This window comes from Lagopus leucura, unplaced genomic scaffold (assembly GCF_019238085.1).
Source record: "Lagopus leucura isolate 7727_CA_CO unplaced genomic scaffold, USGS_WTPT01 Super-Scaffold_100019, whole genome shotgun sequence".
NCBI lineage: Eukaryota > Metazoa > Chordata > Aves > Galliformes > Phasianidae > Lagopus > Lagopus leucura.
This window is the reverse complement of record NW_024962273.1, coordinates 5,223,285-5,284,232: the sequence shown is the minus strand read 5'-3', so window position 1 is coordinate 5,284,232 and position 60,948 is coordinate 5,223,285. Positions and strand designations below refer to the sequence as shown.

General features: G+C 41.3%; 1 protein-coding gene and 1 long non-coding RNA gene across 2 annotated transcripts; one reads left to right on the top strand and one right to left on the bottom strand.

The window, feature by feature from the left end:
- Positions 1-289: 289 nt before the first annotated feature.
- NXPH2 (neurexophilin 2) lies at positions 290-33,068 on the bottom strand. The gene is made up of 4 exons (XM_042877973.1): positions 33,012-33,068; positions 32,000-32,106; positions 28,111-28,189; positions 290-2,184 (listed from the first exon to the last, which is right to left on the bottom strand). The coding sequence occupies exons 1-4, from the start codon at positions 33,066-33,068 to the stop codon at positions 1,441-1,443; spliced, it is 987 nt and encodes a 328-aa protein (XP_042733907.1). The 3' UTR covers positions 290-1,440.
- LOC122183686 lies at positions 11,987-12,334 on the top strand. Its single transcript, XR_006180334.1, has 3 exons — positions 11,987-12,008; positions 12,101-12,180; positions 12,305-12,334. It is a non-coding gene; the product is annotated as an uncharacterized LOC122183686 (long non-coding RNA).
- Positions 33,069-60,948: the final 27,880 nt, after the last annotated feature.

The window sequence follows — 60,948 nt, the reverse complement described above, 5'->3', positions numbered from 1 at the left end:
GGAATTGATCTCATGAGTGAGTCCTTCTGAGCTGTTGGGGTGTACAGGGCACTCGAACTGATTATTTTAGCAGTACTTCATTTAAGCCACGTTCGACTTCTTGCTCCCTGCATGTTAGTTTGACTACAGGCAACAGAAGCACTCCCTCAGCTAGCTTCTTCCACAGGACCTGTGATATGGGGCTGTGACAGCAGACTGACAGCAGTGGTAAATCAACACCCAAAGAAATGGCAAGGAATTTGTGCTTGAAGCTGCACTGCTGGAGCTAACCAAACCACAGAACGCAGAACCAAACCACAGCCAGACCCTGGGCTGTCACACTCAACCGTGACAGAGCAACGTGGTTCCATGTGGGTGTGTTGGCCCAAGTGAGTACTTTACACCAACAGCAATTGTTTGGAATCTGCTCTATGAGGTGAAGGTGCATAGATCTGTGTTGTCCTCTTTATTTTTCATTGCTTAATATATTGATCTTAAATATGGAGTACTAAGAAAGACAACTGGGTGCCATTAAGCAGAAAATTTCCTCCTCCTGCTGATGGATTCTCCTTGCCACAACATGGTGCTGAGGCCTAAGAAGCAAGACAGTCACTTCCCTCCCGTGGAAGCTGGCACCGTTTGCAGACCTAAACAGAGATTATCTTTTTCCAGGGTACATATGCTCAGTCACTGTGAAACGAGTACTGGTGCATGTGTGAATGCTTGGGGATGGTCAGAACCACTGGTGACAATAGAAGGAGGAAATGTACACCAAACCTGCACACCTGGTGGGTCTAATAAACTAAAGCTCATCAATATCTAATTACATCATTGCATATTTATGGACAAGAAGTCTGAAGGAAGTACTACTCACTCTTCACTTTGATGAATACATACAACAACCACAGCTCATAGAAATCCTTTCCTTCCTTCCTCCTCTCCCTTAGAAATAATGCTTTCTTTTCATATTTGGACTCGATACTTTATGAAATTAGTGGGAGAGCTGTTCGTTTGGATTTTCTATGGAAGCAGCTGAGAGTCATCTTTATAACCTGCTCTTTATATCGTCATCTCCTAAGGTTCCCAATGAGAAAGAGAATCATTTCCTGCTAAGTGTTGTCCAATTCAAGTGAAAGATAACCTCTCTGCCTTGGAGTGTACTTTAAAAAACTGATTTTCAAGATCGATGCTCATTATGGACATAATTTGCTTTGATTTTTTTTTTTAATCATGTCTGCCTAGTAGCTCCCTTATGAACGATGAGAATACTAAAATGCAATGGTCTCAAATGAAAATGATCGTTACGTAAACAGTTTGATTAGTTACGATACAGCACAAACACAGCTACGGTTCTTAAAGACTTTTGAACCTGATAGGAAAAACATATTCCTTTCCAGAAGGTTAATGGAGATGCTTACTTTTATGACTGGTGCTGGATCTGTACAGTCAGTCAGGGCTGTGTCAGCCAGAGGACAAGTACGGAGTCTCGCTATGGTAATTATAATCGGGACAGACCTTTTGCACCAGTTTGTAATCTACGCTGTAAAAGGCGATGTAAATGCAGATAACTTTGAATGGTTTAGAACACAACCAGGAGACATGGCTTTGGGTCTGCTCTTGATAGCAGATCTTTGAGGGGTCGAAGTTGCACAAGGCAGTTTTTTTAGCGCGATCTGTTTTTTCGTACTCGATGCGGCAATTGAAGGACTTGGATTCCTTGGTCTCCAAAGTTGACTGTGGAGACGACTCGAATTCGACCACCTTGGAAGGTGGCACCAGGCTCACAGAAACGTTTCCCAGACCTGTGGAGTTATGTCGGAAATAAACACTGAAGGTGCCGTTGCCGTGATCGACGATTTTCCCTGTGATCAGGAGATTGAGTTTAACAGTTTTGATGTTAGAGTGGAAGTCACCCCATCCAAACATCTTCTTGAATTTCCCCGTTTTTACTATAGGTCTGCGTTTAGTTCGTGCGAGAGATTCCTGAACCTCCGTGATGTTGGACAACCAATCCCAAAAGTTTTCTATGCTGTCTGAGTAGGACACCTGGCCATGTTTCAGTACTGGGGATGGCTTAACAAACAGACGTAGCGGGTTGATGATCCTGGAGTGGACCACGTTGTCCACTAATGTCTCTGCAGCATCCTTGTCTTCCCAGTCCAGCACATCTGTAGCTTGTACGACTTGATTACCATCACAAAATACCTGTTCCAAAACAGAAAAAGAACTGTATGAACTGTGAAAAGAAAATGTCAAGCTACTACAGGAGCCATTAATATTCGCTTTTGTATCACTCCAGTGGACTACAGTAATGAGTAACTTCTGCAGCCCTGTGAAATCTCAAAGATTTTATTCAATAGCTTACAGAAGATGCAAAACACTCACTAGGAGCCATCCAGCAGAAAAAATGCATAAATCTTTGGATGGGTCGAGGACCGTCACGCATCAAGCAAGGAAGCATGTTTTTCTCACAGTTATGTTAGATAAAAACGTGCCTGAGGATGCAAGAAAACTGGAAACAGCAAAGCCGTACCTCCGCTAAAAGGCAGAGTGAAAAGAGAATAGCAGAACTTTTCCACTCTTCTTTGTTATTCTCCTTACTTAACTGAACAAATGCTTTAGGCTTAAAATTCTGTTATCTGTCTGTACCAAAATTGCTTACTCTACATTTGTATTTTTGTTCTTGCCCAAGTTTCTAGCAAATTCTGAAAGTAATCATGGTTTTTGGTGTGCTGGAGGTAGGTGCTAAACTGCCTGCGTATGGCAAGGCCAAGCCTGCAAGAAGAGCTAAGCAACACAACTTACCATTTTTCAGAAGTGTGACCAGGCCAAGCTAAGTCTAATGCAAAACAGTTTGCAATCAGGAAGCATGTTACTACATCCAGAATCAACAGAAAGATGTTAGCTTTCAAAAAGGTTTGTCTTAGTAAGTATCAGATGTCCAATTTAATGCACAGGCATACTGCCTGCTTACAGCCTTCCTCTTCACTCTGAGAGTGGAGCCCTGTTGAAAATACAGAACAAGAGCATGCTCTGAAGAGGTCAGAAGTAGAATCTGTGTTTCTGCAGGCTAGAAATGAACGTTGACCTTTCTTTACACATCCTTGAAATCCTGAACACGAGTTTTGTAAAACATGTTTGCCTGTTAGTTCTGTTTGTTCCCTTCAAGCTTATGCCAGAATCTTCAAGTACAAAGAAAAGATTTTCAGCTGCTCTATTCATCATTAACCAGCACATAAACACACGCATGAGTAAAATGTAAAGAAGATCAAGAGGGAAAGAGCAGTGCTGTACCAGGTCCATTGCCCAGTGAAATACTCCCTCCTCTTCCTCCTGGCAAAATGCTGCTGGTATTACACCTCTGCTCCTGCAGGGCCAGGGTCTGTATGGTAGATTCTTAGTATTGCTAGCACCGGGATGCAGTTTTCACTGATCAGTAGGCAACCACAGCACCAATTATGGGGTGGAAGGTGGCTTAAAGCAGCCAAAACAGGGAGTGAATGCCATCCTTTTTGCTTGCTGGGTAATGCTGACTTTGTGGAATGGAATACAGTGCTGCTTGCCTCACAAGAGAAAATGTTAGAAGTAATGCTGGGCTTGCTGTTCCCCTGCTATGATACCAAAGGTACCCGTAGCTCTTAGTACTTTACCATCTTCAATTATTTTCTATAATCTTCAATTTTTTTCATCTAATTACCTGGAACTCCAAAACCACTGGTCCTTTCCTGATTTCTACCAACCAGAAGCCTGAACCCAGCTTAACACATATTCTTCCTATCTTCCCTAAAGCAGAACTTGAGATAGGCTTTACCTTACTTGTGTATTGCGAGGCAGCCATCGCTAAATAAATCTGTGGCTGGATCCATACTTTGGGGTTAGGTGTGTCTTACATAAGCGAACTATTTTCTTCTTCAGATTACAGAGGGAGAAAAAAGGCACCAATGATCACTCTCAGCCTGAGACCTTGTATGTCAAGTTTCTGCCACCACACAATGTTTTTTATGGCTGAGCTATGAACTCGGGAAAATAGGAGATCCTAATGGAAGCAGTGACAGATGCTTATCTGCACCAGCACAGATAGCTGTCATAATGATGCCGAGGGAAACTGTCACGGTGATGGAAAGTTCTCAGTGAAGCAGTGTCATGATTATGCATGGGTCTTCAGCCACTTCTAAGCCAGTCCACATGCTCAAAATCAGCTGGGTGAAGCTGTAGCAGCTGGCCTGGGTGAGCTCCCAGCTGCAGCCAGAGCTGGGTTCAGAGCAGCAGGAGCTGAGGCACACACTCACCTGTCCTTCACCCCAACCCAACCAGAGGTCTCTCAGAGCTCTAAGAGAAGCTGTACTGCTGCACTTCCAAATTCCAGCAGAGACGGGGCCCTGGTAGAGCTGATAAAACGTTTCCCAGTGTCTGCATGCTAAATGGCCTCCTGCACGAAATGCTCATCGCCAAGCGAAGATGTGGGCACCTGTAGTCGGTGTCACTGCTAGTAACTGAGCTAGGAGCAGCTAGAAATCTGTAGGAGAAATACATGGAATCAGAGCTGTTCAGCACACAGGCGGTTCTAACTTCACTTGTTTCTGCACTCAGCTGTGCCTGTCCTTTGGCAAGGGCACAGGAACATCACATTTGTCCTCCTGGGCTACTTTTCTTTTGCAGCACTTACTGAAAGCCGCGCTATGGCTCTTTGGCTTTTCTCTCCTTCCTTTTACAAAGAGAGCTACAGGGCACCGAGTCATGTGCTACTGGTAATGCTCAATGTATGTCTCTTCTGGGGGCTCTCACTCCAAATGAGATAGCAGAGCATTGCTTTCTCAAGTGCTTTTTTGCAGCAGGCTCTGATATAAAAAGAAGAAAAATGTGCTATGAGGTTCAGAGAGGCTGCAGGATGGGAAGCAGTGATGCATGCTCAGACAGGCTAGGTTTGTCACATCAGTGAGGTATTAGGGCAAAATTATTTCAAACGGTGGAATTGCAGAGTGGTACCATGCTAAACCAGTTTTAATTACGTGTGTGTTACAGTGCATGAGCAGCTGGCATGCTCACAGCAAACAAGCTGCTTCAGCTGAGGTGACATGGTGGCAATTAAATAGCTTTCATCATACATGAACACACGATGGTTCAGATGTTGAATCATGACGATGCACTATTCCTGTTTAAGGCATGTACAGCATCAAATAAACACAGCTACAATTTGTGCCTTACTTAAAATGAGCAGTATTTCCTCCTTTCTCAAGCAGATTGCAGACTGTAGGACTCCAGACTTGTGCAGCCTTGTTTCTTGACTCTGCCCTGCTGCTGCCTTGTTTCACTCATTTGGTTGTAGGGACGGGGCTGAGCTGTCAGCACAATCAGTTGCACGAAGGAGGACTTTGCAAGCATCCAACAGTACATGTGTCGTTTTGCACACGTTCAGTAATTGATGGCTAATAGAAAAGAGCCTGCTTCTGCTCAGTGCTTAGTGCAGGAACAGGAATGAAGGTGCATTGTTCAGAAATGTGAATAATATTTGTACCTTTTGAACGTAAAACCTTATTTCTGTGCACGTGCAGAAGTTGCTCTATTTGAAATAAAGCTTCTTGCAATGACAGATTCGAACGCTTAACACATCATTTTCTTCTATGCATTGCAAAGGCCCTTCACTCGATGACAGCTTCTTGCTATTAGCAAGGTTGGGCACATGCCCACTTGATTCACTTTGGTTAGCAATTTCCGGGAAATAAAAAAAATCTGTATTAAAAGAATGCAGCGCATGCTGGAAAAATGGCTTCCTCAGCATCTTCCCATTTCACAATAATGCTTCTCTATAGTGGAAAATATTGCTGGTAGGGTTTTTGAAAAAAATACTAGCCTAGGGAAGTGAGTATATACATTTAAATAGATGGCTATTGCTGTAGTTCTCCTCTGCTGCACCTGCATTTTCCCATTCCCTCCAAACCATCAATTTTCAAGCAGAGGAAATAATCTAATCTATTTTCTGTATTATGGAGGCTGTAAAGTGTCACCCAGTTACCCCAAAATTTCTGTTAGACTATGATATTTCCCTTTAAGGGCCACTATCTGGACCCATTGAGATGTACAGAATCCATGTTGCACCTTGCTCTTGCATTTTGGTACACTAAATACAAAAACAGTTCAAACCAAAGCATAACACTGTGATTATAAACTTCAAACCATTGGTCCTTTCTGTGCACTTCTCTGACCAATTGTGATTGCTCTTCAAAGACCATTCTCATCCAAGAATGATTTCTTTCACACAGAGGGTGGTGAGGCACTGGAACTGGTTGCCCAAGGAGGCTGTGGATGCCCCAGCCCTGGAGGCATTCAAGGCTAGGATGGATGTGGCTCTGGGCAGCCTGGTCTGGCGGTTGGTGACCTGCACATAGCAGGGGAGTTAAAACTAGATGAGCATCGTGGTCCTTTACAACCCAGGCCATTCTATGATTCTATGATTCTGATCATGGAAGTGAGGCTTGGGATTAAATATTGTTCTCGTGAACCATTTTTGAGAAATCAGCCCGTGTGGAAGAGATGCTGGTGCTAGCAAAGGCTGTGTTTCTGTATTTGCACAGTTAAACTCACACTCCTTCATCTGGAATTTGCTCCCACACCTTTCTCCGTGGGCAAAGCACTAAATGGAAGAGTAGCCATGCAAGAGTTAATTTTCTCAATGCCTTGGGGATTTTATCCAGGTCATCACTCACCAGCAATCGTTTCTATAGCTTCACCCCTGCCAGGAATCATTTAAAAACTGTCAGCAATTAGCTGAAATAAATAGGTCTGTTGGGATAAGCAGAGCTCAAGTTCCTACTTGGTCACTGGCTGGTGTAGCAGTGAGTGTTTATCCTGCAGAGGAAGAGGAAGGGGTGGTAGGAGGGAGGTGGAACACAGCAATGTCCCGGGTTTCACCAGTGAGGAAAACTCATCCTGGAGAGTTCCAGCAGACTTTGAGCTCTCCACTGCTCCCAGCCCTGACGCTGCATCACAAGGGTTCAGAATCATGCCACTGTCACAGCTGCATAGGATGCTGACCACTTCGGCTTCCTCCCGCTAGTTTCAGCATCTCCCTGCAACAATAACGCAGGATCACTGAGCAGCTTCACAGAAACCTCACTTTGAATAGGGGGGAGAGAAGGAAGAGAAACAGCTCTGCTTTATCTGTTTGAAAATTCAATGATTTCAACACATTTATCAAATTTTAAATAATTTATGTCTTGACGGGCCTTATCAATTTTGCAAAGCACACGCATTAACCAGATACAATGATCTCATATTAGCTTTTTCAGCATCTTACACCAGAGCCCAGAAAGATTAATAAAAACTCAGACTGTCATGAATTAAATGGAAAAAACATAAAATTGTGTTCCATTATGGCCTTTTTTTTTGCAAGAAAATGATGACGGGTTCTAATAATTCATCACAACAAGCTGAGTTTGAACTTTGCTGATTATTAAACACGTTTTTCCCAAAGGCTGAGACCGTGATAGGTTTTATAGCAGCAGATGTGACTGCTGTCAGGAATGCTTCAAGGAATTTAGGAATTAAGCAATCTCTTCTTTTAGCAGGACTACATGAAAGGGATGCGTTTGTTCTGTCTCATCACAGCCTTATTTTGCAGGATGTTATAAGCATAAGTGCTGCAATTGGGGCTTGACTCTTTTACCACTGCAGCTTTTGAGAGGAATGAAAACTTTGACTTAACACCCTGGGTTGTCACACAGAAAAATCTCTCAGGATACCCAGATCTTCAGCAGCCCAAACTCATACTCAGGTTTTTGCTTGGAAAACTTTGATCATTGGTCCCTTTACTCCAAAAAATCTGTGGGGAAACTTAATATTTCCCTTGAGGAAACAGATTGTGCAGGTCAGTCAGCCTGCACTGAGAGACAAGGATTTGCTTGCACTGAATTGAAGACATTTCATGTCTGGTCAGGTGTAAGATTTTACTCTGATTCTTCTCGTCCCAATAGCAGGGAATGTGGCTCTAATACTGAGAAAGTAACGAGAGCTCCAAGGAAATGCAACTGCCTTTTGTATTTTACTTTGGTTGTAAGGAAAGCATAAGAACAACTTCGCTTGAGATGAAGGGAAGCTGCAACAAGGCTCCTTATCTGACTGCACCAGGGGTTTCTTCACCAGACGCTGCACCTGGGAAAGGGCAGCCCTGGGTGTATGCACAGAGTGGGATGTGAAACTGTCAGAGAGAGTCCAGAGGAAGGCTGTGAAGGTGGGGAAGGTCTAGAGGGCAAGGTGGGTGAGAAGCTGAGGTCCCTGGGTTCATTGGGCCAGAGCAGTGTTGCTGAGTAAAGCCCTCGTGGTGGTGCAGCACCTCATGGTGTGGAGGGACAGCATTGAGCTCTGCTCTGTGACACCCAGGGCCACGTCAAGGGGTTGCAATGCAGTAAGTTTTAAAGACTCGTGCAGCTATGGTCACTTTCTTTCACCCAGGAAAGGGGCCCAGAAATCCCCTGTTCAGTAGCGAATATAATTGGATTGCTTTAACAACTGTGCCCTGTCTCCTGTAGTTAACACCAAACTGACAAACTGCTTCAGCAGAAAAAACAAGCCTTCATGATCAAACTGTGCAGCCTGTTAACTTTTCTGATTGGAATTGAATCCTACAAAGCAGCTGGTCACTGCAGCGCTGCGCTGGTGTGATGTGATGTGACGTCCTCCAAATATCCCAGCACCTTGCGTGAAGTGTCAGAGAGAAAGGAGAAATGGGAGAATCAAACTGTGTATCCATGTTTTAATTGTCAACGTTTGGATTTTCTGACATATCGTTCTCTGAAAGTCAACCGATGCCAAGAAAAACTTAAACACCTGCAGAAGACACAGCAGTAATGGGAGCCCGAAGCATTCCTTAACTTCTTAGCTATTTGCCCTTCAGGAGTTTCAGACTGTCACAGAAGGTAAAGCAGAAAACAGACACTGGAAACATAAAAGCAAATGTGCAGACTCAGTGCTACCTTCCCCCTCTATAATATGGCAAGTCCCTTTTTCATTCTTGCTGCAGAAATAAAGGGATTGAATGAAGCTGGTTCACTGAGCACTACCTAAATGTGCTTTGCTGTTTTTCCTCCCAAGATTTGAGAGAAAAAAAATCTCTGTATACCTATGTACACCTGAAAGCTGGAGAAAGTAACAGGTAGAAGTCTTTAATAAGAATATAAGCCAACATTCAAATAACCTACTGACAAACATATCAGTCTAAAACAAATGGCCGTACTGGGAGCACTTCCAATTCAGGCTATGATTCCATTGCATATTTTTCAACAAAACAGTTACTCCAACTTCAGTGTCGTGTTCTACAGAGAAAAAAATCGCTTTAAAATTTTCCACTTTTTGTGAGGCAGCAAAACTATATTTTACTTAAAACAGCACTTCAGTAAGGAAACGAATTCACAAGGAGAAAGAAGCAGAAGCAAAGATTGAAAATCAGAAGCCTACAATTTGAAGCCTACAATTTGAAGCCTACAATTAATTCCTTTTCCTAAAAGTTACGTGGGGAAAGTATTTGCCATTTTTTCTCACTAGCCTACCAGTGGTTTTAGCTTAAGTGTTCCCTCCAGCCTCAGTTGGAGAAATGGCCCAGCAGGCATTTAAATGATATGTGTGTATTGCATTGATGTACTTTTTTTTTTTTTTTGCTGAAACAACAGAAAACTTGTTCTGAGAATTTCTTCTTTTCAACAAATGAGCACAAATTCTGCTGTTGAAGAATTCGTGTTGTTCTCTGTGGGTTTTTTTTCCCATAAGGTTAAAATAGAGGTTTTTGAGAATAAAAAAAAAAACAACAGGTACCTTATTTATCTGTAGGAAAAGGCATCTGGAGTTCAAGAGGCATCTGGATGGGGTGCTATCAGATATGGTTTAGTGGGTAGTGATGGTGATAGGAGGACAGTTGGACTAGATGGTCTTGTAAGTCCTTTCCAACCTTGTGCTTCTATGATTCTAAAAGAAGGCTCATAATTTTGTCTGACATTAATTAGATATATATATTGGTATTTCTAAGTAGATTTTGGCATTTGGGAGGCATCCAGCTCTTTTTGAAGGGTAGAGGAAAAAATAGCAATGAGGGACATTAAATGAATGATTTGAAAAGCAGTGCTGTACCAAATACCTAATTCAGTTTCATTAAGATATACAAATCTTAGTTAAGATATATACATATGTAGATATGTGAAAGGATCAAGAACGTGTGGCTGATCCCAGGACAAAAAAGGAAACGCTGTGGTGTGGTTCTGAGCTACCTGACCTACTTGGCAGTGGCCTCAACCGTGTTAGAGCTGAACTGTCCTTCAGCAAATCAAGCAAAAAGGTCATCAAGTCCCTGAGATACTAATGGGATAATCTCACCAGATGGGGCTTCTGAGGAACTTCTGAAGTTAGATGGCTAAAAGCTGAAAATTTGACTTCAAAAATCAAAGCACGCTTTCTTCAAGAAGAGTCTCTAATCCTGGTAAGGGGAAGAGAGAAGATGAAAGGTGACCTAGACATGCAGGTTTCAGCCTCAGTGGGCTGTGTTCTGTCCATCCCCACGTGTGCCAGGGATCTTTCTTCAGGCAGGCATCTTCCAGCAGCTGCTGCCAGCCTCTTGCCCCTACACAGCCGCCTCTCTGAACTGGCCTGACTACATGACTGACACGCAGTACACCAAGGCATCTGGCCAGTGTTAAGAAGAAAGCACCACTGGTGCTGGAGAAACACAGCAGCTTAAAATCCCAGCTGTACTCTTGCAGTCTATTCTGTTCTTGAGCTTCTCGTAGTGCCTTGGACACAGGTATCAGCTTACAGGACAGAGAGTTATGCTTTAGGATGAAGTTAAGAGTCCCAACCAATGCGTAGGTGTTTTTAGAAGGCATCTCTTTCACCTGGTAAGCCTGTAAGGTTTCCCAGGTGCTTCCAATCTCCACCACCACACCTGCAGATGCTGCTCAACAGCTCACAGGACTAAAACTACAAAAGGTTTCTCTTACACCAAACTAAAATGGGAATACTCCAACAGCTCCCTTTGCCAATGCAGCACCTGCTGACTGGTCATCTGTTGAACTTTACAGTTAATAATTCTTTCTCATGCTGATTTCTTTATGCCTGGGAGATTTCTCCTTACTTTTGTTGAGATCAGTTCATTAAGATACTGATTTCAAACTGTAATTATGTGTTGATGAGTGCTGCTTGTTGAACCAGCAGTAGCGCTGTTATGTTCTCAGCTGCAGGAGAGCCTACAGATGCTCCAGTCCCCAGAAGGAGGAGATTCCAAAGCACCTGGATAGAGGTGGGTGTATAAGGATGCTTGGGGGAAGTGTTTCAAGAGTCATAGTCACCTAGTAAGACTGTGTTATGTAGTGCAGGAAGTGCATAAGTTGAAAAGTGCTGTGCCTGTTAGAAAGCAACCTGATTTTACTCAAGTTGTCACCTAGGTTTTGTATGCCTTATAAATTTTAAATTAAAAATCAATTACAGAACAGCCCTTAATCTCCTCTTTGGAGTCGATTTATTTTTGGATGAGAACTCTGAAACCCGACTGACCTCCTCTGTGCTGAGCATGATGCAGGAAATAGTGATTTTTCTATCTCGCCACTCATGTGCCAGATTCAAATGTTTTACTGCATTATGAGGAAGAGTTTTAATAATCTAGACAGATTAAAGGAATAAAAGGATGCTCCACACAACTCAGAAACGGGGAGCTGATTTCTAGCAGATTTCAAATCCTGCATTATAACAGTGCGTAAGAGATGATTAACAAAGAAAAATATTACAGTTATCTACTCCCTTTGAGAGCCTAACTAATGAACCTCCAACAGCTGCTGTTGAAAAATCAGTAACACTATCACTATCAATTTCAAGACAAAGCGCAGCTGACAGATGTTTGAAGTGATAAATCAGGCTGTGCAAGGATTAAAATAACAAGTCCCAAATGGCCTTTAAAAGACAAAGGTGCTGCAGCAAACTATTTTCAGCCACTCTGGATACAGTCAAAAGTTAGATCGCTGATACAATTATCTCGCAAAACAGTAATGGCCAAAGTAATGCGTTATGAAAAGCCTAACAATGGCAATACTGGAGCCAAGTTTTTGAAAAGAACAGGTTTTATATTCATTTGTGCTTTTAATGGCAGGGCTGAGAACGCTGTGCTGCCATGAATATTACTTCTGGGAATGAGTTATGAAAAGCGTGTGCTGGGCTGAAGCATAAAATGTAACTGAATTGCATTCTTGTACATTTTAATTAATCCTATTTTAAAGCAAGAAGTTACATTTTAATGGGCAATGAACACTGTTATTTAAATAAGGCATACGATTTTTCTGTTGCTTCGCTGCAGGCTGGATTTCCTAACAAGCTGTCACTGAAGTGATGGAGATAATGAAGAGTCCATCACAGAATGGCTTGGGTTGGAAGGGACCCTAGAGATCATCCAGTTCTACCCCCTGTCATGGGCTGGTTTTCCCTTCCCCCCCACCCCCCAGCAGCTCAGGCTGCCTGGGGCCCATCCAACCTGGCTTCAAGAGACTTCAGGGATGGGGAACACAGCTCTGGGCAGCAGAGCAGGGCCTCACTGCCCTCTGAGTAAGGAATTTTCCTAACATCTCATCTAAATCTCCTGTTTTTAGTTTAAAGCCATTTCCCCCCGTCCTATCACTATCAGACCACGTACTAAGTTGGTCTCTTATAAGCTCCATCAAGGTACTGTGTGCTTGCTAACTCTGCTGCTTTCCATGGGAGACAACCATAGTGAGGGCAGAGCTCCAAAAATCAAAGTTTCTGAACTTGATTTCAGCATTCACTGTTGTGTGGCATTCATAGTTGTTGTGTGGCTCTTATCAGAGGGTGCTTAACTCTCAGACATGTTAGGGAAGAAATGTCCTGTTGAAGACTGCAAACCAGGTGCTCTCCTGGCTCTAGCTTCCCACAGCAGGATGGGGATGCCTGGATGCCAGGAGGCTCTAAGCCATGCTGGGTGGCAGATCCACTGCTGTCTTCAGGCTGTAGAGGTCTCTGGTTTGAGCTCCTGGCTGTGGGCATAGCCCCGGTATGTGAGAGATCATGGGGGTTCTGCAAATTAAATTAAAATCTTTTCCCTTTTGGAACCACTTAGCATGAGGTAGTGCACGAGGGCGCTTCCAGATGTTTTATTGCTGCCTACACACAGGCATGCATGCTGCTTTCCTAAATGAATTACTCTCCTAAAGATGAGAAAATCATGGACTGACGCTGCCTCTTTATTAAGTCTGAAGGTGAAATAATATTGCCCATTGGCCGTCAGCAGTCAGCCCTGCCTGCAGCCACTGTGCTCCACACAGTGGGATAGAAATACCAACTTGCATTATAAGGTCCTGTTTAAAGCCAGTGTTAACCCCTTTTAACTTAGTCAGCCGTCTTTTGTGTCCCTAAGAAAAGGAAATACAGAATTCCTTTCAGTCTGAAATTGTTTGTGCTTTGAAGACTTGGGGAACAGTTAGGGATTAGTTGGTCAAATCCTTTCTAAATGAGAACCTTCCTAAAACAGAGATGTTTTCCATGAGCTTTTTTCTTTAGCTATTGATCGATCTAACAACTCAACTTTCTGGATTAATTTTGAAAACGAAGAATTGCTCCCATTCAAGATCGCTGCAAGTGCACGAAAAGTTAATTGCAAAAGGAAATGGATGTTTTGAGACACTTAAAAAATGGTGTGGCCCAAATGTGAAAGCCAGGTTGCCATGTGATTTATTTTTTTTTTAATGGGGTTTAACTAGAAGTGGTTTTGTCATCTGCCCTGTGCCTGGAAGTAACCAATTCGTGCTCCCAAAACAGAGAACAGCTGAGGTTGATACCCAGTTTGAATGGAAGAATGCCTTGGTGTGTGTGTGGCTCATTGCTGCTGAGTGATTTACAGAGGGGCTGAATGTCCAGGATCTTTGTGCATGCACTGTCAGAGCACAAAAAGGATCTAAAAAAAAGGACAGCTTATATCAGATGTTACGTTTTACTACAACAGGCGCTAATACAAACTGCTGCATTTGCATATAAAAATGTAAGTTCAAGCCTATTTACTCCATGTATATCTATCTGTTTCAAACAGGAAGGGAATACATTGGTGCGTCTTTACAGCTTTCAATCTTTGTTTTACTGTAAATTACTGTGCATGTAACCCCAAACATTAATTTGGCCTCATCACAGGATGCAATTAGTATTGCAATTGTATTTCAATTAGCATAGGCAGAACAACATTTCCAGGTTGAATAAAAGAACAATGCTGGCAGGGTGCTTGCAGTTGGTGAAGCAAGTAGAAAAGGCAGATAAAACCCCCACTGGCAGAGTAGGGCTGGGGGAGATGGGATTCTAGCACAGTGTTTTCAAGGCACGTGCATCTAAAATGTATGGACTAGAAAATGCACAATCCTAGAAACAAGTCAGCAGGAAGCATTCTCTTCATATGCATACTAAGGGTGTTTTGAAGAAAGGCTATAAAAACGCATAACCTTAAAAAGTTTTCCCTGTTTTGCCATGAATAATGCAAATAAGAATGCATATTTCAGTGGATATCTGTGTTCTAAAAATCAATGTTTCTATATAGGCTGTTTCCCAAACCTTTGACTGCAGAACCTCAGCAGGCCTGAATATGAATTCAGTTTGGATACACATTCAGTGAGCAATCTTGGCTCTGTTGACTTTGGTTACTTCACTCAGCAGCATTTTTTTTTTCCTTCTCCAAAAAGTTTAGATGATGTCTGCGTTATCCATGATTCTGTGTTTAAAATTCTTGCCATTCTCTTCACTGATCCTGGTCTTGACCATCATAGTAACCAAGTGCCTCTTCTGTAAATCAGTGTTTAAATTTCCTTGGGGATTTTTCTTTTCCAGTTAATCGTAGTCTTGATCTCTTGGACAGATAATGAATTTGCTTCCAATTTGCTTTCCAGAATCCATAACTACAAACAAGCCTTACAGGTCACTGCTTAGTTCAATTCCTGCATAAAAGGGTTTAATATGAAATAAAGCCTTTCTCATTATATTCTGAATCCGTATGCAAAGCCTTACCAAAATTTATGAATGGGTTTGGGACTGAGATTATTCATGCTGCTTGTTAATGCTTGAAAACTGAACAAACCAGAGCTGGGAAGGACAGCTTCTTAGGGAGGATATGAAATGAGATCTGATGAGCACTAGGTACATCTGATGATGTGTAAGTAGTACAGAGGCATGTGTTACTACTTGTTTTTAATGCATCTTTTCATACAGATTATGGAGATGAAAGAAGGAAAGAAACCTAACTGTAACTGCTGCCTAGACCAAAGATGGTAATAAGCATAAGACAGCCAAAAAAGCAACTCTTGTAAATATTTTAAATAGCTTCTACTGCATACAAAAGGTGGTTCTACAGGGACTGCGAGTAATCCCCTGTATTAAAATTGAATGTGCTGCCTTAGTTGATCAATTACAAAGATTTTTTTGAAGTCTATAAATATGTATGTGCATGACTGAACCAGTAATAAAAACGTGACTTTACAAATCTTCGAGTCTCCATGATCAGGTCAGTAAACTGTGCTACATCAAATAATGTTATAAGTCTTGATCTCTATGAAGTGCTGGCTAGCAGTAATGAACCCTTTCAGGAACGGCTGCTTTGTCCTGTCTGCCTGCAGAGGGAAGGACAAAAGGGGTTTGGGATCAGAAATTTGTAAATACATCTGTTTTCCACATTCCTCTTGGTTGAGGTGGAGGCAGACAACCTCCCCGCTCCCATCTGAGGCATAGCAGCTCCTTGCTGCCTACCTGTCCCACAGCAAGGAGAGCAGGACTGTCTGTTTGCAGCGGTACCCAGGTTGCTGTCACTTGCATTCAGAGAACAAGTGCTCAAGTGCACTTTCGCTACACTGAGAATTTATATTTCCAAATAATGCTCTAGAAAGGAAAATCTTGGCAGATGGCCTTCCACTCAGCAAAGGGCGATACTCATAAGTGCAGATAAGGTGTTTGTGGCTTGTGTTTGACTGCTTACATCTTGGCTGAATTTCAGCCAAAATTCTGATATCAGAAAATGGATCGAAAAATCTGAACAATTTGGATGTGCTCTTTGTTGCTGACCAATGCTTGGAAGGGGATGTTTTTTTCCCTGAGGTGCCAAATAACATGCTTCAATTTGTTGCTTTATCTCTCCTCGTCCTTGTGCCACTACACGTGGCAAACCCAGTCTGGATGGGAGGCAGGAGGAGAGCTCACTGGTGTTCTCTCTAGATAGCACTGCAGCTTTCCTGGCTGTTCCCAAAAGGGTTCATCACTGCCAGCTGATACTTCACGGAGGTCAGGACTTGTAACATTATTTGATGTAGCAGTTTATTGACCTGAGCTGGGAGACTTGTACAGTCAAGTTTTTAATACTGTGTCACGGAGATTCCCTCACTGCACATTGCCAGGGAAAGGGTGTTCAGCCATATATACACAACACAGAGAAAGCGGGTCATTTGGGAGAATGTAGGTCCTTAAAGGCAAAGTTTGAAGTTCTACACTTAGAAATGTGTTTGTTTTCTCGTATGTTAAAGCCCAAATCCAACTGTACTGTACCTGGGTCATATCTGCAGTAAAGATCTTGCATTCTGCGAGGCTGCTTGAGGAAAATGTTCCCCCCAAGAAGCCAAGGCTGATACAGCCAGTGACAGGTTGTTGAGGAGCATCTCAAAAGCATGCTGGGTGCAGATCTGACTTCTCATGTCTTGTAGCCGCAGGACTCACGCAAATAACTGACACGTGGTCATTTCAAGAGCAAATTATAACACTGAGATATTCTGTTGCAGAAGGCCAAGAATGCCCTTGGTTTTAACTATTTGTATTCATATTATTTACATTATATGATAAATGACAGAACAAGAAATATGTGCGTTTCTTGCTACACACATGGCTTCGACTGAGCAGCTCTTATTTTTTGCTGTATGGCTGATATTGTAATTAAACCTTGGTCTACGCTTTGGGAATTTCTAAAAAGTCTTCTGAGCTGTGCTGCACAAAGTACTTCTTACAGAACCATCCCTTTTCTTGTTTCCTTCATGTTTACATTATTCATATAGCAGACAGAGGGAATCAAATTGCGCAGCCTACAAAAAGAGTGGAAAACAGAGCCTTGCTTGCTCCCAGTAGTAAAGAAATGTAGCGTTAAGACTTGAAACTCATTTCCAATTTTCTGTGTTTGTAGCACATTCTCTAAACAGTGCATTATCTCACACACCAGATGTGCAGCAGTATCTAGGTACAACAGGGTGCGATAAGTATGGAATTTCAGCCTTATTTCTTCTTTTATGCTTCAAGTCAAATCCTTACTCTGATTTTAATTTAGGTTTCTGTCTTGTTTTGGTGTGTTTTTTTTGGGGGGGGGTGGGAGAGCGATGGGGAATTTGGCATTCAACTACAGAAATGGAAAAAGAATAATCATCTGGGACTAAGAGCGTCTTGAGTTAAAAACACGAGAGAAATCCACATGCAAACCTCTAATTTTATTTAAATTGGTGTAAAACTAGAGGACAGAAACAACTTACGCTGATTAATTCCACGTAAGGGGAATTTGGCCCCAAGATAGCAGTCTCTTGGCTGACACAACAAACTGCTTTTGGAACTAAGATAAAGCAGAGGATCCCGAAAGTTACTTGAATTGCTGTCAAATGATACTCTGAAAATACTATTTGGCTATTAAGCAATTTGAACATAAACAACTCACTTATTTTTGTGTTACTTAGAGGTGCATTGATAACAAAAACAATTACTGCTCTCTCACAGCTGAGCAGTGGTAACCTCACAAAGCAACCAGACGGTGCTGTGAGAGCACGTTTCTCATGTGTAAGTAGTCACCCTGGCAAGCGAGGAAATAAAACTTAGCACCAGGCTGAATGTGAAAACTTAGATGCTGCATGCTAATTTTCTGGTATGTTAATAGCATTTGGGAGTTGGAAAGTGGGAGTTTCAGCTCAAGGGAAAAGAGAGACCCACAGTGGGGGAAAACCTGCTTTATTCTTCAAGGTGCATTTTGTCCTGCTGTTTCTCAAGGAGAGTTCCTTTATCTGCATGAAGTCATCGAGTGCTTTTTGAGTTCAAAGGAAACTTCTTGCTGGTTTCTGTGGGCTTTGACTGGGGCTGAGAGTCTGAACATCAGTGTGGTGCTGAGCGGCCCCGTAAAATGCGGAGGAGGCTTCTGTGAGTGTTGAAAAGGTTCAGTTCCTTGCAGGATCAAATGGCTGCACACCTTTAAAGAAGCTGAGTGTGCTAACCAGCACTTCAAGTCGTCCACAGATGAATGAGCTAATTTTTTTTTTTTTTGCCCTCGTATACTGTGTAGTCCAATTAAGTTGCTAAGCCAATCACATTGAAATGAATCAACCATATTGTTACATAATTCTTTTTAATAAACAGAGATATCATTATATGAAGTAGGTTCTGAGGGTGCCAGATGCTCCTGAACAGGGAGTCTAATTTATATCATTGATTTCAAGAAGCAGCCCATTCATGTGTGATAGCTGTTATCTCAGTTTAAAGTATCTCATACATAAATGAGAACACAGATGAGCTAAATACGGGCCTTATTTAATTCCCCATCACACAGAACTGATGTCCAAAACACCAAATAAATGGCTTTGCTGAGATTGCTCTTTTTAAGGCAATTAATAGGATTGCAACAGCAAAGAAAGGCAAAAATTACCCTCTCAGAATTTTTTGCACCCAATGTTTAGAACAAATACTCGACCTTCAGAGAGAACTGTTTTGCTAAAGAAAAGATATGCTGGAAGGTTACCTCTGCAATAGGAAGGGGATGAGCTGGGTTCGCTGCCTTGCTCCCCGCCTGCAGTGCTCCCAGAGCTGAGCACTCCGGGGATGAGCAAGGCTGCACTGGGCTTAGTGGCAGAGCAGGAAAGCAGAACAAGATGATGCGCTTTAGTTTTGATTAAGGCTTCAAGGGTACTATTAGAGGAGATGGGGAGTGGAGATGATCCCTTCAAATACTGTCAATGACGTAGGTTCCCTCTAACCAGGAATAACCTTCACCCCTCAAAGATGAACGCCGGCAGAACAACATTTGGAGGAAAGAAATGGTGCTTTTTGCTGCTCCTATGCCTACCATCAAAGTTTGTTCCCCTTTATTTTGGACCTCAACAAAACAGTCCTAGCTGTATATGTTTATTTGAGCAGGGATGATTGAGAGCTACCTCTCCGGAAAAAAGCTGAAGGAAAAACCCCTGTGGTTTCCATTTGGACATTGGATGGTTGATGTGTTTTGCTGTCACGTTCTATTTTTAAATGCATGACACTGCACAGGTGTTCAGATTCCAAATCCTTCGCTAAATCTGTCATCTCTCAGCAGCCTGTCACTACATCAGCTAACAAACTGAGGGAAGAATGAAGTTCCCGTATGGTAGAAAGCTTCACAGTGGTTAACTATAATTCCTTTCCATCAGTGTCACTATGCTTGATCAATTTTCAGGTGTTATAATTGCTTTGAGGTTGATTTATCTATCTAGAATGGCTCAACTTAATAATTTATCTAAAAGCCCTTAATATGTAGGACACTAACATGATTAAAAATGCAAATCATTTTTGCAGGAGCAAAAGTTGTTAGTCTGACTCAAAGCATCAGCTGGCAGTTTTACCTCTGAGCCTGCTATCCGTAAAACACCAGCTGATTTCAGAAAGACTTATTGAGAACCACAAATCACCTTTCTGTGTCTGCCTTAAGCAGATATTACATCTATACCTGTGGGTATAGTTACATGTAATACAGCTAAGAATGCAATAATCAGTGCTTTAGGCAAGCTGGTCATAAGTTTCTACTCCAAAAGGTATCTGACGCACACTAACGTTGTTCTTTTTTTTGTTGTTGAATCTTTGCTGATGAGGACTTTAGGGAGAAATGTCCCAGTTGAACTATACAGGAACAGAGAGGAAAAAAGGGAGGAATGAAGCAGTTCTTACAGGACTGGTGCTCCAGAGTCACAAGAGTGTTGTTTCTCCCTGGAACATCCTCCTCCTAAAGTAGCATATTTGCTGCTCAGAAGCATGTCTGCTTCTAACTGCATGCCTATCTGCTGCAGCAACATTGGAAGACCAAATTCAAGTCTCAAAAGTCTTAGGTCTCCCTAGAGAAACTTGCAGTGCGGTCATCGTGTCCTTCTAGCTCAACTGGAGAAAAGAAAGATGAGCAGCAACTATTTCTTCATAGCAGATTCTTTAAATTTTGGCTCAATGATCATTTAGTATCCACCACTAAGCAAGAACAGCGGTGCAAGTTTCGGATATACATTGAATATAGAGTGATATAGTGTAAGCAGCACAGTAGATTAATTTGATTCTTGTACATCTAAGTGCAAGTAATTCAAGTCTCCTGAAACGTTGATTCCATTCCCTACATAATCATTACTATCAGAAGAAAACAGAGACAGGGACCCCCTCAGCAATCTCAGCACATGCACAGTCTGTGGGGTTGGATGGGTGAGCTCATGCTGAGCAAGCTGGCTGATGTTCTTACAAGACTTTCTCTATCAAGTTTGAAAGGTTTTGGAGACTGAGAGAGGTCCCCCGATGCAGAGAAAAGCAGATGTAGTTACTGCTTTCAAAGAGGGCTAAGGGCAATATAGGGGATTACCAGCTGCTAAGACTCCATTCAGTCCCTGGAGAAATCAGGGAGCAAATCCTCTCTAAAGTCATATCTGGGTACATGAAGGGGAAGATGATGACTGGGAATAGCCAGTTAGACTTACCATGGATTTACTAAATTTGCCATGCTTGACTAAACTGACTGTCAAACATTTATCAGAAGATTTGATCTGAGGGTGCAGGGGAAGCAGAGGAATGCCCTCTGCTTTGAGTAGCAAGGGATGTCACAGCCTAGGTAAGTAGGCTGCCCCTAGGATGAGAGAATGTCTGTATTTGGGCTCAGAAATAGTGACCCATGGGTCTCACTTGTACTGGAGGTCAGTAACAAAATGGAGTTCCAGTCTTCTGTAACACTGAATACAGTATTCACAGAGGGATTCTCTAGGTTTCAGCTTTCCTGTTATTGTTACTGAAAAGTTTTGAGATAGTTTTTCATAAAGCATGATACAAACAAACAAACAAAAAAAAAGCAAAAAAGAAAAAAAAAAGTCAGAATTACTGAATAAGATAAACAGTGTTTTTTGCTTCAAATTTCTTTATAAAGTTACTCTCAAACTACACTGATTGTCGCTGTCAAAATTGAAGAATTTGAAGGAGGGACGTGTTGAAATTCTATAGTCATGAAAATTTAAGCCTGACAGGCACTGATGGATGCTCTTCACATTCATAGAGTCTGCATCCAGTGATGCAATAAAACTGGAAGGGTGGGCTTCCTTCAGCAGGTTAAGTAAGCATGGCCAGCAGAAGAGGTGCTGTCACCTCATCCTCCCACTCAGACTTCACTAGAGAAATGCCTGTGCCAGAGTGCTGGATACGGCCCATTAAAAAAACACATTTTTCTAGCAGCTTTATTTTCTAAACATGGTGACTCACAGTTGATTTTGTCATTTATAGGCTTAGTACGGCAGTATATAAATGAATTTACACATCCTCTGAAACAAATAACAATGCGGACTATGTGGTAGACTTCAAGGGTAGTTTCCATCTGCTAACTTCCAAGGACACTGCCTTGGACAAAGACCCTTGTGCACATGCACACACGTACACACATTTTGTGTTGCAGGATGAGATGTTTGTCCTTGCTCAGTAATAAAACTAGACACAGATTGTTTCATATTTAAGTTGTCTGGAAGGAAGTGCGGATCTTGAATATATGGCTAAGCCCAGTGCTCAAAAGCATTTTGAAGAAAACAAAGGTTTTAGGCTTTTCCATTTTTGGGAGGGGGGGGCTGATGGACTTCATAATCTCCCAGTACAGACATGACTAACGCCACATGAGAGAAGAATTTATCTTAAAAGCTAACTTTTGAGAACTGCATTTATATTTCACAAGGCTGAAAAAGGATTCATTGTGATCTACTGTCTTCATCTATCATCCCACACAGCAATGCAGCATTGCAGACCCCATCCCTTCCAGCACTGTGATGTGCTGCAGAGAGGACACAACCAATTGGTCCTTAGATTGGGATTACAATCAGACTGGAAGAATAGAGACGTGTGTGTGCTTCACTGACTCGCATCAATAAGCTGCACTACTTAATACTGCTGTAATACATATTTATAATGGTGTAATTTATAAAAAGAACAAAATTTAGGAAAAGCTGTAATGCATTAACTATGAAGTCTTTGCTGAGAGGAAAGAGGCTTTTAAAATACTAAAATACTCACATTGCAGACACTGCTTAAAATTGACAAAGCTCAGCCTAGGAAGGTTATTCTGTGTCTTATCCTCCAGGGTCAATAATTCTATACTTGGAGCCCTCTCCGAACTGATTTGTGTTTCCATACAGTCTATATTTCAGATAGGCATGCACCTTGATGTTCTAACAAAATTTATGAATTTCTCCCACACGTTTATTGTTATTTCTGACTACAGCAAGAAAAAAATAGCACCTTGTCTAGCTCCTAATAGAAAGTTTATCTATTAAAGATGATCACTTGTATGAGAAACAGATTGTGGTGCCAGGTAAGAGGGCTATTTGACAGATACATTTCTTTCAGGAATAGGAAATCTGAAGCATTATCAGGTGTATATCAACAAAACACCTGATGAATTTTTACAGCATCTTTCAGCAGAAGCTGTTTTTACATATTGACAGCTATGAGAATTGGTGCTGGTTGCAAAGAAATGTGTCCCTTAGGAGCTTGTGGCATATTTCTTTAACCAGAAATTAAGAGACTGAGCAAAATATTTAGGTATGCAATCTGTTGATGTGTAATTCCTGCTGTTACTTTTCAGCCACCACCTTATCTTCTCTGAGCACTGATGTGTGTTCAATCTTTTCCATGAAGCAGAAAGCACTCCTGAAGGGCCTGCAATGGAAGTAATGTTAGGGAGATTGGTAATGGTATCCTGGCTGAAAACGAGAACATTCTCTCTGAGCTCTAAGCTGATCAAAGTGACTGTACTCTTCCTACCTTTTGCTATTGTGCTGTTCACTCGCACACAGCGCTGTCACGTTGCTCACATCTTCAGAACAGACACACAGTGTACAGTGCCCCGTTCTTACAGGCTCACTGCTGATGTCCGCAGTAACACTGCCTAGACACAGTGTCCTGAGATGGATGAGAATATGGGGTAATGAAAGCATCACTGTTTGAAACAGGAAAAAAAGAACTCTATCAATAGATCAGGCAAGAAGACAGTGGGATAAAAGTACGAGTTATTTAATTTTACCATTTTCAGACTTTTTTTCATTCAAAAGAAAAGTTAGTAAAGAGAATTCAGAATATGTCTTCTTCCTGAATCTATCAGCCCATTTTCTTAGTTTACAGAATTGCCAGATGCTCTAACCACCCCTCACGCTCAGATGGCACCTTTTCAACACCAGCAAGCTGTGTTAACATAGAGTAGATCAGCACCACAGATATCTGCACATTAAGATGCTCTATGAATGCCACCAGGGAAGAAGGAAGGGAAAAAAAGACACAATTCACTTCAAACCCGCATGATTGGTAAACAAAAGATCAATAGGGGAAGTAAAAGTTGGTGTGACTCACAATCCTACCACTATAGTTCTTTGAGGAAAAGATCCCTAGGAACAGGCAAATAATGCAGCCTAAAGCAAAATACATCAGTAGTGATAGAAAAGAAAAGAGCTAAGCAGAACAGGCAGGAATTAAGATAACTTTGTGCAGAATGTTAGGAAAAACTTACTAAAAAATACAGTGCCGTCAGTTGTGAAGCTTCCTAGGGGCTGTCACAAGATCTTTTCAAACAAATGGAGGTAGAATACTGGGAAACGTACCACAGCAGCAATCCTGCATTGCAGGAAGATATGGGGTACCTTTTCCTGGCATCTGTCTGTCTTTTAAAGTAAATCACAGAATCACAGAATCACCCGGGTTGGAAGGGACCTCAAGGATCATGTAGTTCCAACCCCCCTGCCTGGCAGGGCCACCAAACATACACATTCAGATCAGGTTGCCCAGGACCCCGTCCAACCTGGCCTTGAACATGTCCAAGGACGGGGCATCCACAACCTCCCTGGGCAGCCCGTTCCAGGGCCTAACCACTCTCCTTGTAAAGAACTTCCCCCTAACATCCAACCTAAATCTTCCCTCCTTCAACTAAATGAGAAAAGATAAGGGAGAGCTTGAGGCAGCAAAAAAGTTTTTCAGAGGTCCATAATGGATGCTTAGGTCCTAAACCTGTCATTTTTAAAATCACCCTGTAAGAACAATGGCTCCTTATGTTTTAAGGACGAGAATTCTCTTCAGGTTATTTTGGATCATGCCTCACTGAGCAGCCCCCAATCCACATACTGGCTCTGACCAGGCTTTTTTTCCATCAAGGATCCAGTCCATGCTGTGGTTTTCACACACCTTAGACTGAGGTCAAAGAAGAGGAAAAAACTCTTACAATGACTCTGCTAGCGTGTCCTGGCACCACTGGTCCTTACCTGCTGCCATGTGTTAAGCTGAACAGCTTAGTGTAACAAGGCTGCTGGACTAGAGTGAAATTAAATATTCCTTGAAGCTAAAGGAGGGCTTCTAAGTTTCTAAAAGGCACGCTCCCTTCTTGGGGTGTCTCGTTAGGTATTACGTTTCCTTTTGTGCACTTCTGAATCCCATCTCAGGCACCATATGCAAACTGCAGGTGTTTAATTCAAAGCTGAGATGTAGATAATCTCTGTACTATCTTTACGTTACCTGGAATTTTCCAGAAATGTAGAAAAATGCCCTATCACTTAGTTATTCTCAAACTGAGAAAGTGAGCAAAAAAATCCTTTATTTGTCTAGGTTTTCTTGCCCCACTAAAATCGATTACTTCTTTTTCAGTTGAGTATTTTGAAGAGGAACCTGAACCAGATGAATTATGCAGCAGTCCACGTTTTCATCAAAGCTGAGGAAAGATTAAAATGTCTTGTAGCCTCTAAAATAACAACCAAAACTCTGAAGTGCAGCTAACCCACAAAGTCCAAAGCAGGTTTGCTCTGGCTTTTAGGCTCATTTCTCTTTTGAGTGTTATTTTAGGCCATTTCCTATGGAAATCAAACTTTCTATGATGCTTTTGCCTGTCAGCTATATGTCAGTCTCTCTCTAATAACTGTTCATCCACTCTGTGCACTTCAGCTGGATCCAAAAGACTTGTTGACCTCCACGATAATTAGATTTCTATTTAATAGCTGTAGTGGGTAAGACAAATCTGGACATAGTGCACATTCTTTGTAGAAAAGACTTATTAACACCTGCTCACAGACCAGTTTATGTCAACACTAACATCCTTCAGGGCATTTAGGGAGTATCAGTGGTATAGGACAAGCCTATAGGTTTGCACTTTCAGGACTACAGTTTTACTGTACAGTTCTACTGTACAGTTTGTAGTACAAAGCTAAATTTCCTTTACATCTGTCAGCTAATTGGCATCCATGAAAAGAAGTCTACTTGTTGGTTGGAACTGAACAACACAATCCAATCCATCAAAACCAAAGATACAAAAACTATTACAGAGATTTTGCCACATCAATCTTGTTAGTCCAGCAGAAAAAGAATTTGCTGTTCCTTGAAAGAATATTGTACACATCACCAGAAGGCAGATTCCTGCAGAATGGTATTCTTGGACACCATACATACAAACAAAGACAATCAGGGATTCAAACTGATGAAGGCTTTGGATTGTTCTTCTACCAGAGAGTTTGACTGCTCTCAGCAAGGTGTGAACTAGTGACCCCTAGTAGATCCTGGAAACATGGCTGTAATTACTTAGTTTCCTGTTTTCTGTACAAATAAAGTATGCTTTACTTAAAAATAACAAAAATTAAGTTTGTCTGGATAGTAGAAAGGAAGACAGTGTTCCTACTCAGTCCTCCTGCTGTGTTCTGGATGAGGTGGGCATCTCCAGGAGGAAATGAGAGCCCACTGGACTGTACAGTCTTGAAGGTATTTTCTAACCAAAATGATCCTATGATTTTAACATAGGAGACAGAAGTTTAAGTGTGATTCAAAACTAACTCAAAAATTGATGTTTCTAGGAATGGAAAACTATTTCCATGACTACTGTAAGCTATATAATGGTTCAGCAGCAAGGTCTTGCATGCAACTCCAGAGGTACCACAGCATCCATCTCAGCCCATCAAGTTTATCATCAGCCTTTTTCATGCTTCGGTCATAATACTGAGAGTAGCCAGAGGCAAAAAAATCCATCCATTTCTAAGAGAGCAACATGCAATTTAGTTAGTGATTGCTGTATATAACTGTTTCAATCATCTAAATTAAAGAGGACCAGGCTAACACACCAGATAACCCTTCAGTGGCTACAAAGGTAACATTATCTACTATGAATCTATCCGCAAAGCTGATTAGCATTTTGTTAGCATAATGAGTGGAAAGCAACAGAGGCTTTAACCATCTCCCTGAGACACTGTTTGCCTGAGAAACTGAAGAACTGGGTTTTGCTCCTCCCTTACTTCACATCATACCCCTCCCCAGATGTTCCCATCTCTAGCCAATTGAGTCAGATTCAGCAGCTCTTTTCAGCTGCTCTGCTACTTTCTCCTTTAAAAATAAACCAAAGGACAAAAAAAAAACAAACAAAGAACAAGATAGCTTTTTCTTGCATGCGACACTAACTTCCTGATATATGAGAAAACATGTCTGCATGACCCAGAACCAGGAGTTACACACTTTTTTTTCTCCTGTTTCTGTCTGTAGGATGCTTCCAACATATTGATACATACTGATCTGTTCTCTCAGCAAGATACAGTAGCAGTGGTTTCTGCCTTGTGTGGTTAAGTTTGGTGGTGGTGGAGCAACACACTCAGTAGTTACAGCTACAGCTGGAGGCCTAAGGGACATCATTGGCCATAAGACTCTCTAAACCTTATGGGGAACAGCAATGCTGTCTTCCCCAGCACGCACAATGAAAAACAGATGCATTCAGTAGATGCTTGTAAGCAGAAAAGAAGCCAAGCAATCAGTTTTAGAGGAAAAAAGACACAGGTTTCCATATTTTTAGCATCCTGGGGTTGCTAAGCTTTGCAGTTCCCATTCTCTTTTCAAGAGATAAAAGCAGTGACGGCACCCACAGCTGCTCATGGAAACCAACAGGTCCTCACATGTATGCAATCAAAGACACAAACCAAGCCAGAGAGTTCAAACCTTCCTTCTCTGCTTGCTCCCCACTGAAGGGCCACTAGAAGCAACTCATATTTCCTCAGCTTCTCATGTGGAAGAACAGCAGCAGAACAGCAGCGTCACTGCTGTCACTGCAGAGCTTTGTGCCTATCCTTTGCCCTCTGCAGTAACTGCTCAGGTTGTCTTCCTCTCTCGTATTCATCTCCACAGCTAAGTCCTGCTGCTTCTTTTCTCCAGGAAATCCTCCAAAACAGCCAGCTCTTTTGCCACCAAATCCATAAAAAGCCCTAAAATCTAGGCAACAATAACACAAATACAGCAGTATTTCTAGGCACTGTTTGATTTTCTTAGATACAGGCTACAAAAAGATGACATTAAGGTTCAGTATGCACTGGTGATTCGTGGTTTTGGAAATACCTGGTCTTCACCAAAAAAAAACAAAAAACAAAAAACAAACAAACAAACAAAAAACAGGTATTGAAAAGAAATCCTCAAATAATTGCTACCAACTTAAGCTACAAACACGCTACATCTGGAAAAGCACGATCAGAGCACTCTAAATAACCTTACTTCTGCATTATAATGAAATAAAAACCACCATTGGTCCCAATTCACTTGCTTTTAGAGACATTAGATCTTCAGTTTTATTTTTACTTCTCCCTCTTCTTACCTTTTCACTACCCTGCTCTTATTAACTTGTATTACTATCAGCCGTTCGGAAACAAAGAGAAAGCCCCCAAAATTACAGCTCTTAAAGCTCTTTAAAAATGACTACAACTTAGAGTAGAGATAAGTTATCCAAATTCTGTATTTACAGTAAGCACTGCCATGCAAGAGAGCACTGTGACAGCACTGAAACCCCTACTACACAGACAAAACCTCCTTCTCTTAACTATGGACCCATCTTTACAGCTTTTTATTTCCTCTTTCAGTACTTACTTGTTCCCTTGCCCTTCCACTTTCTGAAGTATGAACCACGATGCAACAGTGAATGAACTTGAAGAGTATCAGAGAAAACCTGTGTGAGAAATACGAAACTATGGAAAAGGGTTTCTAATAGGGTGAAATGTATCTTTCATGGATTTACTCAGCACAAGCGATGCTCTGCTGGAAACAGAACACAACATATTTCAGGTTTGAAGTAAAGGCTGTTTTGGTGAAAGGTCCAAAAGAGGATGGTTGGAAATCAAGGTCAGGATGGATGCACAGCAGCCATGTAAATGGGAACTTTTCTTGTGGTCTAGTGAATAATTCAAGGCCAACATTTTTGCTTTGTAACAGGGTATATCAAAGCAGTGAGTTAGAAACAGGCAGGCAAAAGTCAGAACTAGAGACAGTAACAGAGCAAATGCACTGCCCTGTGAAGTACGCTCGCTTTCAGATAATCACTTATCACAGCAGTTCTGTGATAGAGGCAACAGACCCTTCCCTTCTCCTTGCTGCATTCGGTTTCACACACGGCTATCTGCCCTGAGCACCAGAACAGCTTGCTTGGTTTCTGCCAAAGCAGCAGCCCTTGCTTATGGAGCTCTGTATTTGGTTGTAAGCCACTGAACATCAAACAGCACAGACCCTTTCCTTATCACAACTATTTCCCTGAAGTGCCCAAGAATGACCACATCTCGTTCAGCACTTCTCAAGCTATCTTCAGCTCCAAACTTAGATTCTTCCACTTCACCCCTTATATTACTTCTAGTGCTTTGTTACAGAACAGAAATGCACCAAATGAAATGTGGGGCCGAATGGATTTCTTGACAAATTTCTCACTGAAATCAAGAGGGCTGGAATTTCATCTGTACGCTTCAAGATGATAGGAAGGGAGTGTTCACATTTATGAAATGGGGGTTGGATATTTATGTGGTGGCTATTTCTGATTGTCACTGCAAGGGCATGTAATACACAGCCAGTCTGCAAGGAAATGGGGGCAAAATTCAAGCAGCCAGGAGGAAGACACCTGTGTTCCTCACATCACAGACGTATTTTAGGTGGACATGCACATTTATCTCAATTTCAAGCTATTTCTGATTATGAAACATTCTACAGCACAGTATGAATGTTGTACTTAAGCTGTTGAGAGCTTTTAACTGCTAAATATTCTGTAAAATGTTCGGCGTTATTGAGAAACAAAATGATTTTCATCATACGTAAAAATGTCATCCGTTTAAAAGTCCAAAACAAAGCGTCATTGAATTTCACATAAATGTGATGCTGTACTTCATTCCAAGGTGGAGAAAAATCTTAAAATAATCTACTTTGTTGTTGTTGTTTTAGTACATATACAAGCACAGTGTCTGTAAAATAGCCACCTTCCTAGGTTTATAACATGGTGACAGCTTTGCCCACCAATAGATGGAAGAGGGCACTTGCTAGGACTGCTGACATACCTTCAGCTGTAGGTGCTGGAACACGCTGCCGGAACCCTTTGTTAATTTGAGGTTGCAGGAATAAATAATTAGTGGGGGTGTCTGATTACCCCACAGCAGCACAGGTCCTGATGTATCTGTCGCTGCACCTCGCCATGACGGCTATCTGGAGATGCAGCAGACTGCATGTCGAACCTGCATGCAGCCTCTCTTGTGTCCACCCCCACAAACACCGTTCTCTCTTTCCTAAAGGGAGAAGTCTCGTACATCTTCAAGACCCCAAACGTGATATTTTAGCTGTGAAAATTAATAAGGCAGGAAGAAAACACCGAACACTAACAGCCTATTCTTAACAAGAACTCTTCAAAATGAAAATTACTGATACCTCAGTCTTTTCAATCTCCAGTTTCTAAAGCTCCTTCATTTATACAGAGATAATTAATAGAGCATTGAGCAATTAGGGACAAATGAAAAGTTTGATGACAATTAATGATGAAGTACCTGCTGGTGACAACACAAGATAACAATTTTTGATCTTCTCATCCATAATGCATACACTGACTGAGCACTGCAAATTACTGTTGTGCTCTATACAGCCAGCACAAGGTAAACCTGACTTAAACTGAATGCATTTGTACACTTCGCACCTCCAATTGACACAACAGCATGCATCCCCACTACTTAATGTACCCCAGTATGCAAAGTATTTAAAAGAAATACACATATATGTGTTACATATGTGTTCATATGCATATTGGCACACCGCCTATTAGCTTAAAAGTAACCCAGGAAAGTGTTACAAAAATGTACCCATCCTCTGTTAAGAGTACCAAATGTCAACTTCTGATTGAATGATATTGGTTATTGTGCGTATGCAGTCACCTAACTTGTGTGTTCAGAATTGCAGGGAGATTATCTGCCATCACCTATAGCATGTCCTCAGATCTGAGCTGTGTTTAGAAAGTAGATACGTAGACAACACGCTTTTGTGCTTGAAAGCCAAGCAAATGTGAAGTTCAATTAGAAAAAAATAAAGTACTTATAGATTCATACTTAGGGTATGGGCACCAAAATATTTTGCACTGTAGCATCTCTGTTTGCATTTAAAGAACGTGATTGTGAATCAGTGAACATTTGATGGTAGCAGTTCTAGGTTACTGTAGTGCTGCTGTATTACAACATGGAAAGCCACGTTTGTTTTCTCCATAGGCTTTAATATGAGGCTTCTTGCATTGTGTTAATATTAAGCACATTCTTGGGTTAAAAGCCAGTGTCAGGGATGAGCATCACCAATGCCTGCCTGCTGCGAGGGCTGAACAGCCCCCTGGAGCCACCAGCACCCCGTGTGCAGTGCAGGGAACAAAGAACACAGCAAGACCCGTGTTCTGTGCATCACACTCACACCAGTGTTTGCCCTCAGTTTATAAGGAGCTGCAGCTTCAACCAGATGCTAATTTATAAGGAGCTGTAGCTTTAACCAGAGGTTGCCCAGATGTTCTGGTAACAGCGTGCTGGAATGTATTCACACCAATTCAAGAGATGACCATTAAAAAGCAGACCTAAAACACCTCGCAAAGCAAAACGAGAATGACATTTTATATTCACAGCTAACCCACACGGGCAATAAAACTAACTGGCTCCGAAACTTCGCGGCTAAAGAAGGCAGGGAAGGAAGGCTCCTGGGAGCTGAGTGCCACATCCACCCGGAGCTGTGCCACGTCTTGTCGAGACAGCAACTTCTGCACCGCGCTCAGCCTTCACTTCCAGAGCGCCGCGACTTCGTAACGCCGTGCCACAACACCAACCTCTGTCGCTACGAGTTTTAATGAATCCCTTTGATAGGCGTTTAATAAACGTGTGGTGTGGGAGAGAGAACCGTTATCGAGCCCCCCTCAGCCCGCCGTTCGCTGCTTCATCCCGCCGCGCCGGCACAGCGCGATGCCAAGCCGCGTAGGACCGGACAGCGGCTCTCCTAAAAAAGAATCCACTCGCTCACGCCCTAAGGTTGGAATCCGGCTCTCTAGGAGAGCGTTTAATCCCTTCAAGGTTTGTTACACACAGCCGCAAACTTTCAGATGAGGGGAAAAAGAGGCACAAGTTGTGCAGCGCGAGCCTGAGGTAATGACGGGCGCCTGAAATAATTAACTTCGGAACGACGCTGCACCTTCTGAAAATGAAGATCGCGAACTCTCGCAAATACGATACTGCTGTTCGTAACATAAGGCAGGAGAATTAACACAGCGTTCCGCCGCTTTCGCGGCTCTGAGCAGCGCCTTCTCCCCCTTCTCGCTCCCAAAGCCGCCGCCGCCCGCCCCGCATCCCACACGACGCGATTTAGGCTAAAATCCACCGAGCCCCGCCGGCGCGCACCGACACACGGCCCCAGCTCCGGGCACCGCCGCTCCCACCCCGCCGGGCGATGCCGCCCGACCCTCAGAGTTGCTCTCGGGGCTCGGGGCACTTACGATCCGGAGGACGCCCTGGAGCAAGACGAGCGGCAGCGGCTGCAGGTGCACCATGCTGGCTGCCGTCTACGAGGCGAATCCCTTCGCGCCGGCCTCGCGCATCTCCGCTCCGGGGAGAGGGGGAGGGGGGGGGCAGGACGGAGCGCGGGGACGCGCTGTCCCCTCACAGGGCGCGGACGGGCGGCGGAGAGCACCCAGCACTGCCCCGCCGCTCCGCGCCGCGCCGCTCGGCTCCGCGGGCGGCCATGGCGGGCGGGCGGACGAGGACGGGGGGGGGAGACAGAGGAGGCGGGAAGGAGGCGGCCGCACCGCCGACTCCGAGCTGCGGGGACCCCTCAGAACCGGGGCGGGGTGGGACCGGGCTTTGAGGTGGACCTTCCCGGCAAGTTTAAAGCCGAGGCGCAGCGGCCGCCCCCTCCATCCCTCCGAGCTGCCGGGGCGGTCCGTGCCCCCCCGCAGCCCGCCCTGACCTCGCACCCCGTGCTCGTTCTGAAAGGCGTGAGAAGCGTCCCGCCCCACTGCCTGGCGCTTCTGTGCTTTCCTCGCGTGGGTCTGAACCCCCAGCCGCACTGGAGGTGGGAGGTTTCAGTTTTCAAACCCTGCCCGTTATTCACAGTTTAGTTTCCTAATTCTCGCGGCTCTGTCGCGTCTTGTCACCACACCCGTGTTCAGGTTACACTTTGACCAGCCCTGCGTCTTCAGCTTTTAAAACACCCGGCGGTGATAAGAGCTTTGGAAGCGCCTGGGAGAAGCCGTGAGTTTAACGCACGACAGCGGTGATTCCTGGGGGTTGCGTCCCACTGGCTCCGTCCTTAGACCTGCTGCTGGATGTCTGACAGAACGTGTCATGGGATGCGAACGAGCCACAAATTGCATTAATATCATCACAGAATCATAGAATCATGAAGGTTGGAAAAGACCTCTCCCATCCCCAAGTCCAACCCCAGCCCACCCCACCACGCACACTGACACAGCCCTCAGTGCCACATCTCCACAGCTCCTGAACCCCTACAGGGACGGTGACTCCACCACCTTCCTGGGCAGCCTCTGCCACTGCATCGCTGCTCATTCTGAGATGATTTTTTTTTTTAACCTAATTCCTCCATTTAAGTTGAGAAAATACACTGAAGCATGGCAAAAGGAGCTTATATCTAAACTGTACAGCTCTAAAATGGAAACTAAATCTAAACGGAACTACTCTAAGGTGGGTTAATATACACCAGACTCGGGAGATTCAGAGAAATACCCAAACCAGAGGCACTCACTGAATCAATGAAGGCTGCTCCGAAAGTAGTGCCTCCTATTTTATGATGTTAGCCCATGATCTCACAGGCAGATGTTGGGGGTACAGCAGTAGAAGTTGAACCTTCCCACCAATATTCTGTGATATTTTGTTGTTGCTGTGCCACACATGGGCAGCAGGGGGGCAGACAGAATGGCAGACAGAATGACATGGAAGGGTGTATGGAGCAAAGGTGTGTCACTGAACTCTTCCATGTGGAAAAAATGGCACCCATTGACATTCAGTTAATGACTGCTGAACGTTTATGGAGACCAAACAGTGGACGTGAGTACAATGTGGGGTGGTTGGTGTGTTTCAGCAGTGACAACTGTGGCAGTGGGTCACCTCCCCTGGGGCAGATTGTTTCGAGCTTGGCATGCAGGCTCCTGCTCATCACTGGCAAAAATGCATAGCTGACGGTGGTGACTATGGTGCAAAGTAGTGTTTTGCAGCTGAATTTGCTCTATCAAATAGTGCTACTGTGCTCTTTGTGTCTGGAGTAGTTTCCATTGAATTAAACAGGAGGCATTACTTTTGGAGGTAGCTGTGCACTATAATATAACACAGTTAATTTTTTTAACACTATCAAAAAGTTCTTTTTAAACCTTGACTTTTAGCGACCTTTTTTAATATAGAATAATCAACATAAGCCACATAAGTTAGGACTTAAATATCAGAATGTAAGCCCCCAACTCTCTTCCTACCAGGGCAAAAGAAACGGCGATCCCTACAGCACACGTGTGAGTGGAAGGATCTCTGGCTGCACGCTCGGCTGTCCCTGCGTCCTGTGCCCGGCCTCGGCTCCCTGCAGCCCATGCAAACTCCTCGGGCGCTCTCTGCTGCTCGCAGTGCCTCACTGCCCGCAGAGCCGCTGTGAGGGCTTCGTTTCCTCGTGACGAATCGCATTATGCAGCGGGGTGAAGAGTATTATGCAATTAGACTTATGAAGACTGAAGTCGGATGAAGTATTTAGATAGATTTTTTTTTTTTTAAATGAAAAGCTGGGCTCTATAAATTCAAGGAAAGCTGAATTTCTGTAATTGGCTTTTAATGGAACAATAGCGTTTAAACTAAAGTACTGTAGTTCTATCCTATTAAGTACAAACAGACTCAATTTCAATGACACTGACTTTGTCACACAAGCTATCAGAAGCTGGGCCTAAATCATACTTTTTCCAGATTAACCAGCTGCAAATGTTTGTAAAGCTCTTTGAAGATGAGAAGTACCATGCACTTTAAGTGATAAGAAGTATTGTTATTTGTACTACTTCCCAGAAAAGTCACAGCAGTGTTGGTTAAGAACGGGATGTAAGGCTGAGCTCTGCATTCCCTGCATGGCTTTGGCTTCAAACATCATTGGAATGGGGAAGTGAAAATTTTCTGGTCTAATTTTAAGCACAGTAACAAATAGTTGCTTAATCTCAGGAAATAATATTTGCAGGAATTAATCCTGCTGTTCCATAAATGAATTGATGATACGGCTGCCAAAAGTGAAGTGAGAGCTAGGTCCTGCTTTGTTTTGAGACAGTGAAAAATACCTGTTTAACACATGTTCTGTAGTGCTCATGCACAAAGTCAATAGTGATGTTTGTTCTTTGTCAAGTTGTTTATAAACACAAACAAGTTCAGCCTGTAGTTAACACTGAACTCATCTGTCATTTGACCCTAATTCAATTCTCATGTGCTCCACACTGATTTAAACCATTGGCTTTGACCACTGCTCTTGGCTCTCTGTAAGTGTGAACAGATTCCACGTAAAATAAAAAAATAAAAACTCCTTGAATCAGGATGAGTATCTAAATTTAGATGCTAGCAGTCTTGCGGGACATTATTAATGTTTATTCTGTCTCTGTTGGAAATGCATTCAGTGATACATGGTGTTATCCTATTTTCAGTTTCAAGAATACGTCACGTACTTGACTGTAGTGCATCTCCTTTGCTTTGCTGTAAGCAATAACTTCAACCTTCCATTAGAATTCTTCTTGTGGTCCCTGATGTGTGTGACTGGGTACGCTGTGTGATTCTGTCTTCTTTCTTTCTTCTGTTTCAGTTGTTCCAATAACGTTACCCAGATCCTCCACGCTGCTGACAGCCTATGAGCTCTGTGTCACCAACATGTTTCAGCAGTATGCTCTTAAGTTTTAACTACTAATTAACTTATTGAATAGTAGTGGTCCCAGGATCAATCCTTGATGAACTTTTTTATTTCATTCCAGATCTGTAATACCACCTGTTAAATCATACCTTACGCTCTACTTAACTTTTTCCTGATCACTTTCTACAGCATATCCAATTTTTTCCCCACGGGACATCCAATCCCATTTTGACTGAGGTCTTGATAGATGACTCTATTTCACGTGTCTAAAAAATTATTAATGTCATCAATGATTGGTAATGAAATGATCATCCTACTTGACAAACTTCCATTTTTTGAGGGGGAAGAAAAACATAGAAAATAAGACAAGGAGGAATGGTTTTATACTAAGGCAGGGGAGGTTTAGGTTAGATATTAGGAGGAAGTTTTTCACACAGATATGAAGCACTGGAACAGGTTGCCCAAGGAGGCTGTGGATGCCCCAGCCCTGGAGGCATTCAAGGCCAGGCTGCATGTGGCTCTGGGCAGCCTGGTCTGCTGGTTGGCGACCTGCACATAGCAGGCCTTGAAACGAGATGGTCAGTGTGGTCCTTTTCAACTCAGGCCATTCTATGATTCTTTGAAAAACCACTCAGTCCAACACATTTATTCCATTTTCTATTTACCTATGTTTTCAAGCCTTTTGTTTTTTTTTTTCTATTTCCAGTGGCTGTGCACATTTCTAAAACTCATGTTTGCTGATACCGTATTTCTTGTCCTTAGGGAGAAGAACTGAATTTGTTCTTCTACATATACACCATTCCTGACAGTATGGATCTATTACAGATCTTTTCTACCTGACTTGCAGTTTTCCATGCTGGTTATTTTATGTTGGTTCCCTGAGACCACTTCTGTGTCTACACCTGTCTGAACACATCAACTGTTGGACCCCAGTTTTGCCATGGTTTTTAAAACTTCCATTTTCACTTTTTTTCCCTATCCTTTGTATTATCCACATTTGCCTAATATCCGGAATCTTCATTTATATTGAAAACTGAAGCAAAGACTCATTTTAGAGTACATCTCTGCTGTCTTCAGTTCTTTTTTCATCCTAAAGAAATAGTGCATTGCATTTTTCTTTCCATATACTCTTTTATGAGGCTGAAAAATGCTGGCTACTTTTCCATTTGAATTTTTATGATTCTCACTTTATTACACTTCCTGACCTCTAATAAACATATTAGCTTTCATTATCAATCCTTTTTGTCATTTTTGTAGCCTGTGCTTATCTTTTATATTTTATCTGGCTAGGCCCAGCACTCCTGACACTGTGACATTAAGAACCTTAGTTGCCAGCCTATTTTTATGTTTCGATCCATTGAATTTGGTCAGTATAAAGTTCTTTTAAAAAATCATTGTAAGCTCTTTAAATGTTGTAGCTATGCTGTAAGAAAATCAGGCTGTGTAATTTTTTTTTTTTTTTTTGTATGCAGTGTGTACATAGTGACTCTCATACAGTTTAATAGAATCATAGAATGGCCTGGGTTGAAAAGGACCACAATATTCATCCAGTTCCAACCCCCTGTTATGTGTAGGGTGGCCAACCAGCAGATCAGGCTGCCCAGAGCCACATCCAGCCTGGCCTTGAATGCCTCCAGGGATGGGGCATCCACAACTTCCTTGGGCAACCTGTTCCAGTGCCTCACCACCCTCTGTGTGAAAAACTTCCTCCTAATATCTAACCTAAACCTCTCCTGTCTCAGTTTAAAACCATTCCCCCTTTTGCTTTCACTATCCACCCTCGTAAAAAAAAAAAAAAAAAAGCTGTTCCCTCTCCTGTGTATATGCTCCTTTCAAATATTGGATGAGGTTTCTCAGGGCCTTCTCTTCTCCAAGTTAAACAAGCCCAGTTCCCTCATCCTTTCTTCATAGGAGAGGTGCTCCAGCCCTCTGAACATCTTAGTTTCTAAATCTTAATCTCACCACTTTTTCTTTATGGCTGCAATAACAGCAGCATTTCCTCTTTCTTTTCTATCCATCCATTTCCCTCCTGATTTTTCTTCATTTGTGCTTCCCTCATTCATCTGAGGTGCTCAGCTGTCTTTACGTAGAGCTGTAAGCTTTGCTTGAAACAGAGATTGCCTTTCCACTGGAATTTTGTATCCCATCAGTTAACTCTTTTTCTCAATGCAACTAGTGCACTGGGTCTCTCTGTCATGAGCAGTCTAAATAGAGAATAATAGTCTGCTCCTGCTATTTACTGCTGCTGCTCTAACTCAGTTAATGGATCCGTGCAGCAGTGCTGACAAGTTCTAGTTCAGCTGCTCAAGGAGTTTATTACACATTTAGATTTAAAGCTTGCTTTCAGAGGGCTCTAAGTGAGCTCAGTACAGAGCTGTCGTTCCTCTCTACATTCTAACACCACTTTTGATCTTGGAAACCATTTGAAAGAGTCACCAGTACCCACTGGCTCCTTTTGAATTCCTATAGTACATACATATTCAAAGAAGTTTAGAAATGAAGCAAGGAAAGTATCACACAGTTCAGCAGTGAGCACAGATCAGTGTGTAAATAATAAAATCACACCCAGGTCAAATTCTATGGACCAGTGAAATGTTTTCAGTAGACATGCTGGCACTACCAGAAGATCAGTGAGAGCAGATCACCTATTAAATCTGAGAGGCAGGTTGTAATGCCAGTCAGTACATTTAAACCTTTTTATGAACGTGATAGAATGAATAAAAAGAGAAATCCAGGAAATTAAAATATAATGAGAGACAAAACACTCGAGCAAATATGAAAGGAATTGACACGAAGGGAGCTAGAAGGCAAATTGGTAAAATAGTTAAGTTTCCATAATTTATACGCTATGGCTAGACACATATAAAACAGGATCATGGCAAGTATTTTATAAGATGTCATACTGAGAAAAAATACTGCTGAAAATGTTGTTTTAAAGGCAAGTGACTTGTCTGCAACTGGTTAAAAAGAGCTACTCAATAAAATTGGCTTTAGAAGTTGTATCAGCTAGAGTTACTGTAGTGCTAAATATTAATATAGAGCAACCATAGCATCTGAGGGCACAGTGTCCCTGCATTAATACTCTCAGACTTTTTTCACCTTCGCTATCATTAATGTGATCATCAGAAATGGATACATCCTTTCACCAGTTAATTTCTTGCACAGGAGTGTTTTATAATTTAGAAGGGACCCTCACGAGATTCATTTCTGTTGCAGCCTTCCAATCGATGGTAGCTCTAAAATGTCGTTATTTTTCAAAGGTTTTTTGCAAGTGAGAGTTTTAATTTTTTAAGTACTTTTTTTTTTCCCCAGAGCATATGAATAAATAGTATCATTACAACTGTACCAAGTTGCTTATGTTTGAACCACAAGACAAAGTAAGCACACCTGCATTATGACAAAAAATATATGCAGTGTAATTCTGCTAAAAAAATTCCTGCTTAACATTATGAAAAAAACATCACAGAGCCTTGCTAAAATGAAGGCTGTGACTGGAGATTAGAATTTGCTATTGCATTCATCTAGTATTGAAAATATAATGTGATCTTTGGTTCAGTGAACGCTTCCAAATCCACTTCACTTTCACCTTTATTACAGTTCTAAGTCATAATCTCTTACATAAAAAGAAGCAATTTTTTTCCACTGTCAACTTTCATATGGGGAGTGATTATAAAAATCTGCATGGGACACGTGTGATTGCTGAGTACCAAGGTGAACTCTGGGTAAAGCAACTCAAATATTTAAATGTTTTTAGAGCTTCAGCTAGTCAGGAAGACAGAAATACAATAATGTGTCTAAATGAACTTTTTCAAAGGTAGAGTAAAAGATATATTTTTTATATATTTATAAAGGGGTCACGCATGGTTCTTTAAATGATTGTTTTTCTGGCCAGTTTGACCAAAATGGTTATCCCTTTGTTCACATCATTTCTAACATAACCAGCGATTTGAATCACTGATAACAACACTGTGGCCAGCATCTACTTTCATATATTTATCAGCAATTGTCAGATTGTATTACTCTGTTTGTCCCCTGCATGCAATTCATGGGTAACTTCTACACAGGCTATGCACAAAGTAGGCACCCTAAGTGCATACTGCAACAGCCTCTGGTACCTTTTGGGGGTTAAAATGCTTCATGAAACATTGAGAACATGCATGATGTTATTGGAATAGTTTAGAGCAGGTCGACAAATAACACAGGTGTATGAGAACTGCTGAGTTACGGCCTGAACCACTGATTGAGCACCTGGGGAAAGGACCCGGTCAGCTCTGGAAGCACAGGTGAAGGCAATGGATGGGGTGGAGCCTGGCTGCACCTCTCTTAGACCTCATTTAAGGGCTGTTTGCCACTAGGGAAGCATTTCTTTCTGGAGATCCTTTCTTGGCGGAGCTTCTCTCTGAGAACCTAGAATCTTCTGGGATAGGTGAGCAATTTTCTTTCTTTATAGCACCTTTCTATTGTGCTGGTCCTTCCATCATTGGTTTTGTAATGCCTTTCCCATTGTATTCATCTGTTCAATGCTACAGCTAAATACGTATTCAGTTGCTTCTGGATGTTAGTACAAATTTGTATGTTTTCTTCACCATCTTCCACAGTGCCAAAGCAATTATTCACTAGATGGCTATTTATACATGAAGAAAACCTGGAATCTGTCATGCTTTTCTGGTGTCAGTTCTGGCTGCTGATGGCAGTACCTTATGGCAGGGTTTGTGCCTCCCTGGCTCCAAGCTTGTCATTACACAACCAAAATGAAGAGCAAACACAATACATGCTACTGGTTTCCTATACTCAGTACCTTAGAGATAAGATAAAGAACTGGAGCCTTTTATGCAAGCTCTGCTGCTGCACGACTTGTTATAGGTGGTGCAGAACACTGCAGCTTCAAGTTAGTTACTTATCAGTCTGTCTGCTGAAACTTAAAAATGTATTGGATTTTTCTGCTTCAGAACTCTGAAGTTTTCTTTGACATCCAACATAAAATTTTGAAGCTTAAATGATCAGGAAAACCAGAACAAAATGAAAAACCCACCAGCATTTAACATCCCTAGCTTTTAACAAGGACACTGTTTTTCACTGTAAAGGTGATTGTATTCTTTAGCATCTTAGTTTAGGTAATGATGACTGCCTCTCCCTCTGTCTTCCTCCCTGCTTCACTCTCTTGTAGTCCCTTTTCCATCTTTATCAGTTCCTTTTTTTTTATTCTCAGTTTTGTGGTTGTTGGCCCTTTAATGTGGGTGCACCTGGTGCAAGCATCAGCCTGCTGCAATCACTTAAATTAGTGACCCAGCTGGGAACAGGGTGGCTGAAAGAGGGAAGAAGTGTTTCAAGAAGGTGGCTGAGGATTGTGGAACTCAATGTAAATCTGATGTTTTTGTTTAGAATCCAGACCTGAAACACTGAAGAGATTTGGGTGGAGCAGTGCTTTGGTTCTTCAGAGATACAGCTTCCCTCTGTGGATGAAGAGAGGCAGACCTTGCCTTCTAGGACAGCTGTTAGTGAGATCTGGCATAGCCTCCTGTGAAGGAGCTTGGTTCATTCTGAGCACGAAGAGCTCTGGAATAAATCAGAGGGAATGAGCAGGTCTTCCTGAAATAAGGTAGGTGGTGTTTCTTTTTCTTTCTCCATTGTTGTTGTTTGGCTTTGGTTTAATTTGGTATTTGCTGGAACTTGGTTTGAAAAATCTGTGAACTCTGGAGACTGGGTGCTTGGCATTTGAGCAAATGTGGGAGAAGCCTGGCTAGGAGAAATTGTTTGTTGTTTGGACAAGAAGCCTAAGAGGAGAGGTATGGGTTTGTAAATAAGTTTGTCACATAATGCAGTCAACTCTATTCTGTCCTTTGCTGCAGAAAACTTGTCTTAACAAGGGCAAGCTGTCTGACGTTGGTGTGTTGAGGCATTTGCTGTGTGAGTTCATGTTCCAGGTTATTCTGTGTTGAGCTTCGGTTTTACCCTACTCTGAATTTTGGGGGATAGAAAATATGTATGAGGATTGAAATAAAACAACGATGCCATGCTTCTTTGAAAGGTCTGGAACAGATTAAGGTGACCCTGTCTTAAAAAGTGTGGTAGCAATGAGTCTATGATGGCTTTGAGGTTATGGGAGTCCAGGGTTGTTGTATTGGGTCTGATACATCTGGCCTGCCTGGAAGCCAGCACCTCTGCTTCAGGGCCATAAAGCCATAAACTTGGAATGGCTGGGCACTTAGAGAGGGGGTGTTCAGCTGGCATCTCTGAAGAGGTTTGCTTCCTCTTATGGAGGAAGGAGGCACATACATGTTCTGTTGCTTTCATTTTGATATACTGAGTCTTTGGAAAAAAATCTGTCAGTCATTTTATCTAACTTGCAGAGTTCTGTCAGTTTCTGTACACATAAGACTAAGCTTGAAAGACTTGCAGAAGCCTCCTCCATCTTTAAAACTCTCAGAATTGGAGAAAGAAAGTACTGACAGATTAATAAACTACTATTTTTTAATTCTGAGGGTGCAGTTGAGAGGGAGGTGGAAAAACAAGTGTTTGCCCAGGTGGATTACAAGAGTTGGGCTTCTTGAATCAGTAGAAAATTCTCCAAAGTGTTATAAAATTAAAAAACAGACTTCTTTGATCTGATGATTAGTGGAAGCAAGTACTACTGTAACTTTTCAATCAGCAAATATCATCAGTAAAGTAATGAAGCAGGGGACGTATGCTTTGTAGGATTAAATAAATCATGAAAGACAGCCTGGGATTTTGTGCAGTCACGCAGTTCTGTCCTTATTAATCAGATCACAGAAGGCACGTGTAGTCCATCTAAGTGCTGGGAGTGGAAACATTACTTAAAGGAACAGAAGTGCTCAATGATGTATTGCCTACAGGTCAAAATTCATTTCAGGAGTCAAAATCACTGCTGTGAATAGATAGTGCTCCATGTCTTGTCATCAGTGACCCTTCCAGCCAGTGCAAAGCAACAGTAGACATAAATTTAGGATGTGTTGTGCAGGTCTTGCACACCAGGGCAGTTTGACCAATTACCCCTACAGTTTACATTTCATGCTGTGCTAACAATGCATTTTGGATGAAACTTGATTAAGACAAAAAAAAAAATCATAGAGTATCAAATTACTGGGGGCAGAAAAAGCATTTGAACACTTTTTTTTTTTTTCCTGCAAAGCAGGAATACGATGTAGATGGATTCCTTTAGTGCTGCTTAGTAAAACATGCCAGAAAATGTCATTTAGTAATTGCAGTTCCACAATTCGACAACATGCATAACAGTTTCCTTGAAATACCACTATTAATGTTCTGTGGCAACTGGTATTTAAGATGAGGTCTGTTGACACTGGTGCTTCATGTAATGTATGCAGTAACAAAGCCTACTGCAAGGAGTGGAAAGATGCTAGGACGTTCAGCATAGAAAAAGCACTGTAGTGGTGTGGTTATACTTGTTGCCTATACACAGCAACCTCTCCTGTGCTGATGCACTCCCAGAGCATGCAGGTTCTTAAACCACCATCAGCCCTCGTGGATATCCTGCAGTTACTCCTCAGGGCAAAGGCAGTTTCTTACCATTTCGTGACTGCTTAATGAGACTCCAAGTATGATCAGTCACTTTGTAGTATGCATGTAGTCTCAAAAGAGAATCATTGACTGTAGACAGGAGAGGTCATTCAGGATTGCCAGGAACAGTTTCTGATATTCCTGCGTTAAAACTAAACATTATAGGCGTTGAAACATCTGCAGGAGTAAGTAGGCTTATTGTTGTTTAACTTAGTACAAATGGGGAGGTCTGGCATGTAATTCTATCTGCTTTTCTGCGATCGGTGCTCCTAAACAATAAGTTGTCTGCTGCTATCGAGGTTGAGTCAGAGTTGAATAAGGTGCGAAGAGGTCCTTTTATTTTATTAAGTGCTCTCTGCTTCCTCCCAGCTGCAGGATTTGACAGTAACTGAGAGAGTTCTTCATCAGTTAACGTCAGTAGTTGTGTGTTTTTTCTCAGAACAGCCTGTCATACCTGTAACCCTCTTTCTAGGGGCTCAGCTGTCTGTGATCCAAGCCCCAGCTTGCGCACAGCAGGTCCGTGTAAATGCAGCTTAGACTTCTTAGAAATCTGTGAAGCTGATAGAAAGCACTGTATAGAAGTACAGGGAATATAGCCTGCCAAACAGGAAAGGTGAAACTGCTGAGATAAGGTTGGTGAGAGTTGTATGGACAGCAGCTCAAGGACTCCAAAGGAAAACAAACATGAATTGTTACACAACTGCAAGAACATAAGGGGTCAGAGGATGGCAGTGCTGCAGCATTGAAAAGAATGGAGGAAAAACCCTCCTCACATGATGTGTCTGGTTGGTAAATATTGGTTGGATGTCATCTCTGGAGCAGTGACCTTCTGAATGATTAGATTAGAGTGGTTGCTCATTAATCCCTGAAATCATCTCGGTATTGGGCAATAACCAATTGTTTTGTATTTTTGCATGTGAGCCTCCAACTCTGAGATCTTTATCCATGATAGAAGTTGGCTCAGGTGACTGAGAGAGGGAGAGTAAGGTGGACCCAAAAATTTCTCTGCTGAGAGGAATTGCACTAAGTCATGCCTTCAGATTGCCTGAGCACAGCTTATATCCTTAGCTGATCATACACTTACATCTTACTTCCTTCTAATTCCTTTCTCTTGTTCAGGACAAGGCCAGGTTATTAAAAACATCATCAGACCTTTTGTCCTTAGGCAAAGTACAAAGTTTGGCTGTAATGTCTCTTATAGGTCTCAGCTGGCCTCTGCAGCTGGACTGCTTCTTCAAACTATTATCTTTTATTTTTTGGTCTCATTTTCAAATCATTCAGTGCACTCAAGGAAAGAGTGAGAATACACTTTTTTTTTTTTTTCCTGAAACTTCAGTGTAAGGAGAACTGGGAGATTTCATGAACGGTTACATGAAATAGTTCTGCAGAGAAAGGAACTTGAATAAGAATGGGGGATGCCTTATGCCAGCAGTAATAGGAAATACACTGTGAAATTGTAGATGAAATCTGAGACTATTTGTTTACCAGCAACATTAAAAAGATGACTGAAGTATTTTCTTCTTAACGTCAAGCACATCCAGAGTTCTAGCTTCAGTGATGTTAATTGCCTGCATGATGTGTGAAATGTGTTTCTGTCCCTGGTAGCCTGCCACATAAACCAGACTTGCAGTAATTTTTTGAAGGTAATGGCTGCTTGATGCTTCTGTTATTTGTACCTGAGACTTCACCAGAACATTGCTTGCTACAGAATGTGGCTAGATTGTTCAGCTCGAGCCTACTTCAAAGCCATAATCGTTCACTGGTATTTAGGCACAGGTGTAGAAGTTTGCAGGAGTGGTAAATATAGATGGTATTCAACTATAAATATTGTAACAGTGGAGCTGAAGTTTTCTTGTAAGCAAGCAATTCATCTCTTGAGTGAAAAATCCCTAACAGAACGCAACTTGTCTAAGAAGAATTTCAGAGCACTATTCTACAATGCAAAATAGCTTTTGTTTAAGGTCTGAAACAAAACAGGCTCAGCAGGCTCCCAGACACTATTTTGTCCTGGCTGGATGTCCAAGACAAGACTAAATACTTTTCAGATACAGAATCAATCAAAAAAAAAAAAAGTATATACAACATAACTAAAAGAAAGTATCTGCATCTGCACACAAAAATTCATTCTTTTTTTTTACTTGCAGACTTTATTTTGCATCCTAGTAGTGGGGTAGAGGGCAAGAAGTTTGCTTCTTAATAAATTTTGATGTATTTTCTAAGTCAACTTAGGTGCTATTTAACCTAAGCATTTGAATCTGTTCAGATCAGATATTACTGGGGCAGTTTAATGGCTGTTCTATTTGCCAGAGACTGCAACCATTCTCTTGCCTCTGCTGGGCTATGGCCTGACTTCTATCACATTTCAATATCAATGCTGTTTTCCACAAATGACTTCAAATTAAGTGAAGTTCTTTTTCCTAGTGTTGTTCATCTGTACATGGAGTAACCCATCCTTCTCTCTATGTACATATGTGAAGTCAGCTCTGAAGCTTCTCATGCCTGCTCATGCAATATTATTGCTGTTTAAATATATATTGACATTAGATCCTGTTGCCCCCTTTTTAACTTTGCATTTGTTAACTGTTACCTCAGAAAAGATTCCTTCTTTCCTTTCTATATTATGATACATCAAGCTTATTAAGATGCAAAGAAGTTCATTTACTCCATTAATACTTCTTAGCAATATGATCAGTTTTTGTGTCTTTTCAGTTCATCTTTTTCAACTCTAAAGCACAGTGAATTTCAAAGCAGGTTGAAAGGTGGATTTTTTTTTTTTTTTGAGATAGACCATGGTGATAACTGCCTGGTAATGCTGCCCATGAATGAGCAGGTGGTTTTAACTTCAGCTACTTGGCAGATGAACTCATAGAGACAAAATAGTCTGAGGAGCTGTAAGAAAAAGCCTGGGGGAGTGCATGGTGCTCCCACCTGTCCAGGGGAGCACAGGGTGAGCCCTGATGTGGCCACCCAGACACAAATCCACCAGGCCAGCTCTGTTGTGGCAGCTGTGCAAACATTACAAGCCTGAACAAAATGATTTTGCTGCTTTAAAAAAATACATATGCTTTCATGGGAAAGGCCCTCCTGAGGCTTTGCTTTATTATGACTTTGTGTGTGTATGTAGTATGCTGTAACATAAAAGCACTATATCGTTTACAGAAGTTCTGTCTTTCACTGCAGTGCTGAAGCAGCTGTTCCTTGCTCTATAGAAATGCGATGTTTTGGCCTCTTCTGTGGGATGGGGAGGGCTTAATGAGATTGCTTCAGATATGAAAGTGGGGGGGAGGCAAACATTAAGAATATAGATTTCTTTGTTGTTGTTAATGTATGTTTTGAAATGGCTGTGTCATTCTGGCTGTAACAGCATGGTGACACAGGGATGTGCCAGCTGGTCCCTTGATTCTTTGCACTTTGATAGAAGCTGCGTATACTTCAGTTAGTGAAAGAGATGCATCTAGCCTCCCTTAATAGGGTGTGAGAGGACGTGAGAGAAGGCTGCCTGTTGACTGTGTGAACTTGATTACAGATAGAACCTGAGTTTCCAATCCTGAGATAACCACACCCTACAAATTGAAATCAACCTTGTGTATGATGGAGAGAGAAGCTCTTGTTGTCAACAGAGCAGCACGTAATAACTATAGGTTAATACTTATAGGAGCAAACTGCATGTTACAAGAATAAATAGCCAAGGCCATTCTTTCAGGTATTGGTTTTGAAAATGAAAAGATTAGGAGTTTAGAATGACTGATGCTATGAATTATTTTTAAAATTCTCATATGGAAGACATTGAACAGCATTTAAATTTTGGAGCCCAGTATGTTAGTAGTCTTTAGGTGTGTATATATACACTGAGCTATCCTGCTGCTGCTTGTTATATCAGTGGGAGAGGGGACACTGTTCAATAGCACTGTCTTTCGTGGTCAACAGCTCTGAAGAGGTACGAATAAAGTGAAGAGCTGTTTTTGTTGTGAGAAATCATGTCCGAAGCTGCAGATACAGGGCTGGAGTTCCAAAATATAAAAACCTTTCTGAATATCTGTACCAAGAGGCTCTGTCCAGCTTATCTCTGCTTTCCAGAAATCTTTTAATTTCTCAAATGTTCATTTTTAAAAAGAATAATAAAAAAAGTAAACTGAGGAAAACTTCACATTTTGCTTCAGATCCAGGAGGAGCTGCAAGGAGCGGAAATAGAATGCTTTGCTCTGGGAGAATATATATAATATAAATAGATATATATTTATATATATATATATAATATAGGAATGTGGATTAACGAATGCACAAAAACTCGTAACAACCAACCCATAATTGTTCCTGTCGGGAAGTTTCCCCTATAGGCGTTTTGCAGAGCTCTCACAGCTGCATGCTGCCATCTGCTGGCCCAATGAGCACACTCCAACAGCAGCAAATCAATTGATTATTATATATATAAACTGAGTAAAGAACTGCAATGAGAACGAGTGAAACAAGTGCTATAAATCACAGCAGTGTGCGTGTCAAAACGTGACGTGCAAAACAATTCTTACATTAGGGAGGAAATGCGGGGGGGAGAATCTTTATAGGTTTCATTTCTTTGCTGATGTGCTGAGAACAGGAGAAAGATGCAGCATAGCCCTTTAGGAAGATACTTGAGATAGAAACTGTTCTACAGATCAGAAAGCAACCGATGCTGCGGGCAAAGGGGAATGTTGTGTGAATGTGTGAAGGGGATGTGGTGGAAAAAAGATGTTTGTAGTCCCTCTGAACCTATTGAACTTCACACACTTGACTGAAGCAACATCTTATTACTTTGAATGCTCTCAGTCTCTCAGGGCAAGGTCTGCTAAGGATGGGTGCTTATGTATATGCAGCCAATACATTAGCTAGGGAGAATGCATAAGCAAGAATGCTTTTCTCAGTGCTTTTAACAAATCGCTCTGAGACCTGTTTTTAAATGCGTGATCTGCTTTCCCAGGCTGCTGTGCAACAAGTGAGGGAGAAGGAGGAAAAAGTTACTGTACTTCTGTGGAAGCTGCATGCTAAATGTTGTGAAGTATTTTTTTTTTTTTTTTACATGAGTGGAGAAATAACTACATTTTTTTCCTTCATACACAGAAAAAAAGGAACATACTTGTTGCTTTATATGGCTGAATGTTGACCAGAAAGTAAAATTGTTTTGCTTATGGCTCACCTGATCATCTGCTGTTACTAACCTGGTGCATTTATGTTTGCAGAAGAGGTATCCCTCCCCAAACTGCAGATATGCCTAGAAACCTATTAACTTTTTGATACAAATATTGGCACTCAAGGAGATAAATGCCAATAGCAGTCTGATGTCAGTCCTTGTTCCCTTTCTGGGATCATACTTGAGAGTATACAAACTGTGCTAAAAGAACAGGAAGAGGAGTGGGGTTTACCTTTTTCCTGGGACATGTCCCTGAGTCATCCTCAGTGTGTTTGTAACCATTGTGAGTGGGCTAACTCCCCTGCCTGCAATCCCTATAGATTTCCTTTTGATGGTTAAAGAATTAGGCTCATGTATATCTAAATGGTTGTGACCTGCTGCCTTCAGCCAGCACAGCTGCTTAAACTTCTGCAGTACAAAAAGACCAATAGCTTCTTATCAGGCTATCACTTTGGATCCTGTTTTTCATCCCCATCAAATGTGTTGACTGTTGGTGTGTGCTGCATAAAGCTCATCTCTTTATTCAGACCCTCAGGATGGGGATAAGGGCATTTGAGTGCTACTGTTTTTGGTTTTCTGTGAAGGCCAGAACTGGAAAGCACCTGTTTTCTGGGTCTGGATGGGCAGCAGTCCAAGCTGATGGAAATGTCACCAGCAGCTGATCTTGAAGCAAGGACTGTCAAGACACTTGTTTTACAGCCTTAATCCCATTCTTAGCACAAAACAAATAATGTTCTGGTACACTGAGCAGCAGAAAACCTGTTTTCTTTTTGTTGCTTGCTCTTGTTGAAACCTTATCAAATGCTGCTGCTTTCAGATTCCAAATTTATGTTTTGGTACAAGCATAAAATAGAGTCTCAACTCTGAGCCTGCCCTACACCCAAATCCAGATCTGACAGCCTCCTGAGACCACCTGCAATGAACAAAAATGGTAGGAGGGATGTGAGGAATGTACAGGCTTGTACTGAAATAACCTCTAGTTATCAGAAAGAGAGTAAATACAAAACCTTATAAGGATACACAATTTTATGAGTTTTCCGTAAGACTCAGCCAGCTACAGAAACGTATGGCTTTAATTGTGTCCCCAGTCCTAAGTAATTTCAACACACCTTTTTTCAGGTCAGAACCTCTGCTCTCTCTTGTTCTAAATAGTCCTGAATTTTATTTTTTGTATATGTTCTCTTGGAAAAAATGAAGATGATGCAATGATGGTGGAAACATCTTATAAAGATGCCTGCATCCTGACTGATTTTTTATAAGCAGTCTCTTTGGATACTGGGTTGGTAGAATCTATTTGGTAACACAAGTTCCTCTTAGGTTTTAATAATCAGGTTTTAAGCTGAGGGCTTGCCTGAATTATATGGCAGAGAATGTTACTGATAGAAGAGCTTACCAGACCTCTTTGGCTATGCTTTCTTTTCACTTAAAGACCTTGGTGTAAATCTTTTTAATGGTTTAGCTACAGAAAAAAAAATTCAAATCTTTCCCCACTTCTTACCACTGCACTATCATCTGTGTAAATCATCTTGCTTACTCATTCTCTTAGCTACTTTAGATTGTTAGTCTTAATGACAGTATCGCTGTAGAAGTGGTGGAAAAAAGTATTTTAAACTGTCATTAGTCCATAAAACATTGGTTGTTTATACTAAGTGGGAATTCATCTTTTCTTTTTAAAAGAAGGGAGAGATCAGTCAGACCATCCCTACTTACTTGTGAACCCATGTGATAAAGCATGCTGCAGGGGGAAAATAGAAGGTGGGCATGTAAGTGCTAGATGTTCTAAACTTTGATACAGTTGGTCTTTAAGCTAAGAAATATGATTAATGAGTACTCAGGACTTTTTCCATTACACCTTTCTTGTGCTTTACTCTAAAATCCGCAACACTCAAGAATGATTTTAGTGGCGTGAAGTTTGATTGCAGCCAACTCGGTTATCATTGCCATCCTTCAGCAGTTCCTGAAGTGTGAATGCCATGCTAATTGTAGTACTGAAAAAAACCAACACTTTTCATTCTCACATTTATTGAAAATGAATGGAAATACAGAAGATACAGCTTGTAGGAAGCTCTTCCAGGCTCAGTGTGGACACAGGGCAGAGACACCTTGCAGAAGCAGTAGTTCTTTAGTTTAAATCTTTAACAATGCTTCTAATGAACCAGAAAGACTTCACTGGAATCTAGTGCTGTATTAATACGAATTTCAAAAACACTGCTTGCTAAACTTACTTAATATTGATACACTGACATTGCCAGATCTTTAAATATGCTGAAACAGCTTTTGCTGGTCTTTTTTTGTTTTTTTTTAAAGATGCATCATTCAACAGACAGAGCTTGAAATGCCAATACTTTATATCTTAATACTCTTGGAACTTAAAGGTGAATTCTGGATTGCTTGAAGAAAAAGTACTGCTCTGGCATCCAGGTGCTATTCTGAGCAGTTCTAAAACTTTGGAAGATCCAAAACACTGGATAGCTATATAAGGACATAGCTCATAAATCAGAAAGGCATGCCATCATTAATAAATACAAGTTGTTTTATGCATCTAAGTATTGGAATAATAATGTATGTTCTTTTTAAAATAAATGTGTATGTAATCTTAAGATTAATTCCTGCCATTCTCTCAAGTGGCATCTCAGTTTACTTAGTGGCTTTCCCTACCCACACCTCCCTCTGTTTACCAACTTTAGCAAAAATGCTTCAGGCTGCTTTATTGTGCTTAGATTCAATGGAAACAGGTCATAATTTGAATGAGGGTCTGACTATTCTTTTTAATTGGGTGGAATATGGAAAATACACTGTATTTAGCCTGTGATAAAGAATAGTCAAGTTGATTTTCAGAATGCTTTTGCACCTTGCTCAGTTCCGGTGTGTTTGTGGAGTGGAGCAGCATGCTACTTTCTGTATGTGAACTTGCACTTCTGGTTTGTCACTTCTTACATAAAAATCGACTGACTTTAACTGGAGTAACCATCTATGCACAGAGATGAATAACACATCAACTACCTTGTTTAAAAATACATTCATTTGGTTGAATGCAGAAGTTTTTGAGCAGAAACTACGTGGTGTGCACTGTGCTGAAGAGTTCTCTCTTTCCCCAGTAACTCAGCTTCATAAAGCAAGGGGTAAACACTGGGTAAATATCTTCATTGAATTTCAACACTGGTTATAAACACTGATTTTTGAGGCCTTTGAACCCAGAAAATAATATATGCATTTCAGAATACTTTATCCCTAGCTTGCTTTATTTAGTGTTCTTGCAAATAGTTTATTATTGATTTTTTTGTGGTGTTTTTCTTATGAGATTTACTAGATATACCAGAGGTGTCATTTGTACAATTGCATTTTCTCTCACTGGTTCCCTTAGGACATCGTTATCCTCTGCTTATTCAAAGAAAACTGTGTTCTGCCTTCTCTTTGGTTTTCTTCCATACTCTATTTCCATTTGAACACCAGTGTTGGTTGGGGAATTCAGAATTAAAACTGCATTTCACATCCTCTTCCTTACCTGTTACAACTAATGCTGTTCTTGAGTGTTTAATAAAATGAAGTGGAAATGGATCCTGACAAAACAGTAAGGCCTTAGGTAGGGGCATGCCATTTGTAAGACCATGTAGCATGTGAAACTATTCCTAAAGTCAAAGCAATTGATACCGAGACAGTCCTTGTCCTTGTAGTCCTTGTTATTCAATGAAAATAAAGTCCTGCTGTAATTGCAAGCATGCAAAACCTCAGAAAAATGCAGTGCTGGTTGAAGTTGAGGCATTGCATAAAAGCAGTCTATCTGTTTTTTTTTGGGGGGGGGGTTAATTAGATTGTTTTTTTTTTTTAATGTAAACAAGATTTATTGGGATTTGGCTGTATACTGCTAGCCCATGAATGCACTATTGGAAGCACCACAGAGATTTAAGCGAGAAATACTTTCAGTAAAACCAGTCCTGTTGCTTTGCTTTTGTGTCATGTCAAAGCCCTAATGTCTATAGCTTCATTATGCATTGTGTTTGTATGAGCAGCTTAGTTAGGCTCCATCTGCTCAGCTCTGGTAGAGTCCAGGAGCTTGTGTAGGATTCAGTTACAGTGCTAGGAAAGTAGTGGGTAACTCCAGCACTGTGGCCAATGCTCCCTTCATAGTCCTGCAGATTATCTGGCATTAATACAAGCATTCACAGATGCATGTGGAATATCACAGAAAGCATGTTGGCTCCATGTTTGCCTTGCATATGCTCATTTGCTTTCAAATAGATGCAGAGGTTTTCTTTTTGTTCTGCCTCCTCCCCTCCCTTACTTGAGAAAGGCACAAGCATGACAAAATCTGTTTTGCTGCATGGGGCCATTAGTTTTGTTTCCATTTATTTGTAACAAATAGAATCCTTTAAAGTGTGTTCTAAAGACTTGTATGACAGCATTTAAATACAAATGAATTTGATGTTTCCATATTATTCTATCCAACGCTTTAAAACATGAACAGTGTTTTCTTTTTTCCAAGCCTAAATTGGATAGCATGATTTTTTGAAAAAAACAAAAAACTAACAAAATAATCAGACTTTTCCTATTCAGGAAAGGTGATTACTGGATGTATTGACTTGGCCATCCCATCTTCATTAGCAGTTTGAGGGTGGTCATCTTGGTGAGCAACCATAGAGACTGATCGGCATGTCTCCATCTAGGGAGGTGACTTGGAACTGTAGAGGCAGGAGCTAAAAGATTCCCTTCTGAGTTATGTAGATCAAACATCTGAAACCAGACATCATAATATCATCTTTGCCAATTTTAGTAATGGTCAGATCAGCCTTAATTCATACTTACCCACAGTTTATAGCATTGCTGCTGCCCGTTTCCTTGTTCTTTATACGTATCACTAAAGAGTGTTTCTACTCTAAATTTTGCTGTGGATTCTCATTCAGTATGGTTTTTGATAGTTTTCACATTCTTCTCTTGAATCTGGAGATTGCATTTGATCCTGAATAGAAAAGGAAGCAGCTTTCTTTGCTGAACAGCCTTTTTTTTGTTGTTGTTATTCCTTGTAGCCTCTGCATATTTATAACACCATTCTGGTGTGAGTTTAGCTCTGTGTGAAACTTTCTTATGAGCTTTTCATCTTCATTTCAGAGATAAGTGCCAAGTATGTTTTGAATTTTAAGACCTTCTAAACCTGAAAGACCTTTGGCCCAGTAGTTGATCATACTTTCTAAGGGTTAAATTGCACAGAAAATGTGCCAGGATGCATTTATAAAATTAGTGATTTGAATGTATTTCAATATATTTTTTTTATGTATGTTTTAAATACTCAGATCATGGAATTTTATATCATTCTTTTGCATTAGTATCCCTGATTGGCACAGCTGACTGGCAGCTGCTGAGCCCAGCTCTGGTTTGCGACTCTGCAACCTTTGCAGAAATGTCATGGTTGGATATGAGGTTTGGCTGTATTTACACTGATGTTAAAATTTCAGAGACCTTTCTTTCCCTGAAAGGAGGTGTGAATATCTCAAAATGAGGCTGATTTTACTACTTCAGGCCATACTGTGATGTCTAAGTCTTCAGACAGTCTGAAGCAACTACTCAGTGCTGTCCTGGTTGCTACCAAGCTAACAATTGTGGTTTTCTTTCTGATGTTTCAACTCATTTCTTCTGAAGTGAGGAGGAAGCCAGTCCACCCTCCTCCCTGTGCCCCCCTGAAGGCCAGGGCTGTCAGCAGAGACCACTACTATGGTCCATAGGCTCATCCACATGGAACTGTAGGCACGTGAATGTCTGCTCTAGGGGAGAATCAGCAATACAAGCACCAGTTACCTGCTTTTGCCCCCTGGGTGTCGTGGCTTTGCCTGATAACACAGGGAGAGCCAGCAAAGCGTAGCTTTGCAGCACTCTGGGATGCAATCTAATTTTGGATGGTTCTGTGTACTGCTGCAGGGAGCTGCTGAGTTGTGCTATCACAAGCAGTATTGCTGTGCTTGAGGATGTGTTCAGATTCTGTTTAAACAATAATTAAACTTCATTTGTAAGGGATGGCTTAATGTGTGGGGAGACAGTGTAATCAAGGGCACGATTATTCACAAAATCAATAGAAGTTCTAATAATCTCATAAAGCACCATTTCATTTCTTTCGTAAAGCTGCTGGGTTTTTTGTATTTTCTTCTTGTGCAGGTCAGTTTAATTTTAGGTAATAAACACACTTGTGCTGTAGCCTCCTATGGCCAATACATCACCTATTTATATAAACTACATTTGCACAGTCTATTTATAACGCTCCATACTTCAACAAATTGCTTGGCTATTGACCTCTGAGTCTCGTCTGTGCGCATTACTGACTAATAGCCAATTTGTTGTTCTAAACTGCTTGATGCTCTGCATTTCTGATTGGGCCTACAGCCCCAGTAATCCAAATTTATTTTATTTAAAGATATAGAAGTATGCTTTCTGGAAGATTAGGCAGGTTTGTGTTGAGAAATGACAAATCATTGCAATGATTCTGAAGCGCCTAACAAATGTCAGCCTAAATATTACTGTTCTAATCTCTTGGGCCTTTTATAACAGTTAAATTTACTTCAGAATTGTAGAATTTCTGCCTAAATGAAAATCTAATCCAGGAAAGCTCTTAAATTAAAAATATAAAGCCTCTGTAATTTCAGCGCAGTAGAACAGCTTACAGTTTCTCTTTGTGCATGAGCTAATGTCACCTAATTATCAGATACCTGTTGAAACTGGATTTAATCACCAAAAGTGAGTGCCTGAACTTATCAGATGTAATACAGAAATACTTTTAGGTCATCCATTTCCGTGAATACATTTCTTCCCATACACTTTCTAGATAGAAAAAGGCACAAAAATAGAAGAGAACAATGTGATTTCTGTATTTTAATTATGTACCCCCTTATAGAATGCAGCTGTAAACAAGGCTGAACATATGCAAATACATGTACATTTTAGATGAGTTATTATTATTCAGTGAGATGTGGGGGTATGAAGATGAGCAGAACACATAGTCCAACTATAGCATAGGCTGTAGCACTGCTGTTACTGTCAGTCAGAAGTTTAAAATACTCCTGATCATAAGCCTTTCTGTCGGCAACCTCACATTAAATTCAGCAAAGCTCCTAATTAATAAAGGAATGTACATGTAGCTGGAGATTTGTTATTGTACAAAGGACTTCAGCTAAATCTCTCATTAATTTCATTTAGAGATGAACACAAAGAAGCTGCAACATAGTGTTAATGATGATAATATGGAACTCTGAAATTATTTCTTTTGCCAGTGTTTAAAAAAAATTCATTGCCACAGGGGAAAAAAAAAGCAAAAAACAACAGACCTGGAGGCATTTTTTTTTTTTTTTTGTTTAAGCTAGAGTAATAGCAAGTATTCAAAACCCGTCTGCAGGGGGCTCAGGCACCTCAGAATACTGAATTGTTCAATTTCCTCTCAGTTACTGCATTACAGCGCTCAAGGCCACTTCTGTGCTTATTTATCATGCTTGTAAGCACCTAAAGCTTGATTTTTTTTTTTTTTTTTTTCTCCTTACTCACTGTGCAGCATATGCAAACATCACTGTGAAAAGGTCCATAATGGGATTCTAAAGCTTAGTAAACACAGTACTTGATCAGAGTCATGAGAATTGTAGCCATATTCATGTACATCGTTGTATACAGTTGAAACAAGAGCTTTGCTTTACTTCAATTTTCCTAGGTGATGCAGAGTTGCTAGAAATTGAAACCTGTCTGTATACCTGGAGGCAAACTGAGCCATGAGCATCCTTGCTGCTGCTTAAAATGGGAACACAGTGGGCAAAAGGGAGTACCAATCCTCAAAGAAATAGGACTTGGACGTTTTCTGATGCAATGCTCAATTCTACACAGCTGACTGGCTTGTCAGGGATTTGTTTCTTTGTTGTGTTTGTCCTTCTTGTTTGCCTAACTTTGATCACTTTCTCAGTTTGGAGTATGCAAAGATGGTCTCTTGTGCTCCTGTTCATTTCAGCATTGGGCGATTGTAGTGAATTTCAGGTCCAGAAATGCACTTGGAATGCGTTAGGGTGTATGCAGATCTTGTATGTTTCTACATATTTTCAACCCGTGTCTACGTACTGGAATTTTTCTTGTCTTCAGAGACCTGGATCTTGTTGAAATTCAGATGGATTTGGGCACTGGCAGGCGAGTTCTGGTTTTGAAGCTGCTGACCCAGTTCTAAGTTTGTGGCAATGATTAGTAAGTGGTAGCAGAGCTGCCAAAAGTAATTGGATCCTTACCACCACAACTAGAAGTCAGGAACTGCTATTGATCTTGTATAAGATTGTGTACCACTCCAGGAATCTCCCAGGTTTATCTCATTCTGATGGCAGAGACAGGAACTTTCAGCAATTGGAGCCAGTGAGCAACAATCACTAAATCACTGGTGCAGGAATTGGCCAATCTTGTAATTCAACAGCCTTATGAATGAGAACAGGGTAACAAAATGAAGTTATTACCCTTTCAGAAGCAAATGGTAACTAAACCACAGGACAAGATCACTAACTGTAATTAAAAAAAAAAAAGCCACAAAAAATAATAGTGGTGGTACTTAGCCTTGGCTACTTTTGGACCCTTTAGTGCTCTTCGAGGCTGTAAGACTTTTCAAATCCACGATGGAAATGGAAATGTGCCTTTTTATGTAGTTTTAATTTAACAGCTTAACCAGCTTTATTAAAGCATTGTGAAGGTTGTGATGCTTTCCTGGTGGTACTGACTTAAGTCATTTCTGCTCTTTATTTCCCATGCTGGGGAAAGCTGTGCTACCTGTGTATGTGCAAACACACTGAGATGGTGGAGGGAAATGGAGTTTCTGCACAGAGGAGGATCTACTCATCTGTAATATGCTAGTGACAGCTCAAATGTGCCAATCAGTAGATTATCTCTTGTAATTAAGTGCATTGCAACGGTACAGTGTTTACTGCAATGTAAAGGCACACATAACATGCATTTTTATTTCTGCTTTATTCATTTACAGATGTTAAAATAAGCAGTAACACATTTAATGTAGCAGAAAAGCAGTCTTTTTTTTTTTTTTTTGCCTGATTCAAGCTGCATCCAGCTGCTTATTGCTCAGCACAAGTGTGCTGTGGTTGCTTTTGTTGGTGGTTTCTCTTTGAGTCTCTCTTACTGGTAGCTACTGGTGCTGCATCCTGATCTAAGCTTGGCTACTCCAGGGCTGGTGCTCAGCCAGCACAGTTATGGAGCTAGAGACTGCCTCTCTCATCAGCCAGAAACCCTTGCTTACTCTGTTATCTTTCACTGCATCTCTTATTAAAGGCTGTCTCCGATTTTCTTTGAGCAGTATGGCAAATAAAAAAATTATTGCAGTGGTAGCAGTGCAGCACATATTGGGATATTTCTGCTCTGCATCTTAGCTCCTGTTTCCCACATACACATCAGGTTATGTCCCGTACTGTGATGCCAAATTTTCCATTGTGCATTTCTGATGTGGTAATTACTGTATCTGTTTATTTAGCGCATTCAATCACTGGCAGCATAATGTTCTTTTAACCATTACACTTGAAAATATCAGGGCTTCATAACTTCTTTATTTAATACAACTGCAGATGTCTTTGGTCTCTTGTACATAAGTCACAGATCTTCTGTGATTCTGGCTCACCATGATCTAGTTTGGTGTTGACTGTCTCAAGTCCCATAGTTTCACTTGCACACAACAGTTATGACTACATTTCTCTACATGTAGTACTCCTTCAGGTTACACTTTTAGTGGATTTTTCACCCATCCAGCCAATCACTTCAGATGGAGCTTTTTTAACATTCTAGTAGTCGTGAAAAATAGCATCAAGACCTAAAGAGGTCTTGATGAAATATGCATCTTGTATAAGGTTTACTTTTCTTGGAAAGGTTTGTCATGATGTTGCATATCAGATACCTAAAAAATGTTCTGCTTGCCACTCTCCATCATTTATCTGTGCAGTTGATAGTTTCTTGCTTTGTAGTACTGCGTGTTTCGTCATTAATCTGCAACCCTTAAAGAACATTTCTCCTTTTATTTTTATTTTTCCATTTTATTATAAGTTTGAGTCTTACCTTGCAAATTTTTTTACCTGTAAATTTAAATCTTAACCCATTATCCAAACAAATATTCCCAGAATGGATCTGAGAGGACCTAATTGTACAAATAGAATCCTACCTACTCTTGGAAGTCTCTTTTAGACATGCGTTCCTCCTTTCTCCAAGAATCTTATTTGCTGACATGGATGCCTAGCATGCCCCTTGTTTTCATCAGGATTAACAGACCCTGGCACTGCCCACGTGCATGGGAGGTAATTTTTTTCTTCCCCTGAAGTTGTTGCATTTATGAAGCTTTTCTTATTGTTCTGGTCTTTAGTTCTCTTTGAGAGAGCCATAAGCTCATTATTTCATTGTATCATAGAAAAAAAATTACATTAAAGGAACATCTTGAGTTATTCAGTCCATCTTCTGCTTTCAAAGAAAGGCTGACATTAAAGTGAGGCTGAGCTGCTCAGGCCCCTGCTCTGCCATGTGCTGAAATCTCCATGCAGCCTTCCTGGCATGCCTCTTTCAGTGCCTAACAGTGAGGAATGCTTTTTCCTTTAGTCAAACCCATGTTACTCTTATTGTGGTTTGTGCTGATTATTACTTTCCTTCCATTATACACCTCTCTGAACTGCCTGAATCCACTTTCCCCTTTAGTTATTTCAAGCCAGCAACTGGATTTCTGCTTGGTTTGCTTTCTTATCTCCATTGTAGCTGTTCCCATGGCCCCAGGAATCTTGCATCTCAGCGTTGCTGTTATCCAGCAGCTCTCTGCCTCTTGCCTTTGTTTTTTCTCTTTTAATCTAAAGGATTAATTTAATTGAGAATATACAGTGAGATGATCCTCCTACTCTTTTTTTTTACTGTTTAGTGAAGATGTTATCCTCCTCTTTTTCTGCTCTCTTTTTCTCCTGATGCAGTTTTGGTATTTTAGATAAAAATGACCTCTGTGACTGTTTCCTCAGCTTACTTATTTGGGGACTTTATTACATTTTGCTACTTTTCATACCAAAGACATTATTTCCCTAGGAAAACTGAGCTTCACAATACCCTTTCAGGATAGAGCACAGCTGTCTGATCTTATCTGATCCAGACAGATGCCAACCCTTTCTGCCAAGCACAATTCTCTTCCTGAAAGAAATACCTTTTTCTGTAATCCATGCAGTTAAAAAAGTGATCTGCATACATATGTTTGTAAAGGGGGGGTTTATTTTAATAAGGCGAAGGAAAAGCAATCAGATGTTAGAGAGTTGCCATAACAAATAGAACTACTTCTATCACTTACTTCATCACCCATTTCAGTGTAATTGTCTTATTTATACTGGCTTCTCTCTTGGAAGAATGCATAGCAATTTCCAAATGTTTAATTAAAACCTAACAACTCTAGTGTGATGTAACATAGTGTATGAATGAGAGAAGATAAGGCCCTTTCAAACAATTGGTATCTAAATGTTTTGTTATACTCCTGTATAACTGTTTTAACTGGCACTAAAGCTGGGGATCCTCCTTTTTGGTGCCTTATAGTTCACTTTTGTCAGGAAGTCAAATCCTTCTGAGAGCTAGGTTAGGCTTTTTTGTTTGTCTTAAATGCAAATCATGATTTATCTCATTTGGATTCAGGGAGGGTGCACAAAAATGTCTAGTGATGCTATGGAGAAGCTACTACCTTAGATGGGTGTTCTGCTGGGGAAAACACATCCATCCCAGTGTTCAATTAGGCATAATTTAGCTACCTAATTTTGCAGCACTAGGACCATAAAAACCTAAGCATTCATTAAAACCACCACCACAAAAAATCTTTGGCTGACTAGCTTGTGCCCATCTTCTCTGCAGTCACAGAAACAGCAAATGGCTTGGATTGGAAGGGACCTTAAAGATCATCCATATCTAACCCCTTGCCATGGGCTGGTTGCCTCTCACCAGCTCAGGCTGTACAGGGCTCCATTCAACCTGGCCTCGAGCACCTCCAGGGATAGGGCACACATAGCCTCTCTGAGCAAGTTGTTCCAGTGCCTCGCCACCCTCTGTGTAAAGAATTCCCTTCAAGTACTGGAATGTCTCATAAGGTCTCCTCAAATTCTTCTCCAAGCTAAACAAATCCAACTCCCTCAACCTTTCTTTCAAGAAGAGGTTCTCCAGCCCTTTGATCATCTTCATGGCCTCCTGGACCTGCTCTGAGAGTTCTGCATTGTTGATGTGTTGAGGACCCTGAGTATGGATGAAGTGCTCCAGATGAAGCCTTACAAGGGCAGAGTAGAGGGGGGGATGATCACCTACCTTGCCCTGCTGGCCATCCCTCTCTTGATGCAGAAGTCCTTGCAGAACTCAGTACCAAAATTGGGAGTCTCAAGGTAGCCACCAAATATGCTTCATATGCCCCACTAGCAGAATGAGGGGGAGGTACAGCCTTTCAATGACTAATAAGGGTAGCTCTTGACCTGGACTAGAATCAGGATTTCTCTGGGCACTGCAGTGAATATCCTACTCAGCGGGCAGCTCTTCATCATCTATGCCCTGTGTTGCTCCTCCTTCCTCTCCTGAGGAAGCTTCTATTCATTACTGTGCCACTTCAAAAATGGTGAGAATTTTCAAGGTTTCTGCACCTCTGTATTATATTCTAACAGTTAAAGGATTTCATTTCAAATATGATAGTGGGCTGTCTGGCTGTGTATGTATACCCAAACTTTGAGGAAGTTTGAAGAAATGCATTCAGAGCAGCCAAATCAGTTCTCAGTATTAAGTCAGGTTTTTTCCTTAGATTTCTCAGAGCTGCTTTTTTTTTTCTCCTCCACTATTAGTTTTCTCTTCCTCCCCTACAAACCTTCATGCTGATTCTTTACAAGCACATT

What these genes read in the sequence shown, in the direction of transcription:
- NXPH2 (XM_042877973.1), bottom strand. Translation starts at nt 33,068, where the DNA reads ATGAGCAGCGATGCAGTGGCAGAGGCTGCCCAGGAAGGTGGTGGAGTC. An exon ending in GTGGTGGAGTCACCGTCCCT is followed by an intron (nt 32,107 to 33,011) that starts GTAGGGGTTCAG and finishes CTCTCCCCGGAG; the next exon opens with CGGAGATGCGCGAGGCCGGC. An exon ending in GTGGAAGGGCAAGGGAACAA is followed by an intron (nt 2,185 to 28,110) that starts GTAAGTACTGAA and finishes GTTTTGGAACAG; the next exon opens with GTATTTTGTGATGGTAATCA.